The sequence below is a fragment of the Primulina tabacum genome, chromosome 9 (assembly GCF_025594145.1).
Source record: "Primulina tabacum isolate GXHZ01 chromosome 9, ASM2559414v2, whole genome shotgun sequence".
NCBI lineage: Eukaryota > Viridiplantae > Streptophyta > Magnoliopsida > Lamiales > Gesneriaceae > Primulina > Primulina tabacum.
In genome coordinates, this window is record NC_134558.1 from 31433795 (window position 1) to 31485060 (window position 51266).

Below are 51266 nucleotides of genomic sequence, written 5' to 3' on the forward strand. Positions count from 1 at the left end.
GAAAAATTATATGATGAAAGGAAAATAGGATTTAAAGTCATGCACGTTCATGTTAAAGCTATTTTATTAAAAGTATTTTTTGTTGTGTGTGTGGATGTATACGTACTACTTGTTATTACAGTTATGGTTTGCTGAGTTAATAGACTCAATAGGTGTGAGTGATGCACGTGATGATTTTTATGATGATATGGGAGGACTTTATGGTTAAACTGGATGGGCTGATACTGCACATAACCCGAGGACCTTTGCTAGTTTTTTCGCATTAGTATGATTTTAAGGATTTTATGACTTTTATGCTTTTGAGGGGTTTTTGAGAAGACTTAAGAACTTATGTTATTTTTGAAAAATGCTAGTTTTAGGTTTTGTTTGATGGTTTACGATTTTATCTTTTGCACTGCATTTTTTTGGATTTTTAAATAATAAGTTGGTTGGTTTATTTTAAATGACATAATTATATATATGTATACGTATGATTATTTCTGCCGAAAGCATAGAGAAAAAAAATTCTAGTATATTTTAAAGAAAAACAAGTAGTAAACATTTCAATTGGTATCAGAGCAACGTTCTTGCAAAGGATTGTGCCACCGCCAGTTCCGGAAAGCTCATGTCGTCAAGCTCAAGTCTATAAGTTTTAATTATTTAATGATTTTAATAATGGTACATGCATATTTACACGGTTTATATGCTTAAGATACATGTTTAAACGCTTTTGAAGTTAATTTTCATTTATGTCTAAGTTGATCGATAAATGGTTTAGTTTGTTAGACTCTTACTTTGAATTGCATGTTGGTTACGTTATAATTTGGGAAATGTTCAGATATTATGCCTCATAAACGCGCACCTAGTACTCATAGGCAGATTGATACTCATGAGGATCGTAGAGAGAATACACCCCACCTCCCAATGGGGATGCTGCTACACGTGTTCTGGAGGGTATGGCACGCTTCTTCGAGCAGCAGGCTCCGAGGCCACAGCACGATATGTATGATTAGTTCCGGAGGCTGGGTCCGAAAGAGTTTTCAAGCACCACCGACCCATTTGCTGTTGAAGGTTGGATTAGATCTCTTGAGGTACACTTCCGTTATATCAGCCAGTCAAGAAGTAATTTACAGGAATTTCCAAAGCTCAAGGGCAGTAAAATCCCCAAGGACAGTGAAAGAAGCAGGGGCAACATAAGCTACCACAGTCTGGAGCACGAAAACCTGAAGAGAGGCCACTGTGCAAAGAATGTAATCGCCAACATTTTGGCAAGTGCATGTGGGGAACATAAAAGTGATTCATATGCAAGGAAGAATGACATAAAGCCATGGATTGCCCAAAGAAAAAATGGACCAATTGTTGGCACAGTTTATGTGATGCATGCTGAGGAGGCTGAAGCAGAGCCGGACACGACTCTGATTACCGGTAACCTAGTTGTTTAATATTTTTATATTTCTTTTGTTGCATGAGATGTTAAATTGGTTATGGATATTGATTGGAAAAATAAGAACCTAGAAGAAAATATGTAGCATGTTCTACCTTAGTTGGATTTAATAGATGAAATTGAGAATTATAGAAATTGGGCCTAAATTTGGAAGAAACGAAATTATGGAGAATTTATTGAAAAAAATCAAAAACTTAGGGATCAAATTGCAAAATCGAGAGTTTGAGGGGCAAATTGCACTAGGCCAAGAATTTCAGGGGTCAAACCAAAATCTTAAGAAGTCTAGGGACTAAAATCAAGATGCCCGAAAGTTCTAAGGTGAAATATGAAATTTTCAAAAAATCAAGGACTAAATTGCAAGATTTTCGAACTTCAAGGATAGTTTTGCGAATTCTAGAAAAACAGGGGCTATTTCCGTAATATCTAGCATTTAGGGACCAAAACAATAAATTTGAAGGGGATAGGGCTGAAATTGAGTGAGTTCAAAATTATTTGGGGCTAGGATGCAATTTTTGAAAATTTTAAGGACCGAAATGAAGAAATTCGAAACTTTAAGGGATAGAAATGCAATTTTCAAAAATAATTTGGGAAAAATCGTGTATATTTCGACAATTATAAGGGTTAAGTGATGTAAATTTTGAAAATTTTGGATAATTAATGATAGAAATTCTTTAAGTTTGCGACACGATTGGATTTGATGGTATATTTATCGCATGAAAGATATTCATTTTAGGTGTAGCTACCTATGCATTACTGGATTCAGGGACTACACACTCATTCATATCTGAGACGTTCGTCAAGCGACTAAAGATTATACCCGGGGATTTGGAATTGGGTTTTAAAGTTTCTATTCCTTTTGGTGATCAAATGGCTAAATCGAGTATTGTAAGGAATTTGGAGCTTCGTTTGCAAAAATATGTGGTTCGGGCAGATCTCATCGTTCTCCCGATGCCTGAATTCGACATCATTCTTGGCATGGATTGGCTATCTTCGAATGGAGCTTCGATAGAGTTTCGGCAGAGATCAATATCTATTCGACCACCCAGCGGAAAATCTTTTGTCTTTGAGGTAGCAAAGAACAAGCAAATGTCGCATATTATCTCTTGCATATGCGTGATGAAGCTTATGAGACGAGGCTTCCAATATTTTCTAGCATGTGTTATTTCAGCACCTGTTCGTGTCAGTCAGAAGCTAGAGGATGTTTATGTTGTCAGATACTTTCCTAGCGTCTTTCCTGAGGATGTTTCTGAAATTCCGCCGGACCGAGAGGTGGAATTTTTTATTGAGTTGATTTCGGGTACAGTGCCGATTTCTAAGGCACCCTATCTTCTAGCACACACCGAGATGAAAGAGCTGAAAGATCAAATTCAGGAGCTGTTGGACAAGGGTTTTATTCTCCCGAGTTGTTCTTCGTGGGGTGCACCGGTGTTATTTGTGAAGAAGAAATATGGTAGTATGCGACTTTGCATTGACTATAGAGAGCTGAACAGAGTCATCATCAAGAATAAATATCCCCTACCTAGAATCGAAGACTTGTTTGATCAGTTGCAAGGAGCTTCGATTTTATCAAAGATAGATCTTTGTTCGGGATGCTATCAGCTGAAGGTGAAGGAGTCTGATGTTCAAAAGACAGCTTTCAAAACTCGATATGGACACTACGAGTTTATGGTGATGCCATTCGGGTTGACCAATCTGCCATCAATCTTCATAGATCTTATGAATCGCGTATTTCAGCCGTATCTAAATCAGTTTATCATAATCTTCATAGATGATATTCTCATTCACTAAAGGAGCAAATAAGAGCATAGTCAGCATTTAAGAACGACACTACAAATATTGCAAGATAGAAAATTATTCGCTAAGGTTAGAAAGTGTGAGTTTTGGCTCGAGAGAGTGGCGTTCTTAGGCCACATTATTTCTAGATCTGGAGTTGATGTCAGTCCCAGCAAGGTCGTGGCAGTTAGAGAGTGGCCAGTACCTAAAAGCGTTACCGAGATACATAGTTTCTTGGGTCTAGCTGGCTACTATCGGAAGTTCATTCAGAATTTCTCATCTATCCCGTTACCCTTGACCACCTTGATGAAGAAGAATGCAAAATTTATTTAGGGATCCGACTGCCAAGAGAGTTTCGAGAAGCTGAAGCAAGCTTTGACTTCAGTGCCAGTTCTATCAATTCCATCAGGACAAGGAGAGTATGTTCTCTATACAAACGCTTCGAAGCTTGGTTTAGGCGCAGTTATGATGCAGAATGACCAAGTGATATCTTACACGTCTAGATAGTTGAAGGTTCATGAGAAGAATTACCCAACTCATGACCTCGAGCTTGCAATTATAGTATTTGCATTGAAGATTTGGAGATATTATTTATATGGGGAGAAGTGCAAGATTTTCACTGATCATAAAAGCTTGAAGTACTTCTTCATCCTAAAAAAGTTGAATATGAGGCAATGAAGATGGTTAGAGTTGGTGAAGAATTATGACTGTGATATTAGCTACCATCCAGAAAAGGCTAATGTAGTTGCGGATGCTTGGAGTAGAAAGACACGTGACTCAATTATCATTTCAGAGACCATTGCAGTCCAAGATTCAGCGATTCGAGCTTGCAATGTATGCGAGGGGCGAGCTCCATAATCTTGCTACTGTGATAGTACAGTCGATCTGAGGGATAGAATCCGCGAAGGTCGGTCTTCTGATGAGCTGTTGCAAAAATGTAGACTGAGATATGAATTAAAGGTCGGAAGATGTACTTTGAGGAGGATGGCATAGTTCGATATCGAGATCGACTATGGTTTCCTAGTGGAGATTCACTGAGAAATGTTATTATGAAGTAAGCTCACAATACTACGTACTTCATTTATCATGTAAGTACGAAAATGTATAAGGATTCGCAGACACTGTATTGGTGGTCGGGCATGAAACGAGACATCTTGCGTTTTGTGTCCGAGTGTTTGATATATTAGCATGTTAAGACAGATCATCAGAGGCCAGCCGGGAAGCTTAAGCCACTTCCTATTCCTGAGTGGTAATAGGAAAATATTACTATGAATTTTGTTGTGGGATTGCCAAAGACTGTCAGATGATTTAATGTCATTTGGGTGATAATTGATCGTCTTATGAAATCAGCACACTTTCTACCTATTAAGACGACATTCACCATGACGCAGTATAGCAGAGTTGTACATCCGAGAAATAGTCCGACTGCATGGGATTCCAGTATCCATTGTTTCGGACAGAGATCCGATGTTCACATCATCCTTCTGGAAGAGTCTACATTCAACGATGGGAATGAATTCGTTGTTCAGTACATCATTTCATCCTCAAACCGATGGGCAGTCCTAAAGGGTGATTAAAATTTTGGAGGATCTATTCCGAGCTTTTGTGATCGATTTCCAATGAAGTTGGGAACCAAAGTTACCTATAGTGAAGTTCACCTATAATAATAACTACCAAAGGAGTCAGGAACCGAAAAAAGGCGTGCAATAAAAGAAAAGTCAAGGCTGCTACTCTTTCTGCCAATCCTGAATCCGAAGTACGGTAAAATGGTAATCGGACCTGCTTTTTCCATATCTCTTGTTATTTTGGGGCAAGTACGCGAGATCGTCTATAGGTATTTGTTGGAACATTTCATGTTCGAAATCTTGATTTTGATGTTAACAAAACTTATTATTTTGTTTCTAATGATTTACCTTAGTGCGCAGGAAGCTGGAACTGATCAGGCTTCGAACTTATCAGTTAATGAGGCAAAACTGAAGCTATCTAGACGTAAACTGAAAACATGAGCTGATCGACCAAACTGAATCAGCTCAACTGATTTATCAAATAACAGTTCAACTGATTCTCCAGCTAATAGGTGGTTCGACAGAAGACCTTCAGAAGCCCGACCAGCTGACGAAGAGTTCAACTGATTAAGAACCCAGCTGACCAGCTCAACTGAAAGAGTGAAATCAGTTCAACTGACGCACAAAGATGATCAGTTAGGGGCATCAGTTAGGAATCAATCAGTTGCAGATCAAGATAAGCTTATCTAAATGGATTTCAGCTACGCACAAAGATACAAAAACATATGTACGATCAAAGTACAATAATGGACGTTGCAGCAAAGATTAAAGCCGAGAGATTCCTGGAGGCAAGTCAGAAAAGTTGAGACACATATATCAAGGAACACATTCAAGCTGCAACGATCACATGTGATGAGTCTTGAGTACGGTCTCAATGCCTTTATAAATACAAGCTCAAGACCATCAGCAAAACATGAATGTGCAAGAGTGTGTGAAGATACAAAGAAAAGGGGCACGGTTATTTGCTTATCAGCTTTCAAGAAGCAACCAGCCCAGAGGGAATACTCAAGTCATATCAGCTTAGTTTAGAAGCTTACTTCCCTCAGTGTGTGAGAACACCTTCTTGGTGCATTTCTTGTTCAGTTCTCACACAGGCACACACACCACCACTCAAATACAGTCTTGCACAAAGACATTAAACTTATGTATGTAGTCTTTGACACACAGACGTTAAAGAAGTGTTGACTGAAAGATGCTGCTTTCAGTCTCGGCTAGGAGTTCAGATTAGGCAGTAGTGTAAGTCCTAAGTTGAGTGGGTTTGTATAAAGAGTTGTATAGATCAATGTCTTCTAGTGAATCCTACCTGAGGTGGTAGAAAGGGTGACGTAGGAGTAGTTGAAGTCTCCGAACATCCATAAAACATATCTTGTGTATTTAACTGATTAACTGTTGTTTTCAAATTGATTTGATCAGTAAGAGCATCCGTCGGTTCAGTTTTTCACCATAACTGAATTGATATATGTCACAACTGATTCCTGCCTTTCAGTTATTCAGTTTACATAAGTTAAAATGCTTTCAAATATAAAAGCTTTTTTCACGAAGAATTACTTCGAGTTTCTTCCGCTTGGTATTTAAAACCAAACTCGATTTAATTAATCGGTGTTAACATTCTTAGAACACGAGCTATTGCAGCTCTTGGAGAATATTTTGTTTGAAGCACCTCAAGGTGCCCAGCAAACGATCCTTCAATTGATATCAGAGTTAGTTGTTCTAAGAAGAACATTTGAAGAAAACTGTGTTTTAAATTATTTTATTTTAAAATAGTTTTAAATGCTATTTAAAATTACTTTATATTATTTTCAAAACTATTTTAAAATGTTTATCTAACGCTCATTGCTAATAGTTGAGAGGATTGGCTCTGCAATTAACATTGTAGCCACTTCGCTCGACTCCGAGCTTTGGGGTTTTAATCAACTTGCAGGGTTCTGAGCTTTACCTGTCAAGATGCAGTAAGATTTTAATCATGTACGGAGTAGGATGAAGACTGCTCAAAGTCACCAAAATAGTTACGCTGATAAGCAATGAAGGGAGCTAGAGTTTGCAGTGGGTGACCACGTATTTGTGAAAGTAACACCTATGAAGGGTGCTATGAGATTTGGCATGAAAGACAAACTCAGTTCGAGGTTCATAGGACAGTTTGAGATTGTAGAAAGATTGGAACATTTGCTTATGGAGTGGCGTTGCTACCGATGCTAGCTGGAGTGTATAATATATTTCATATCTCGATGTTGCGAAAGTACATGTTGAATCCCTCACATGTATTGAATTATGATCCTCTACAATTGACTCCAAATATGTCGTACGAGGAAAGACCTATACAAATCCTGGATAGGCAAGAGAGAAGGCTCCGGAATAAGGTTATTCGAATGCTCAAAGTTAAATGACTAAATTACTCGAAGGAGGAAGCTACTTGGGAAATCGAGATGGACATGAGGAGTCGCTACCCAGAGTTATTCGAAAAGTTTTAATTCGAGGATGAAATTTTATTTTAGGGAAGGATGAATTGTAAGGTCCAAAATGCGATATTGTAATCCAACTGCATGCAAATTTAGGAAAAATAAAAAATGACTAACTTAAATTATTTAAATTGTATTTATTAAATATGGTAAGCACGTTTACATGTTTAAAATATGGATTTCTATTATAATGCATAAAACTGTATTTTAAAAGTTATTCGAGACGCGGTCGAGGATCGGATAACAGGGACCGTAAAGGAAAAATATTTTATTATATGATTATTTTTAATTATTTAATATAGGTTATATTTTTTATGTTATTTTCGAAAATGATGTCTTTTGAGGTGTTTTAATTCCCGAGTCGTATTTTAAAACGGTATTCAATTTTTGACGAACATAAGGAATTTTTGGGAACTCGGTTAATATTTTCGAAAACTTTCATAAACAAAATATTTTACCTACATTATAGTGGGCTTAATGGGCCTATTATACCAAGGTTATTGGGCCTAAACTCCCACCCAATTATTTATATAAAATAAAGAGTTTCCAAACCCTAAACACACACAAACTCACGCAAAGCACTAGGACTCTCTCCATCAGCAGCCACACACGATCACACACCCTCACATCCAAGGCAACAAGGAAATTCAAGTGATTTAGGAAGAGTAAAACGCAGCAAGGTTCCCCCGTCTCTCCACCAATGTCCCTCGCGTCGAAGATTGTTTTCATGCGTGAAACACGCAAAGGCACGCCTTAATCCTCCTTCACTCATAATTCATACCATATTATGTGTGTTTATACATGATTGCATGATAAATATGATCTTTGCTTATATATTTTCATTTTCATGGCTTGTACATGATAAAACTTAAGTTTTCATGCTTTTAAATTCATGTTATTGATGCACAAAGGGGTTGCCATGGTGGGGTCATTAAAGGGGATGTTTTTCAGTATGTTTAAGGGTCTTAAGATGCATGATGTAGGTGGTATGGTTCAGGATAGAAGGGGGCCGTACGTTATAAGGTTTTGGAGGAAACTAGGGCACGGTTTTGGGTTCTTAGAATGGTGCAGTTGCTAGCTGCTGTAGGGACGTCTTCATGGATCCTAAAAGGGCTGATTCGTGGTCCTAGATGGCTGGTACCGTACCTGGTACGAGAATGAGGGCCGTAGGCATGAGTTGGGGTCGCGCAAGGCTTGAAGTCAACGAGTTAAGGGCTGTGGCGTGCATGGGCTATAGAGCTGGTCTAGGAAGGGTATAATGGGTTCGGTTAAGGTCCTAGGAAGGTTGCATAAGGTTTGGTCTTGTTGGTTAAGGGCTAGGGTCGAAGGGGTACAAGATTGTTAAGGTTAGAGTTTTTTCGAAAAAGGGGCAGAAATTCGGTAGGCTGTTAGGGCTGTTCTATGGGTCTTAATTGGCTTGATTTGAGTTGAAAAATGGTTAGTTAGGTGTTAATAAGCTATGGTTCAAGTTTGGTTAAGTTTCGAGTCTCTTCGGGTAAAAACTGGGACGTGGTTCAAGTTTTAAAATGAATTGAAAATTTAGTCGAGTAGCTTAAATTTACGCCTAAGAAATGTTTATGGGTATATTTTAAGGGGTTATGTTAATTTTGGATGGATTTGGGTCGTCGTTTTAAGGTCTAAAGGCAAATTGGGAAAGTAGGGTTTCAGGAGCAAAACAGTCATTTTACACTGAAAAATGTTAGACCCTCTGGAAGTGTCCTGAATGTTGTAATGAATATTAAAATGTTTATATTGTATGGAATTTTATGATGAAAAAAATGATAAAACTAAAATACGTGTTCCATACTTGGTTTAAAAGAAAAATGTTAAATGCATAAATTTTTACAAGTTATGGAAATGATGAAAGGATTAAAGGAGATGACTTGATTGTGACTAATACGGAAACGAGTACGAAAGGATATGATGATATGTAAGGTCACGGCTCAGTTGACGGGTGAGAGTGTCGATGATGTCCCCGCTGCCTGGTACCATGGTGACCAAAAGTTGAAACGAAATTCACAATTAATTATCCGAATTCAATAAAAGGGAAATGTATACGTGTATGATGAAAGGAAAAAAATATGATGAAAAGGAAAAATGATTTAAAGTTATGCACATTTATGTTAAAGCTATTTTATTAAAAGTATTTTTCACTATTTCTTGTGGATGTATATGTACTTCTTGTTATTAAGGTTAAGGTTTGCTGAGTCAATAGACTAGCTAGGTGTGAATGATGCACATGAATGTTTATGATGATATGTGAGGACTTGATGGTGATCTGGTTGGCTGATGGTGCACATAACCGATGACCTTTGCTAGTTTTTCTGCATTAATATGATTTTAAAGATTTTATGACTTTTATGTTTTTGAGGGGTTTTTTAGAGAATTTAAGAGCTTATGTTATTTTTAAAAAATGCTAGTTTTAGGTTTGTTTGGTTTACGATTTTATGTTTTGTGCTCTTTTGAATTTTCAAATAATAGGTTGGTTGGTCTATTTTAAATTGCAAATTATATGTATGTATATGTATGATCACTTCCAAATTTAATTTTTTTCCCAATCCCGGACAAATGAATTATCCATATCCTCTCTATATCCCCTAATTAACGATAATTAAAATAAAATTTATAATATATATATATATATATTATATTTAATTAGATTTTCAATTTTATATTTAATTAGATTTTCAAGAAAATTGAAGTCAATAATCTTTTCAAATTCGTCCAACCCTTTCCATTCTCTTCGTTCCTTTTGACGGTAGAACTAAAACCTCCCCTTGTGTGAGAAATCACACACTAAACACTCTATAGACGGTTCTTTGATCTGTGTTGAATTTGGAAATTGAATTCAAAACGTAGAGATAAAATCCCGAATCTACGTCTCCTCTCGAGGTTTGACCCGGTTCCTTTTTCTTTTTATACGTTATTGTATATTCGTTTTTGTGAATCAAGATGTAATTTTTTTTGTTTGTTCTTGTAAGTGAAGAACTAGATGACATGGGTTTTTTTCTTATTTTATGAATTGATTCAATAATTGTGGGGATGATTCTCTGGTTGTCAGAGGATTTCTTGATATGGGCCTCTTAATCCTTGACTGGATTTCGAGATGCGTTTTACCGAAGGTCATATGTTTTGGTGATTTGAAAGATCGTATTTCTTGGTGCCTTGATTACAGATCGCGGACTTTTGTTTTAGATTACAAACAAAAACAAACAATGTGATTATATTTTTGTCTGACGTTTTAATTTAAAGAATATTGGAAATATTGCTAATTGACATGTTTTTACAATTTTCATTTCCTTGCTTTGTAGTTTCGTTGGTGAGAAACTGAGGGAATCTTGGAATTTCTACAATATTTACGATGAAGAATAGCGGGAGGCTGGTTAATTTGGCATTGGCAGGTATGATGTTTTTCTATTTCAAATGTTACATTTCTCCACGAAAATTATTATTTGTCTGTTCTATCAATTGTTTGCCCGAGAATGATGCCATGAATTTGTGCATATATTAAACTTACCCTTGATCAGTCTTTGCGGAGTAAAATTTCCTTCTTCACTTATGGACGCTTGTCCTTTTTTGAGTGTTCGTATCCACGGCCCAACAATAAGATGAAAGAACTTTGAAATTTTATAAATAATCTTTTAAAAATTTATAGTTCCATCTCGCCTTAAAAAATATGGGTCTCCCCCTGCTTGTATCTGATTATATGACTTGAGGCACAATGACGGTAAAAATATGGCGGTTGGATGGATTATAGTTTCTTTTTCAGTTTTTGTTAGCACATTCTGATCATGTGTTACTTTGTTTGATGCAGGGTTGACCATCGCCCCTCTTGTTTTGAAGGTAGACCCCAATCTTAATGTAATTTTGACTGCTTGCCTAACTGTGTATGTGGGATGCTACCGCTCTGTTAAGGCGACTCCGCCGTTGGTAAGTTGTGTATCAAACGAAAAGCTACTGATCTGATTTTGTATGCGTACGAATTATACTTTTCATTTTATTGAATTACACTACTATGTTTTTTCAGGAAACAATGTCTAGAGAACATGCCATGCGATTTCCTTTGGTTGGGAGCGCTGTGTTGTTGTCATTGTTTTTGCTTTTCAAATTTTTATCGAAGGACTTGGTTAATGCTGTGCTAACATGCTATTTTTTTGTACTTGGGACCGTTGCTCTTTCGTAAGTTTCTCTTATGCTGGTTATCGTTATTTTTTTAATCTTTACTTGTGGTAATTTTTTTTTTCCAGTTTAATAGTGAATAATGGTACTTATCTACAAATCTTCCTTATTTATTCGAACTTTTAGGGCAACGTTGCTACCGGCAATTAAACGTGTTTTGCCAGAGCCGTGGAATGCTAACATCATTACCTGGAATTTCCCATATTTTCGGTGTATGTAATCATCATGGTCTCTGCTTCACATCATATTGCTTCTTACATTCAGACTAATGATATTTATCTTTAATTTTTTGTTATACAGCTTTGGAAGTTGAGTTTACGAAATCACAAATCATTGCAGCAATTCCTGGAGCTTTCTTTTGCGCATGGTATGCGTCAAAGAAGCATTGGCTAGCTAACAATATCTTAGGGCTCTCTTTCTGCATTCAGGTTTATGAGTTACACGTTTTAGTATCCTTAAAAGCTGTCATTTTGACAGAAATCTGAAACGTCAACTGCGGATTTCCATTTCACGAGAACTGGTTTTCTGACTTTTCATGTTTATTTTTAATCATTTAATGATTCCAGGGAATTGAAATGCTTTCACTTGGCTCATTTAAGACTGGTGCTATTCTCTTGGTGAGAGTTGCATTTAGTTTCTGTAAAAATGTTTTTGTACGAAGTTTACATGTCCATCAACATGTTTCTCTTAAACTTTCACAGTGTTGTTTGTATCCACAGTTAATGAATGCATAAACATTTTCGAATTGCAGGGTGGTCTTTTTGTATACGATATATTCTGGGTCTTTTTTACACCAGTGATGGTTAGCGTTGCGAAATCTTTTGAAGCCCCTATTAAGGTCGGTTCATATTTCAAGACAATCAAATATTGACCTGGCAAGGCGTTGGAGACTTGTTGAAGCCTTTTTTAATAGTTCAATCCATACGTATCATACTCTTGTCTCCCTTTGGCAGCTTTTGTTTCCAACTTCGGATTCCACACGCCCATTTTCAATGCTAGGACTTGGTGATATAGTAATTCCAGGTACGAAAATATCAACATAAAATTTTGAATTTCATATCAAATTTCAATGTAAAATCCTGCTGGAGAGCAATGACTACCATTGTGATAAAATGTAATGATTGAATTGTTGGAGAGGGTAATTGTTGGTATTGCAGCAGATGCTCGATTTTATTATTGGTTTTATCGTTTGTGTGTTTAGTGCTTATGAGTTGTAAGTGCAATTGTTAGGAGAATGCTGAACTCTTTTTTTTATTGGCAAAATAAACGATTGCTAGGATCTAGAATTGCCCTTGCTAGCACAGTGAATGAGATATGATGCTTGAGTAGTTGTGCAGTTTAAAATTTTTGAGTTTCACCTTTTTTATCAACTATATGTTTTGGTATAAGGTTAGACACTAGGTCCAACAAATACTACATGTTCACCCTCTATAGAACTTTTATGATTCTTGCTCAAGCTAGTGCTTAGACGAATCAAATATTAAGATATGTTATTTTCCAGGAATTTTTGTCGCCTTGGCTCTACGCTTTGATGTTTCAAGAGGGAAAGGAATCCAATATTTTAATAGCTCCTTTGCTGGATACACATTCGGTTTGATCCTTACCATCGTAGTCATGAACTGGTTTCAAGCTGCACAGGTTACTAAATTTTTCGGCAAAATTAGAGTATCGTCCAAAATAAACAGTACCCTCGTATTATTTTTATGATTTACGTAATTACTCTTCTTATTTAATTGTACTCGTCTAGCCTGCACTACTATATATCGTGCCAGCTGTTATCGGATTCTTGGCTGTACACTGCATATGGAATGGTGAAGCCAAAGCTGTAAGTAATCCACGCTTGAAAATCTTCTTGGCTGGCTGTATTTCTATTACTCTTCTTGAAACCGTAGTGGTTTTTTGTTTAATGCAGTTGTTGGAATTTGATGAATCTAAGGCTGCGACTAGTTCGGAAGAAGAAACTGATGGAAACAAGAAAGGCAACTAATGATATTTGATAGGTTGGAGGCGAAGAATTTGAAATGCATTTAGTTGAAAACTGAGGACATTTGACAGTTTAGCAACATTTAACTCATGCACCAGAGTTTTTGTGTCAAACTTTCTTTCATTGGAAAGATGAAATTTTATTACTCATCAATTTTATGGATATTCTGCTTTGAGATTGATTTTATTCACTGATGGCTTCAATACAATGTGGTAAGGGATATTACATTTTTTTTTTAAATTCTTCACCAATTTTATAAAATCTGGATTCTTCACACATTCACGGCAGATATTTTAATCATACACTGTTTTCTTTTATTTTTTAAAAAAAATTATAAGAACACAAATTTAAGAGTTTTAAATACAAAAATTCAAAAATGTTCATATTCTAATTATCATTATTAATTTTTTATAAATCATATTATTAGTAAAACTAAAATTAAAAATAAGTTGATTGATGTTAGTATGTTTTTGTTTATTTTTTCGAAAATTAAATCAACACATATTTTAATAAGTAAATAATTTTTTAAAAACAATAAAAATATTACAAATTTTTTTGAAAGATAAATTATTGAAATATTTTATAAATAAAGAATTTTTTTAAAAAATGATTGACCGATTCATTCTATCTTTCAAACTAATGAATTTGAACTTCAAATTTCATTTTTGGCATGTTGTAGTCCTGTTTTATCAAATAAGACATGTATCGAAGTTCTAAAATACAAATAATAAAAAAACATTAAAATAAAAAAGAGTGATGCAACATGTAAATCGATATCTGTACAACATAAAAAATTCAATACAAAAATTTAATTTGTCAAAATCTCACCGTATATTAAATATAAAATCTAACAATATAATAATAAAATCTTGCAATATGATAATTATAAATATCGTTATAAATATATATTTATTATACATTTGGTTCGATAAGAAATAATAGTGCCATATGCCAAAAGGCAATGGACGATGCAATGTGGCAGCAGCGTACGGACATCCACATTATTTTTGAAATAATTTTTAAAAAATATATATTTTGTTTTTTTACAAAAAAACCCAATGTTAAGAAAAAAATTATATTAGTCGAATATATATAGTAAATGAATAATCGTGAAGTTTGTTTTGCAGACAACCAAACTAAACTTGAACTTGAACACAATTATCTTTAATATATATTTTAAAACGATTATATAATAAAAATATATTATATAATTAATTTTTTTGAGATCATTAATGGTAAGTTGCATAGGGACAATTACAAAGAATAGGAAAATAAAAGGGGCCGTGTGAACTTTGGGGACCATTATTCAATCCAATAGGAGAAGTTGACCTAAAAATGTAGCAATATTGTTTCATGCCAGCTTTTGTTCATGTGCTACCATCGATGGCTTGTGTTTTTATAAAAGATAGGCCTAAAATTATGGATGAAAATAGATAAATTTAAAATTCATTTTGTATTATAAAATTCGATCATACATGCATATAGTATATCTTACGTCGTTATTCTAAGATGAGTCGATATCACTCATCCTTAAAAAATTTTCCATATCCAGACGAGAGGAAAAGTGATTCGTATTTTAGACGGATTGACTCAGTACATTTTTAGAATAAAAAGTAGTACTTTTTCGTATTAAAAAAATAATAATTTTTCATGGGTCGGGTTTGGTAGAATATTTGTCTCACACAATTGACTCGTTTTATGATAATAATTTTAATTAATTTATTTTTTTTGGCTTGGTTCTTATTATATTTTTGATGTGCTTAAAGGGAAGGACCATTTTTATAAAGGGGCCATGATTTTGACTGGTGGCTCCATTCTCCTTTTCCTTTTTCGAAAGCAATAGAGCTGGCTCCTTCGCTCGTGGTGTTGGTCCTTGTCAATTCCCCCATTTTCTTCTATTTTTGTGGGGAAAAACATGGATTCAAGCTATGATTGATTATTTTATTAACGATATTCAATTCTTCTTACTTCACTTTTTTATATAAAAAAATTGTTCTAATTTCAATTAGATCACTTTTTCTTTGCTTTTGAAAATGTTTCAACTTGATTCAACTTGGTATATATAATATAATAACAAAAGGTTTAAAAAATTTCAGAAAAATAAACAAAATCAGTTTTATTAAACTCTTCTACACCTCAAAGCGCATTATTATTTTTTTTAAAAAAAATCCAATTTATATCGTAGACTGTCATGTTTAAAATCTTTACATGTTTTATATCAAGTATTATCGTTTTATAAAAATTTATGGCTAGTGGAAAATGTGAAGCTTTAATATTTTTAATTGTATAATAACACAAACTCCATGTTTCGATTGCTCTCTTAAAAGTTGCCGTCATTGTTCCCAAACAATTTTTCTTTGTTTGATTATAATACCAATTACGGAGAGAGGTCTTTTCCGTTTACCAAAAAATATAGTTAGTGGTAATGGTACAACTACACTATTTAAAATAGTACAACACAAATTTCACTTTTATATCAGTTTCTTAACTAGCAGAGATAATTATTTATCCCAACAAATTAAACTATGAAGGTATGAATTAGTTTTTCAAATATGAATTGTATTTTTTCTTTGTTTTTGGTTGAAGAGGGCGTTGTTACTATTGAGTTTTAAATTCAAAACTTTATCCCAAACTTTTGGAACAAGAAATGTTAGAAATAGTAAAAATAATATTTACTTGTATCGACCACATTGAGTGATAAATGAAAGTAAATTCAAAAGAGATTTCTTCCAGAAATTTGAACAATAGTTTCTGTTAGGATCGGAAAAGAGTATAGAGGAGGGGGTGAAAAAATTCTTTAAGAAATTGAAATTTTTTAATTTGTTTATAATCGTTTTTAGGCGTTTGAAATTTTTATCGAACCGTTAGAAATGTGAACGGCTTAAAAAGTGCGAAAGATGGTTCATAATTTCTAATGATAGCTACAACCGGTTAGCTAGCTTGTTAACAAAAAACAATTCAAAAATGTAAGAGATTGCAGAATTAAAGACACATGATTTTATGGATGTTTGGAGATAAAACTCCTACATCACCCTTTCTTCCTTTTCAGGAAGGATTTCACTAAAAGACTTTAGCTTTACAAACTGTTGCAACAGCCCACTCCAATCAGGACTTATCACACTGTCTGTGTTGGAACTCTTAGTTATCACTTTACATTTCTGGATATTTAAAAATCATCGGTTCATCATACCACTCAGTAAATCAAATAACCCAAAGGTTACTGATATAAAGAAACAATATGCTTGAGTAGCACGAGGTTGATCCTTGGATGATCAGATAGATTTCTGATGAGTGATAAAAGATAAAACTTTAAAGGGGGTCAAGATCTTCAGAAATGCAATCTTAGTGATGTGACAATATAGTGGTAGAAAATCTTGTATGTCGTAAAGTGCAAAAGTCAGCGATTTCTTTGCATTCTTCAACTCTTCATTTATACAGGCTATCAGTCCAACGGTCGACAAAAGATATGTAACATAAACCTATAGTGTTGAAATAATGTGTCACTATCAGCTGCGAAAACATTAAGTGTTTTTTTTGCTTGTGAAACTTTCCCGTTCCTCTGAAGAGTTTCTGTTAAATATCCTTTTCACAATAAATGTTAGCTCCATCAGAACTTGTAAGATAATTGAATAATCTTTCAGTTTTGGGATAGTGACATAAATGAAGATCTTTAGCGGGACTGGAGCAAGACATGGTTGACTTGTAACGGTGCAAAACCATTGAATATCCTGAGCCGGTCAGAGAATGCTCCTCATTAAGTGTTCAATAAATAGCTCCTTAAATGAAGCGGTTGAAGTCTTTAAGTACCCGGTTGAAAAACTTCTAACGGTTGAAACTCTTCAAGCTGCTGAGATGCTGCAAGCGGTTGAAGTGTTCCTATTGTACAAGATAGATTGCGGCTGTTTCCTGAAACAGTTAGGTGTTGTTTTGATTTTGTCGATCACCAAAATATATGGGTAATAACAATATCTTAACAGTTTCTACGTCACAAAATTTACACGTGAGATAAAGTTTTGAGTGATAAATGAAAGTAAATCAAAACAAGATTTCTTCCAGAAATTTGCACAATAGTTACCTTCATATATGATCATACAAAAACTTTATCTCACGAGTCAATTTTGTGACACAGATATCCGACTCGATTTGAACCATGAAAAATATTATTTTTTATGCCAAAAATATTAATTTTCACTGCAGGTATAGATCCAGATTGACTTGTCTTAGGTATTATATAGATTTACTTATATTATCATGCTTTGTTGTGTTCCTTTATATATTTTTTTATATAATCAATATTTCACGCCCCTGACCCGAGGCGAGTGACACCGACATTGTTATACAATTATACATTCGATAACAACAAACCACAAAAATACAAATTTCAAAAATCAGTCTATGCATTCATAATATTGAAATACATTTTCTGTATAGTGTTCAATTCAATAACAGAAACAATGAAATGTCTAACAAATGTAGTAGATTAATATAATATAAAATGAACATAATTATTTGAATCTCCTTCATCCGCACCAAAATTGGGCTTTCTCGTCTTCTTCGATCTTTTCTCCATTCTTATATGAGATGGGTGAGTGATAAGTGATATGATTATCACTTAGTAAGCGAATGGATTATCCCAACTTTTATAATCATTTTCAACTAAATATCAACATAAATTAATAAAAAATGTATATATACATAAATATTATATTTTCAGGACAAACATGAATCAAATGTATGTAGTGAACATATTATGAATTTCATGACTAATTGATGTCATTCTCCTATATTTTAATCATCTAAGGGTGAGGCAAGAATCATGAATAATATGAATCAAGTATGTTCAGGATATATATTCATGTCATTTGTTCATAAACTTATGTACTTCAAATATACATATTTCAAGGATCAGACTTTAAACATATAAACTACATGATGGTCAGTTTTAAATCAAATTACAAGAGTTTTAAAAAATTCCACTTATCGTAATATACTTAATAGAGTTTCACTTGGTGTTTGAAAATAATCTGCTCTACTAAAATGCTGATCGATAATAAAGTCCCTCCTTCCTCGAATTTTAGTATGACTTATTCAAAATTTTGTGTAACAATGATTTAGAATTTTGTGTGTTATTTATAGAGTGAAATTTGATTGTTAACATGTCATTTATTGTCAATATCTGTCATAACTTTAAATTAATACGTCGGTTACAAGATTTGAAATGGTGAATAACTCATGGGATGATTTGCTAAAACTTGGTTATTGCTGCTGAAACTTGGCTGTTGAAAATAATTCGCTCCAATTTGTCATGATGAAATCAATATTATATTTGATCGTTTAGAAAAATATGTCATCAAAATTAAATTAAATTAAAATTCCAATGATTTATTTTTTAAATAAAAATTTTCATATAAAAATGAATGTTCATTATGCTTTTGTTTTTTTAAAAAAACTTTTTTCTCGACTTTCTTAGAGGATTAAAAGGACAAATCAACATTATTTATTAAAGATAACGTAGAGGATATATGTTATATATTGCCCCAGAAAGGCTATAAAGTTGAAGGATTGATTGTGTTGGATATTAAAAATTAATAGTATTCTTTGTTTCGTAGCTAATATTTAGCTCATTGTTTTTTAATAAAGTTATGTGAGTCTAATTTTGGAAAAAAAATTGAATATATATTTATTCACAAATTTATTAGTTCCCTAAAGTAATTAAAGATTTTAATCAAACATAAAAAATAATTAAAAGACTAAAGTTATGTATCTGCTGACCGTTATAATTTTTGACTTACTAATAAATATTTAATCCTGTGTCGAATGAGGTCAGGCTTCCGATCTCCCAAGAAGAATATTTATATATTTCTTTAGGGAGAGGTAGATTGATTGTCGAATTAAGCGTGTTTGGTCGACAATAGTATATTGAGATGAGCGGCTTATTGAGAAGAAATTATAAGACCGATATATGTAAGGTGATACGAGACAACATCAACAATAAGACAATATCTTCTCCGAACTCATAAACTTAACGACCTGATTCACTGACAAAAGACACTCGCATCTACGGACTCATGGACTTAATTGTTTGATCTGTTGACATCAAAATAGGTACATCCCTTGTATTCACATGTCACTGAATATGAGATACTATACTGTCATATGTACAATGAGAGGATTTGCTTAACAACCTTAACTTTGAATTAATGATAAATACATGATCATAACCAAAATTATCATAAGATGTCAATTGTACACAAAATAATTCTAGCAAACTGCATTAGCTAGACTGCTTAAAACTATTATAATTTTTTTAAAAGATCTAAATTTATTTTAATTGAATATTTTTAAGGTTTTTTATTAAATTTTTTAAAGTCATGTATATTTTTTAAACATTTGTTTTACTTATTTGATAGGTTACAAGTTTTGTTGGGTTAAGTTTGATTGAAGAGAAATATATAGATGAATGACCTAAAACTCTCATGATAAGTTGCTTCAAGTTGTTAACGTTGTTGTATAATCTGATTGGCTATACGAGCAATAAAATAAGTCACGTGAACACACTGAATCAATACCAACAACAAGAAAATATTGTTCTATTTAAGATGATATGAAATAATACTAACAACAAGATACGATCATCTCCTAAATCATGGACCTAATAGTTTCGACTCATTGACACATAGTTATGTTTAGCACGCCAAGAATTGTTTAGGATGAACTTTGTGTGGTCACGATAAAAGAAAATAAAATTACATTTTATCCGACATGTATAGTTTTTTATTTAGCAGTAAGCGGTTATCCCAAGAAACACTAAAATTTTATGAAATTATAATTATAATAAAAACCTTAAAATCTCATGTTTAATATCTACTAATGTTTAGAAGCTAATTTTATTCAATTTGAATTTAATATAATTTAAGGAATAAACGTGTTAATAGTTTCTTTCTACCACTCCCTCCGTCTCCCTCACATGCACATCTTCACACACTAAAAAGCACACACTTGTGCTGTTAATAATCAGAATTCATTGGACCATCACGTCAACCTACGCCGCCGTGCGAGCTATCGCAGTCCATTTCGCCGGTCTTCAGCTGCGTCTTCGACGATTACTTCGTTGCAAAGGTAGTTGCTTTTCCCGGTCCTTGGCGAGCGCCGAGCTGTACGGTTGCATTCTGTGTAATTGTCTCGTTTATAATTTTACATGTGGAATTGGAAGTAATAGGAGAGGAGAAAGGGGGAAGTGTTGGGCAAGCGTGAATGATTGGATCGATTTGTGGGGTTTGGGTTTTAGGGTTTGTTTGGGAAATTTGGAGCTGGTTTTCTGAATCCTGATATCTGGGAAAACGATAGTATGAGCAACTCTGATGTCAGCAGAGCTGGTGGGCCAGTGGAGAGAGACATCGAGCAGGTGAGATTTCTTGACTTTAATGAGCGTGGAGCTGGTCCGTTTGAGCTACTGTCAGTTGAGTTGTGTAGTATTTGTTCAGTAGATCTACTGTGCCTTTTGTTCAGTTATTTTTGCTGATTCGAGTGGTTGATGATTAATCGTATTTATTGCTTCATTTTTCTGTCGAAATTTTTAATTTCGCCGCTGTTACATTTGTGATCTTTACCGCAAGGAGTCAAGAGAGTTTTCACTTGCTTGGGAAAATGAAACTTATCTTATAAGAAAAATTACTGGTGAAATGTGAATTTTTTTTATCGAGACCATGACAAACCCAGCTCTCCCATAGGTTTGAAATATATATTCTTTAAGTGATGACCGGCTTAATTTCATTCAGTGGAGATCATATATCTTATCATGTGAATCTGTGAATGTATTTGAAGAAGCTCCATATTGGCATTTCTGGAAATTGGATGTTTTGCATATGTGTTTTTCCCATTCAGCATTTCTTTGCTTCATAAGTTCCTTTCATGCATATAACATCTTTGTAAATGAATCATTAGGTTAGATGTGGGAAAGAGATTTGTAACGTGTATTGCAGATGTAGGAATTTGAGAAGTACTTGTGACGTTTTGACTATGTCTCGAAAGTACATTCTTCTGCATCAATTGTATCGAACTCTGATTTAAAATGTTGCCTCAACTTGGAAAAATATCTATCTTGTTTTAAGTATAACAACTTAATTCTTTTAAGTTTAGCATTTTAAATTGTAGTGATTTATTGCTGTGAATTATTTCTCTGCCTTCACTAAAATTTGTGCACGATTCTCGTTTTCTTTACCAATTTTAGTCAAATTTTCTGTTATGGAGATCATCAACATCAGTTATTGGTACTTCACTATCTTTCTTTTTGTAGGGTGTGACAATACTTGATCAATTTGTTCTTTTGCTAAGTATGCTGACTGTGCTTAATATTTATATTTAGATCTAGACGAGTATCTATAAAATAAGCAGGCTATTGGCTGATTTTTGTCACAGGCCATTACGGCACTTAAGAAAGGTGCGTACTTACTCAAGTATGGAAGAAGAGGAAAGCCTAAGTTTTGTCCATTCCGGCTGGCTAATGTAAGGTTCAGTGAAGTTTCTTGATGTGGTGCATTTGGGGTTTCATATGTTCATTTTTTGTTTCAAAATTGAGCCTGGATGAAGTCTCATCCACTCCTAGTCTCCAACGCATAAATTTTATGTAAAACTTCTTGTTTCTAATTACCACGTGTGTTGTGATCTGAATTCCAAAGCCTTTTTTAACTCTGATAAATTTGTTCTATAGGCTTGCAGAACATGAATGCTCACTCTCCTAATCGAGTGATTGTCTAATATTAATTTACGAACCTTGCATGAGTGTCTGGATTCAAAATTTATTTACATAATATCATAATTACGAAGGTTGTTTTCTGTTTCCAAGTTATTGCCCACTTTGTATATATTCTGAGTCCTCAATTATTCTGAGAATGATTTTGTCTATGTAGTTAGGGGGCTGATGTTGTTAGCATGGAATGAAACTTGATTGTGTCTAGTTGATCGATAGCCTGGACAGCAGTCTGTCTCTGTGGCTCCAAATTTTTTTGTGTGGCATTCTTTTGGTTTAGCTTCTAGAAGATTCTACTCTAACATAAATCTTTGCCATCTGGGAAAGCTTATTGTTGTATTTGACACAATTCAGGGTGGCTATTTGGACGACCAACATTAAAGAATTCAGTCATTTGTCTGTTTCAGACTTGATTAGGGACTGGAAATTTGTTTTTGCATGAAATTATTAGTGTGATGTTTTCCTCGGGTTTATAACCCATTGTGCGGATTACTCATCCGCTTATTATGTAAAACTAATTCTATCAATAATAAATAGTCTCTTCTCAAAAAAAAAAGTATTTGACACAATTCATGAACCTGGAGGAATTTTTTTTAATATAAATGTTTTGCCATTCGCTGGTTGATTTCCATTTTTCAAGTCATAAGATATTAGTTTGTGTTTCTTCACTCGATGCAAAGGCCTGACAAGACACTGAAAGATCTCTTGAATGTCTTGTTTTCAGGATGAATCTGTTCTGATATGGTTCTCAGGTAAAGAGGAGAAACGCCTTAAACTTAGCCATGTGTCCAGAATTATATCTGGTCAGAGGACTGTAAGTTTCCACATCTTCGTTGACATTTATCATTGTTATGCTATAAAGTGATAAATCTCCAAAAAACAAAAAAAAAATTGGTTAGAGTGTGGAGAGGATGACAGGCCAAGAGCTAGGTCATGGTTGCTAGATATTACCAATGGAAGCTTGTATGCAAGTTTTAAACATGTCATTTCATTATTTATAATGTCGAGAAAGATATCAGAAGTGCTGTTCTTTCTGCCAAATAAAGGATTTTTTGGATTAGTTGCACCAGAATTTGGCTGAAGTTATAACTTTTTATTAAATTCCTCGAGTTATTATGCTAGAATAATCCTTGCTCTTTTCCTCTCCGTGATGAGCTGTTGATAGGTGTCCTGGTTGAAAGGTCTCAAACATGATTTGATGGATTGATTTTTAACTGTGGTGCGGTAACTGAATGGAGGTTTGTTTTGTAAATGGGAACATATCCAACAGGACCATTAAATGTTTGCTTCAATTTCTGAAATTTTCTGGTGACATTTTAATCCTAATTTTGGTATCCTGATTATTTATTCCTTTAAATTTATATTCCAGCCAATTTTTCAAAGGTACCCACGACCTGAGAAGGAGTATCAGTCCTTTTCTCTTATATACAACGACAGATCACTAGATTTGGTACGAGCCCCATTTGTCTCCTCCCAATTTTTTTTTTTTGAGTCAATTGTTTACTGCTTTTTGATTCTTGTCAAATTTCATTACTTTATAAATTATGGTGTTTTGTTCTCTTCATTTGGTAGATATGCAAGGACAAGGAAGAAGCAGAGGCATGGTTTAGTGGACTCAAGGCATTGATTTCACGTGGTCATCAGCGTAAGTGGAAAACTGAATCAAGGAGTGATGGAGTTTCATCTGGAGCTAATAGTCCCAGAACATACACTCGGAGAAGTTCTCCGCTGCATTCTCCATTTGGAAGTGGCGATAGCTTGCAGAAGGTGGAGTGAATTTTTATTTAATCTGCTTCACGTGCATGGCATATATCTTCTTATTTTGGATGTTCGAAAGGCATCTACTCAAGATTGCTTTTTTCCATTGAAAATGTTTAAATAATTCGCAAGTCACTTCAGCAGGATGGACCTGATCAACTCCGCCTGCCTAGTCCATGTGAAAGCCCTCCTAAATATGGTCCGGATAAGACATTTTCGGATGTGATTCTATATGCTGTGCCTCCCAAGGGTTTCTTCCCTTCAGAATCTGTCAGTGCTTCTGTCCATTCACAGTCATCTGGTAACTCAGAAGGCTTACATGGTCACATGAAAGGAATGGGAGTGGATGCCTTCAGAGTAAGTCTTTCTAGTGCTGTAAGCTCATCAAGTCAGGGTTCTGGTCATGATGATGGTGATACCTTGGGGGATGTTTTCTTTTGGGGTGAAGGCACTGGTGATGGTGTTATCGGTGGTGGACCACACAGAGTTGGAAATTGTCTTAGTGCTAAAATGGACTCTATGTTGCCCAAGGCATTGGAATCTGCTGTTGTATTGGATGTTCAGAATATTGCTTGTGGTGGACGACATGCTGTCCTAGTGACTAAACAAGGAGAAATATTCTCTTTTGGGGAGGAATTGGGTGGTAGGCTTGGTCATGGTGTAGATTCAGATGTCTTGCATCCAAAGCTGATTGATACCCTCAGCAACACAAACATTGAACTTGTTGCATGTGGGGAAAATCATTCTTGTGCTGTCACACTTTCTGGTGATTTATACACTTGGGGTGATGGTCGTTTTGGCATTTTGGGGCATGGGAATGAAGTGAGTCATTGGGTGCCAAAAAGGGTGAATGGGCCACTGGAGGGAATACATGTTTCTTTTGTCTCATGTGGGCCATGGCATACTGCTGTTGTGACCTCTGCTGGTCAGTTGTTTACTTTTGGTGATGGAACTTTTGGGGTCCTTGGTCATGGAAATCGGCTAAGTGTTTCAAAGCCTAGAGAAGTGGAATCCTTAAAGGGTCTCCGTACTGTACGAGCATCTTGTGGTGTTTGGCATACTGCTGCAGTTGTTGAAGTTATGGTTGGGAGCTCAAACTCAAGTAATTGTTCTTCAGGCAAACTTTTTACATGGGGAGATGGGGACAAAGGTCGGCTTGGACACGGCGACAAGGAAGCAAGACTTGTTCCAACCTGTGTTGCTGCTCTAGTTGAACCAAACTTTTGCCAGGTTGCTTGTGGACACAGCTTGACAGTTGCTCTTACAACCTCTGGCCATGTATACACCATGGGAAGTCCTGTCTATGGGCAGCTTGGCCGCCCTCAAGCTGATGGGAAGCTCCCAGCACGTGTTGAAGGAAAACTTTTGAAGAGTTATGTGGAGGAGATAGCTTGTGGTGCCTATCATGTGGTCGTGTTGACTTCGAGGACTGAAGTTTATTCATGGGGGAAGGGAGCAAATGGGAGATTGGGTCATGGGGATACTGATGACAGAAATTCTCCAACCTTGGTGGACGCTTTAAAAGACAAACAGGTAAAAAGTATTTCTTGTGGTACTAATTTCACCACAGCTATCTGCCTACACAAATGGGTCTCAGGGATTGATCAGTCCATGTGCTCTGGATGCCGTTTACCATTTACCTTCAAAAGAAAACGCCACAATTGTTACAATTGTGGACTTGTGTTTTGTCATTCATGCAGCAGCAAAAAGTCACAGAGGGCTTCTATGGCACCAAATCCTAACAAAGCATGCCGAGTTTGTGATAATTGTTTCAACAAATTGAAAAAAGCTATTGAAACTGACTCATCGACTCAGTCATCTGTTAGTAGAAGAGCAAGTATGAATCAGGGGATAAGTGATATTGTAGAAAAAAATGAGAAGTTGGACACCAGATCCCTTCCCTATCTAGCTAGGTTCTCTTCAATGGAATCCTTGAAACAAGAGGAGAGCCGCTCTTCCAAAAGAAACAAAAAACCAGAATTCAGTAGCAGCCGTGTATCACCTATCCCAAGTGGAAGCTCCCAGTGGGGGGCTCTTAATATCTCCAAGTCTTTCAACCCAGTGTTTGGCTCGTCAAAGAAGTTTTTCTCAGTTTCAGTTCCTGGATCAAGAATTGTTTCTCGAGCAACATCGCCAATTTCAAGACGGCTCAGCCCCCCTCGTTCTACTACACCAACTCCCACTTTAGGAGGACTTGCATCTCCTAAGGTTGTGATGAATGACACAAAAAGGACTAACGATAGCCTTGGTGAAGAAGTTCTTAAATTAAGAGCGCAGGTACTATAAGTTTCCTTCTTATAATCTGGGCAGTTTTATTCTTTTCTTTTTCCCAATTTTTATTTTATTTTTGATGCGTGTCGATGGATTGAAAGAGAGGAAATGCTTTTCAAATCATAAAAAATGGCCTTACAAGACCTGCCATACTGGATGTGATGATGCTGAAGGGAGCAGTCACCGACATAGGTGATATTTATACAATATGACGTTTCTTTTTCTTGGGACAGCGAATGTGAGATGGGAAGCGATAATGCTTATACATCGCTAGTAATTTAGTAAGTTGAACTTAATTTCTTTCAATCATCCACTCCGCTTGTGTGGAAATGGGAGGAATGGTTTCAGTTTGTGTTGCAATCCATCAGTCATGGAGACTGATGGAAAAGCTTCATCCACATTTTAATGAGGACCCACCCGATCTGAAGTGGCATTACGACTATTTAAGTTGTATGTTCATGGAGATGATTATCAATATAATTAATGGTGCATATGAAAATCCAACGTCCTTGTGACACTGCAAAAATAACACGGTGAAGCATTAGATGTGGTTATTGTGTTGCAGGAGAATAGACTAGGGGTATACCAACATTTTCTGGTCACCCTGATTTTTCCGCTGCTTTTCTGCTTCCAAAAGGTTGTTTCAGGAGTTCAGAATTCGGAATGGACTATTGGAAGTCAATATCTTTATTTGTACAGGATAAGGCCTTATGATGATTTGAATGACAATCTGTGTTATTAGTGGATGCATTCCTGATATGCTTTCTGTTACCTGATTACATATTGAAGTTTTAAATACTTGACCTCCTTTTCTTCAGGTGGCAAGTCTTTCCAGCAAGGCTCAATTTCAGGAGATAGAGCTAGAAAGAACAACTAAACAGCTGAAGGAGGCAATAGCAATTGCAGGAGAAGAGGCTGCTAAATGCAAAGCCGCAAAAGAAGTGATAAAATCACTAACTGCACAAGTAAGATGCACACTTTCTGTTCCTCAATTGATGGTTTGGAAGTTGTGGATTCGCTTGAATGTATTGATGAACAAAAGGTTTACAACAGTATAAACATCTTTGGTAATGCAATCACTATAGCATTATAGCGAAGTTAAGCTCAAACCAGATTGCTCTCTTTTAATTTTATGTTTAAAATCATGGCATCTAATATATCTGGCGTCTCCTTCATGGTTATCTGTAATAGTAGACACCCATAGATGATGTTGCTAATACTTATTATATTATTGAGGAGTTAGAGATTCTTGTTGATTGCAACTGCATTTAATCTTGTCGTGGGCAGCATCACGCTGAAATGTCCTTGCGAAAACCCTCGGGTGCCTCAGATGATGTTCCGTTAGGTGTAGAAAGTTGATCGATTTGATAAGTTTTATCTGTCCGCTTTCTAAAAGTGATTTTAAGTAACGATCAACATGAGAGCAATATTGACACCTGATGGAGCTTTCCTTTGCTCATTCACCCAGATCGACTTCTTGCACTCAACTTGTCTATAACTATTGGGTTAGAACTTGTAGAGTGATTGCCATTCAAATTTTATTCAGCATCAAAATACCGGTGTCTAGAAACTTACTGGCAAGGGATTCATTGCTCATCTAGAACTTAGATAATAAATGCAAAATTGCTGGAAGATGGCGCACAAAAGAATTTTTAAATCGCTACAAGACACCTATCCATAAAAGTTTTTGATCGCTTCACTTGCTAATGATCTATTTTGTCATCTGCAGCTGAAGGATATGGCGGAAAGGCTACCTCTTGGCTCTGCTAGAAACACGAAACTTCCGAATTTCACTTCTCTTGGCTCTCCTTTATTAATTGATGTTTCAAATGCGTACGTTGATCAGTTCAATTGTCAAGTAAACGGCCAGGCACAGGAGTCTAACGAGTCAAACAACCTGCTTTTTAATTGGTCCAGTGCTGCTAGTAATCGCAGTTTGGGTACCATCAGACAAGGTCACACAGAAGCAATGATGAGAAATGGAAACAAAGCAAAAGAAAGTGATACACATAGTGAGAATGAATGGGTTGAGCAAGACGAACCTGGTGTTTATATAACTCTTACCTCCCTACCTGGAGGGCTTAAAGATCTGAAGCGAGTTCGTTTCAGGTATGTTGTGTAGTGCTTTGCCCTCTTTCTTTTTTGCCCTTTCTTGAATTTGGTTAGATGTAAACAAAGATGGAATCCCATCATTATTTGCATATTCTCTCAACTTAACATGCATTTCTCTGGAGGACTCGAGCTTCAGGCGCGAAGCTTACAGCAAACACTGATTGATTGATCTGAATTCCTAAGTAAAATCAGTAATCATATATTGGTAACTAATGACACTAACATATAAATTTCTATCAATTTACATTTGTTCATATCTTAAGGACAGAGAAATTCCATATCTAGTTGGCCACATCCATTCCCACCAACGAAAAAGGGGAATGTATACAGTTTTGGCTACAGAAATTATTACACTGCTACAATTAGTATGTATGTGAAAGTGAACATAGTTGGATGTGGTTGAATGCAGTCGGAAGCGATTTAGCGAGAAGCAAGCAGAACAATGGTGGGCTGAGAACCGGGCTAGAGTATATGAACTATATAACGTACGGGTGGTTGACAAATCAAGCATTGGCGTAGGAAGTGAAGACTTAGCACATTGACATGCAGACATCTAGTATGTACGAAATTTTTCCTTTCATTTTCACCAAATACACGTCTTCTTCAGTCGCAGGAACTGTCCTATCTGATCAAATATGTTCAGCATTCGTCTTCCAGGGTTGGAAGCCAGGATTGCTCTAAGAATACATATTAGAGGTTTTATTGTGGGATTTTCTGATCTTCAACACCCCCCCCCCCCCCCCCCCCCCAACCCCCCCAACCACCACCATTTTTTAACTTCTGTTCGTTGTTATTAGGATATACGTTGTATTTTTTCCGTCAGTTCCCCTTGTGTGTTGGGGGGATGAGTTGAGGATAAGAAATGTAAATTCTTGCTAATATGCTGGCTCTGATAAAGTGAGCAGCTTCCATGTAAATTTCTTAATCAAATGCATATTGAGTTTTCTGCTTGATTTCTCCTTTGCTTGATTAGTGGTTTTCCTCATCTGACCTTTGTTATGGTTTTCTTCATTCCAACACTCTCCTTTGTATTTATGTTCATGGTTGAGTCAAAGATGAATTCTTGCTCGATATGTTTGGTTCTAATTCAATTATCGATTTTTATTGAAAAGAAAGGCTCCAATTATACCTTAAGTTCGTTGCTTGCTGAAGATACATACCATTTTCATCCTATCTTCACAGGCTATCACGGCCTATTTCACTTTCAAAAATTGATAATTTTGTTATGAAAAAGTAAAAATTTATGGTAAAAAGTAAAAATCTTAAACTCTCAAAATTTATCAAATTACACACTTTATAAAATTTTTCTCTCTACTTCACTTGTGAATTTTTTCATAAATGGTGAGGTTATTTATAGAATTTTTTTACAAATAATCCAAAAATAAATTCATCATTACATATATCATCGCACATTAATTTTCAATATTTACAACTCTTATTTTCAATATTCAACTATTACTTTTTCAACATTCAAATCTTTTATTTTCAACACTCCCCCTTGTGATGATGATCATGATATGATGATGTCTTCATTACGTGTTTTTGTACTGCCTCGTTAAAAACCTTACTAGGAAAAATCCATTGGGATAAAAACCATAGTAAGAGAAAAAGAGTGCAGCCACGTAAACTCCCCCTCATGTTGACACGAACAATTCTTCACAAATTTCGTAGATTGCGCATCCCAATATTATATATGTGCTTTCTGAATATTGTCGTAGGAAGTGCCTTTGTGAAGAGATCTGATGAGTTTTCACTTGATTGAATGTGACGAACATCAATATATTTATTCTTCTCAAGCTCCTTGGTGAATGCGAAGAACTTAGGAGGAATATGTTTAGTTCTGTCGCTTTTTATGTATCCTTTTTTCATTTGAGCAACACATGCAGCATTATCTTCATATAGTATCACAGACTTCTCGTCGAATGATAATCCGCATGAGATTTGGATATGTTGGGTCATGGATTTTAACCACACACATTCACGGCTTGCTTCATGTAGTGCAAGAATCTCGGCATGATTTGATGAAGTTGTTACGAGTGTTTGTTTCTGTGAACGCCAAGAAATTGCAGTGCCTCCACGAGTAAATACATATCCAGTTTGAGAACGTGCATTGTATGGATCAGATAAGTATCCAACATCGACATAACCAATTATACTTGGATTAGCATCTTTTGAATACAAAAGTCCCAAGTCTGTCGTTCCTCGTAGATAACGGAATATATGTTTAATTCTGTTCCAGTGTCTCTTTGTTGGATATGTGCTAAATCTTGCAATAAATTTACGGCAAAAGATATATCAGGCCTTGTACAATTTGTAAGATACATAAGGGAATCGATAGCGCTTAGATATGGTACTTCTGGACCAAGAATATCTTCATCATCTTCACATGGACGGAATTGATCCTTTTCTATGTTTAATGATCTAACAACCATGGAGTACTTAAAGGATTTGATTTATCCATATTAAAACGTTTAAGGATCTTTTCTGTATAATTTGTCTGGTGAACAAATATTCCACATTCTTTTTGTTCAATTTGTAAACCCAGACAATACTTGGTTTTTCCAAGATCCTTCATTTCAAATTTTTCCTTCAAGTATGACACAATTTCTTGAATTTCCTTATTCGTTCCAACGATGTTTAAATCATCAACATATACAGCAATAATTATGCATCCGAATGTTGTTTTCTTAATAAAAACACAAGGACATATTGAATTATTTACATATCCCTTTTTCATCAAGTGATCACTTAGCCGAGTATACTACATTCGGCCGGATTGTTTTAACCCATATAATGATCTTTGTAATTTCACATAATAACATTCTCTGGGTTTTGAACTTTGTGCTTCAGGCATCTTAAATCCTTCAGGGATTTTCATATATATATTACTATCAAGTGATCCATATAAGTAAACTGTAACAACATACATAAGACGCATTTCTAAATTTTCAGATACCGCCAAGCTAATCAAATATCGAAACATAATTGCATCCATCACGAGAGAATACGTTTCTTCATAATCAATTCCAGGCCTTTGAGAAAAATCTTGTGCAACAAGTCGAGCTTTATATCTTACTATTTTATTTTTCTCATTTCGCTTTCGAATAAAAACCCATTTGTATCTAACAGGTTTTACACCTTCAGGTGTAAGGACTATAGGTCCAAAAACACTACGTTTATTTAGCGAATCTAATTCAACCTGGATGACATCTTTCCATTTTATCCAATCCTGCCGATTTTTACATTCACCAAAAGATTTTGGTTCATGATCTTCATTATCATTTATGATGTGGATTGCCACATTATAGGAAAATATATCATCAATTTCTTCTAAATCTTTTTGGTTCCATATTTTCCAGTATTAATATAATTGATAGAGATTTCACGATTCTCGTCAGTTTGTGGTTCTGACAGAACATTTTCATCAACATGTGTTTCTTCAGAAACATTATTATCTATTTTGTGATCATCATGTGTTTCTTCATGAACATCATTCTTTATTTTGTGATCATCGTGTTTCTCTATAAGTTTTCCTTTTCGAGGATTTTTATCCTTGGAACCGACTGGCCTTCCACGCTTGAGGCGTTTAATGACATCATGAGTATCTTCAATTTGTTTCTTCGGAATTTCAATTCGAGCAGGGGAATTTGCAGCATGTATATATGATTTAGTCACCCCTTTTGTGTCTGCAAATGCATCTGGTATTTGATTTGCTATTCTTTGCAAGTGCACAATTTGCTGTACATCTTTTTCACATTATTTTGTTCTTGGATCCAGATGTAACAATGATGATACATACCATGTAATTTCCTTTTCGGTATGTTTCTGTTCTCCCCCTAACATTGGGAAGATTTTCTCATTAAAATGACAATCAGCAAAACATGCTGTGAACACGTCGCCTGTCTGAGGTTCAAGATATCGAATGATTGATGGACTATCATAACCGATATAAATTCCAATCTTTCTTTGAGGTCCCATTTTCTTTCGTTGCGGTGGTGCAATAGGCACATACACCATACATCCAAAAATTCTCATATGAGAAATGTCTGGTTCTTTACCAAATGCAAGCTGCAATGGGGAGTATTTATGATATGCACTTGGTCTGATGCGAATTAATGCAGCATCATGTAAAATTGCATGTCCCCATATAGAAATAGGGAGCTTTGTTTTCATAATCATTGGTCTAGCAATCATTTGCAGACGTTTAATGAATGATTCAGCCAATCCATTCTGTGTATGTACATGAGCAACATGATGCTCAACAATGATTCCCATAGACATACAATAATCATTGAAAGTCTGGGAAGTGAATTCACCAGCATTATCAAGTCTAATTTTCTTGATTGTGTAATCGAGAAATTGATTCCTCAATTTTATTATTTAAGCAAGTAATCTTGCAAATGCAACATTTCGAGTTGACAATAAACATACATGTGATCATCTGCTGGAGGCATCAATCAATACCATAAAGTATCTAAATGGTCCACATGATGGATGAATTGGTCCACAAATATCACCTTGAATACGTTCAAGAAACATTGGTGATTCAGTTCGAATTTTTGCTGGTGATGGTCTTATAATAAGTTTTCCAAGAGAACATTCTTTACATTGAAACTTATTATTCTGAAAGATCTTCTGTTCTTTCAGCGGATAACCATGTGTATTTTCTATAATTCTTCGCATCATTGTTGAACCAGGATATCCTAATCGATCATGCCAATTTGTTAATATTGAAGAATTATCAACTACCATGTTTGATTCAATGAGACTTATATGTATATAATGCAATCCAGTAGGGAGCATTGGTAGTTTTTCAATCACATATTTCTTTCATGATTTATATGTGGTAAGACACATGTATTTCTCATTCCCTTCATTCATTGTTTGAGTATCATACCCATGGAATATATATCATTAAAACTCAACAAATTTCTTTTCGATTGTGGTGAATATAAAGTATCATTGATCAAAAATTTTGTACCATTAGGTAACAAAAATTGTGCTTTACCACATCCTTTAATCAAGTCTACAGGACCTGATATTGTATTCACCATTTTTTTTGTTGGTTTTAGTTCCAAGAAATATCTTTTATCTCAGAGGATACTGTGCGTTGTACCCTATCGGGTATGCAAACTTCAGCTTTGTTCATAGCATTTTTCATGTTTGAACTTCAAAAAAAATATGCAATGAAATAAAATTACTGACAATACATTTATAAAAATAAAATACAATACATATGTAAAAAATATAGCACACGATAAAACATTATCATACGGGTACATAAAATATTTTACATATTTATTCCATCAGAAAATTGATCATTGTCTGAGAAATCAATCATAAAATCTCCGGCATCAAAATGAGTTGAATCACTCAAAGGTTACTTGTTCAGTGAAGTTGGTCTCATTTTCTTTCCCCTTTATTGAGTCTTTATAAAGTTTACAAAGATGCTCAGGGGCTCGACAAATACGGGACCAATGTCCTGGAGTACCACATCTAAAACAAAAACTTTCAAATCTTTTGGAGTGATTCTCATTAACACTCATATTCTCATGATGTCTTTTCAGTGGATGATTTGAGACGCTCTTTTGAGATGAGTTATAGAAGTAACTATCTCGATTATTTTCAAAACCACAGCCGCAGTCAACGACCACGTCCACGTCCACGACCACGACCTCGATTTCGTCTTCGACCAAAATCTTGTCTATAACTTTGATTTTGGTTTCCAGATTTAAATTCATTTTTGTTTACGACATTTACTTCAGGAAATGCCATTGAACTAGTGGGTCGTGCCTGATGATTTCTCATTAACAGCTCATTATTCTTTTCCGCCACAAGGAGACAAGCAATAAGTTCAGAATATCTTGAAAATCAACGCACTCTATATTGTTGTTGTAGAGTTATATTCGATGCATGAAAAGTGGAAAATGTTTTTTCAATCATTTCCAATTCAGTAATCGCGTGCCCACAGAATTTCAATTGCGAGATTATTCTATACATCGCCGAGTTGTAATCACTGACTTTTTTAAAATCTTGGAATCTCAACGTATTCCATTCATCCCGGGAGTTCGGAAGTATAACTTCCCTTATATGTTCGAATCTTCCTTTTAATCCCTTCCACAAAGCCATGATGATCTTTTTCAATTAGATATTCACATTTCAATCCCTCGTCGAGATATCGACGCAAAAATATCATGGCTTTTGCCTTTTCTTGTGATGTCGATATGCCATTTTCTTTTATGGTCTCACTTAGACCCAATGACTCAAGATGCATTTCTAGATGGAGAGTCCATGACATATAATTTTTCCCCGTAATATCAAGAGCAATTAATTCAAGCTTTGCCAAGTTTGACATTGTGGTACTAAAAAAATTACGATGCATTTTATTAGTTAATGAATATTGCAATACAAAGTAATGGATAAACAACAAGTATAAGCGTTCGTAAAAATAAAGAAAACACACGAGGAGGATATTCTCCGATAACTACAAGACTCGTGAGTATGATAACCAAAATAATTAAAAATAACCTTGAGAAAGCCATCTTCTTTTTTCTTCGAAAATTTGATAAAAAATAATTGTTTAGAGAAGAATAGAAAGTTGGAGTGATTGAATATATTTGTGTGATCATATTTATAGGGCAAAAACTAGCCGTTTTGTTACCGTTTATGACCGTTGGTGTACAAAAATAAATGTATGTATTTGTATAATTTTATGGTAATAATATGATGTATATAATATTAGTCATGTTTAAATAATTATGTATATCATATCACATTATTATAATGAGATGTCATAAGTTATTTTGTTTAAAAACCTTATAGGCTTTTATACTTGTCGTATCCCTTACCGGGAGTGTGAGATGTTGTCTTAACATCCTCCTAGGATTTATAACAAGTTTTTGAAAAATTTATTTTTATTATTTCTGAATAACATTATATTATATATTAAATATATACACAATAAATATATAAACAGTAAAACATATATTATTACTTTTGTTATATTTTTCTTCTGTTTTGGAGCTTGAAAAAATATGGAAGACTTTTAGAGCTTTGTGCTGATAACGTGTTATGAAAAAGTAAAAATTTATGATAAAAAGTAAAAATCTCAAACTCTCAAAATTTACCAAACTACACATTTTATAAAATTTTTCTCTCTACTCACTTGTGAATTTCTTCACAAATGGTGATGCTATTTATAGAATTTCTTTACAAATAATCCAAAAATAAATTCATCATTACATATATCATCACACACTAATTTTCAATATTTATAACTCTTATTTTCAATATTCAAATATTCAACTATTATTTTTTCAACATTCAAATCTTTTATTTTCAACAAATTTCTATATTTTTTTTAAAAAAACCCACTTAATATAACCAATTAATTAAGTCTATCGGTGATTCGCAAGGCTTCGAATTTTGATATCATCACAGCTTGAAGAGTATTTAAAACATGTCAAAGTTGGTCTGCTTACAATTATTTGGGCTGAAATCGTGTTTAAGAGAACACCCTAGTCTAAATTACACGTGCATATATTATATATATCTATATGCTTATAAAAGTGTAAAAAATAGGAAAGTTTTTCGATTATAAATGAACATAATTACCTTTTACATGTTTATGGTTATGGTTATGAGCTTTTGATTTTCTTCCATTGTCTTTCTTTCATTGTAATATTTAATTATGTCATATTTCATTCTATTTCATTTTTAAAATAAAAAAATTATTTCATTCTATAACCAATTTTTCTCTCTTAAATTTTTTTGAAATTTGCAAAAGCTTCACCTTATTACAATTGTTGTTTTGAGTATTTGTAAATTATTAAGGGCTTATGATTGAAAATTTTGATATTTTCTTTAAATTGCATTTGATATCATAGTTTTGGCATCAAATTTCTCTCAAAAAATTGCATAATAAAAGTGTGGATAATGAAAAAGTTTTTCAATTGTGAACGGAGATAATTATCTTTCACATGTTTATTTACTTTCATTATCAAGTAACATATGTTGTATCAACTAACATATATGATGATTTCAAATTTAATCAATTAATTAATACTAATTAACCATATTTTATGGTTATGGTTATGTGCTTTTGACTTTCTTCTCTCGTCTTTCTTTCATTATAATATTTAATTATGTCATATTTCATTCTATTTCATTTTTTTAAAAAAAATTAATTCATTCTGTTTGTCTCGAAAATTTAGCGGGCGTGCCAGGCACGTGTTCGTGCCAAATTTGTGAAATAATCCGACTTCTAATCAAACGTTGCGAATCTTGATTCGATCGTTCGTTCTAATTCCCTCAAAATGGCTCCAAAAATAAGAACTTGAAATGACGAATATAATGAAATTAAAAGGGGAACTCATAAACAACATCAACATATGTTATGCCATTATAAATTCGAACAAAGTTTTTACAAGAAACTGTTATAAACATCTGAAATCTATGGAAGATGATTATGGAAGATGATCGCTGATATGAAAGCAAAGTTGCCGAGAAGTTGCTGTAGATTTTTTGTGTGAATTTTGTTGAGCCCTTCTTTCTGATTATTCTTTTTGCTTTTGTTACATTCCGCACAGCAGTTTTCCCTTTCGCCATCACTCCACGTTCTTCCACGTCGGGCACTGGCAGCAACTGATATCACGTTGATTCATTGGGCCAACTGCAATTTCACTTGGGCCGAATTTTGGGCTTCTTTGAGTTCTGGACATAACAATTGGCTTTCATCTGTTGAATTTGTTTTGGGCTTCTGAAATATTAGGCACAACAATTGCCCCCCGTAGCCAATTTGGCCCATGGGCCAATTTGGCTATATTTTCGCATGTCCCTTTTCAAAACAAATGGAATTCCCTCGCACATTTCCCAAGCATTCCGATCTTCCTGGAGTCCTTCAAAAATGAGTTTAACAAATGTAATCCCTTCACAATAAAAGATCATGGCTTATTTATGTTTCTATCTCAACTTTCATTTCCAAACTTTTTTCCTCGATCTCCGCGTCAAATCCCTAAAAATCCTCCACACTCCCTTCGTTCCTTCCATTGTCTTCTTCCCCAACTCCTCGCCTACGATGGATAACAAAAGCATCGATTTGCCTCATCATTCCACGTTCCTCGATTTTGCCCATCGCCCAAATCCTTTCGATTTACTGGGAGCTGTGATCTGTGATATACCGCGTGTACCACCGCCCTCATTCTCCTCTCTTGGTTTTCTCTCATCGCCACGCCGTTATCCAAATAGTGTAAGCTCCTCTTCACGGGTATGTGATTCCTTCACTCGCCGTCCACCGTCCGGGTAACTACAAGGAACAGGTAGATATCCCCTTTTTTGTTTCATTATCTCGGTTGAATCAATCGGATGGTATTTTGTGTCTATTCAAATTTATGTTGGAGTATTGCTCTGTGTGGCTACGTGTTCTTGAGTGCTTTATAAGGATGACTACTGCACATTGGCAATTCCTCTTTGCTCGTTAGATACGTAACTTTAGCTCACGTGATCCTTCTCAGTGCCAATGTATATTTCTTCGATTTTCTTGTCTGTGACGTGAAACGCCTTTCGTATTTCACCTTGTAGGGATAACCGGTGATCTTTCACTCGTGGGCGCACACTCGTCAGCGTATCGAAACCAATCCTCTACGCTTAGCGACGAATTCGTTATTGGGATGTCTACCCCCGGGTATGTTTCCTCTTTGTCTGGGTGTACTTTGTTAAGTATTAATTCCCCTTACTTTGAATCTTATGCCATTTGCAGACTTTCGATGATCACTGAGGGTGATTCTAACTTGGTGGAAGTCTTTGATTATACCGTTGATCCTTCCTATAGTCATATTCCCTTATCCCCCGAGGCCACCAACATGCTATTTCCTCTTTCCATCCTTGAGCCAAGTGCTTTATTGCTAAATCGCACCGTTGTACCACCTTTTGAGTTTGCCAAATTTAAATCTTTACCCAGGGGAGATGTTAACCTGGAATGTTTGGGTTGAGAGGTTGAAAAAGTTTGATGGGGGAATGTGGCGAAAACAGGGCCTTTACCAATTCATCCAAATGTCCACCACCGATCGTACTTTTAATCTAGACCTCATCGAGGGTGCCATTCGGTTATGGGCACCGCCTTGTGATTCTTTCATTCTCCCCTGTGGCCCTATGTCCATCACTCTTCAAGACGTTTTGCATCTCACTGGTCTTCCCGTTCTTGGAAATGAATTTGCCAGCCTGGTGGATACCCGGGACTTACCTCAGCTCTCTGAACAATATTGGAGTCCTTCTTCTTACTCTCAGATTATCAGGTCTTGGAGCGCTCTCAAGAGGACTTCCCCTACCAGCGAAGAACGTATATCCTTTATGTGGGTACTGATATGTAAGTATCTTTTTTGTCCTTCTTCTGGTAAGCCGACTATGGAATACTTGGCCCTTGCCAGGTCCCTGAGCGTTGGAAATGTACACGGTCTTGGTGTAATGTTTTTGGGATCGATCTACCATTGGTTGAACGTTGGCGTGAATGATGTGCCCCTCTCTAGACTTAATGGGGTTATGTGGTTTCTTCAAATGTGGTTGTTCTCTTACTTTCCTGAGTTGAAATCCCCGCCCGGCCTTCTTTCTGAGAGGTTTCCATGGAAGGAACTCATAACTTGTCAGAGTACTTTCACTGTTGCAGGGGTGTGTACTTTTATGCGATCTCTGCCCTTCTCTCGAGCAGTTCATCGGCCTCCTTTCCTTATGGTCACAGCCGATGATTACCCGTGGATTGGGTATATGGCTACCAGTAAAGCGATAGACGTATCTTCCTTGGTTAAAAATGTGCGGACTGCCACCCTACATCCTCGTTTCCTAGTACATGATGGGGTGTCCCCACGTGATCAAATTACCCATATTTTTGAGTTTTACAATCCAACCTTGTACCCCTCCCAGCTAGGTTTGTGTCCAACCGTGCCTTCAAACGCATTGTATCTGCCTCGCCCCCTGAACGAAATGATGAAAGCGGAGTTGTCTCAAAAGAAATTCACTTCACTATCGTTGACCGAATTATCAGAGCAAGCCGAATATTTTAAGACCCCTGTTGTGGAGGCCCCCATTTCAGTCTCTGATGACTACCTTGCATGGTGGACTACAAGATACCGTTGTCTTATGCCCTGCAGAGCTGGACATATCAGGTATATCTCCTCCTGCTTTTTGTATGATTTGCTACTCTCAGATTTTAAATATTATATGTTTGGATATGTAGACCCTCAAAGTCCTCGACAAGCCTTGGATCTGTCGGTTGCAAGGAATGATAGAAAAGGCAAGGAGGGGAAACCAAATCCTACTCAAGTGACTCCGTCTGCTCAAGTGAAACAAGTACCTGTTCCTTCGCCGTCAAGACGGCGGACCCGATCCACCGCTCAATTGTCTCGGGCAATCCAACCACTCACTTCCATTCCCTCAGTTGGCCCTGTGACAGTAGAAAATCTTGACTCCTCCTCAACCTCCAGCCCTTCCGCAGAAACCGAGTCGGATGAGCATGTCCCTTTGGCCACTCCTTTGGCCTCACTCAAGCGTAGGAAAGTTCTCCCCGGGAATTCTTCCGATGATGTGGCAGAGAAATCTCCCTCGGCTGGCTCCCACTTTCTGGTAACAACCATTATACTCCCTCTTTAATTATCAGTTTGTTGTTTGTGTCTCACCTTCTCCTTGGCATTGTAGGATCTATCGGCACGGAGAGCGATGGTCTCTTTGGTAGAGGAGACTTTGGATTTTGTTTTCAGATTTTTGGAGTCAGGACCCTCTCATATGGCCTCCTCTTTGAATGTCCCCTCTGGTTTGGAGCTTGCTACCGCAAAAGCTTCACTTAAGCATTTCTTGAATATGAATCTCAACGCCTTAGGGGATATGGAAAAAACCACCATTTTATCCGTTGTGTCTATCCTGAAAAGCAGCCCAGATTTCTCGTCATCCCCACTTCATGAGGTGTTGGCTGCTTTGCCAAACATATTCTCAGCTTTCCAGGATTCGAGTTCTATATGTTCAGAGACACTAATTCGGGTGAACAACTTCAAGGAGCAAAAAAGACATTTAGATGGTATGCTCTCCGAACGGAAAGTTGCTTTTTCTGATTTACATCAGAAAAATGAGGAGTTTATGACGCCAAAGAGGAATTGGTGAAGAAGCTAGAAATGGAAATTGCCCAACACAAAGCTGATATGGTAACTCTCCTTCATGACAGTGAGGTTTTAAAGACTTCCTCTGACAGACTCAAGGCAGACATCCAAAACTTGGGCGACAATTTGGTAAGTCAAAGGCATGCCTATCAGCAGTGGGAGGATACATTGAAAACGGCTGAGCAGACTCGGGTTGAATGCTTGTCCAAGTGGGAAGAGCTACGTCAACTTGATTTCTCTTGAAGACTCCATCTCATCTTTATGGCGATATTGGTTTATGTTTTGGTATTTTGTGGACTTTCTGGACCATAGAGTGGTACATTCTTGACATATTGCACCTGTCTGCCATGATTTGGCTTGTTCTTTTTCTTTTTCGTGAATGTTGGGGAATGTTTAGAAACTCAGCTCTGTTGTTATAATGCACTATTCTCTGGATATCTGTTGCTTGGGGCTTGTTTGCAGGTGTTTTTATATTTTTGGCATATTATACTTACAAGCGAAACTCTGCCAAATTTTTTTCTAAAAAGTGAACATTTAATAACGACGCAAACAAACGCAAATCAACATACATTCCCAATGAACGGCCAAACCACATTTTTTGAATAAAGCTCACCGAAGTTTCAAGACATGCACTTAAATGAACTTCGCTTTGTTATCGATTTGGCCAACTAACAAAACGAGCACTCTACCCAAATTAACCACAGCGAACTCCACGAGCCAGTATTTTTATTTATTTACAAATGCTCCATCACTCTTTACAAATAAGTTTGCCAAGGAATGGCTTAAAGCCTATTCCTTGCATATTCACAAGAACTTCTTACAAGTTATTGCAATGGATTCAAACAAAGTGGCCGTCTAGCCTACTTTGTACCAACTCCTTCGCATCCAGCTTCATGAACCCTTTGTTTCTGACAACCCTACCCAACTACTGGGGTAATAATGCTTCAAATATTTGCCATTAATGCACCTTCTATGTGGCTCCCCATCAAGACTTGCCAACCAATATGCATTTCCATCTAATATTCGATGAACTTTGAATGGCCCTTCCCAGTTGGGTGACCATTTGCCGAACTCCCTGTCCTTGGTCCCGAGGGGTAAAATCACTTTCCAAACCACGTCTCCTTCTTCAAATATTTTCTTATTCACACGCTTATTGTAACTTCTGGCCACCTTGGATTTCTGAAGCATCAAAGCATTATATGTCTGCATTCTCAGCTCATCCAAATCCTCAAGTTCCATAATCATAGCTTCCGTGTAAATCTCTGGTTCCAAATCATTCTGTCTCATCACTCTCAAAGAAGGGATTACCACTTCCATAGGCAATACTGCGTCATGCCCATAAGTCAAGGTGAAAGGGCTTGTACCAGTAGTACTTCTCTTGAGGTCCGATAAGCCCATAAAGTCTCTGATAGCAGTCGGTGCCAATCTCGGGGATTGTCTTCCATCATCTTTTTCAGCATCTTGATCAATACTTGGTTTGAAGCTTCATCTTGACCGTTGGACTGAGGATAATGAGGTGAAGAATTAATCAACTGGATTCCGTAATCTTCGGCAAATTCCTTCATTTCTGACCCTACGAACATAGATCCCTGGTCGGTAGTGATCGATTGCGGGATTCCAAATCTGTGAATAATATGTTCTTTTACAAACAGAACAACATCTTTCTGCTCTAACTTTTTCATGGGGAGAGCCTCAACCCACTTGGTGAAGAAATCGGTTGCCACAATTATAAAGGAGTGTCCTTTAGACGAGGGAGGATAAATTTTACCTATCAAATCCATGGCCCACCCCTGAAATGGCCACGGCTTTATGACAGCGTGCATTTCATCGGCTGGTATCCTCTGAATATTTCCGTGTTTTTGACATTGTTGACAGCCCCTCGAATATCTTATACAGTCTTTTAGCATCGATGGCCAGTAGTGGCCATGTCTACGGATTAGCCATCTCATCTTGATTCCTGGCTGGTGTGCCCCACATATTCCTTCATGTACTTGCTGCATAACTCTCATGGACTCTGGGAAACCCAAACACCGCAACAATAAACCATCGTATCCTTTCCTGTACAGTTCATCTCCCATCAAGACATAATGCAGAATTCTCATCTTCAAACCATGAGGCAACCTCTGCTCAGGATTCCTCAATGCATTTTTTATTTCATCTCTCCAATCCCCAGCGAGGTCAACATCAATGTCAAAGGTATCCACTTGTATTCCTCACTGATGGATAGAAGGGTGATTTCTTTTTTGTATCAACAAGAGTTTGTGGGTGAGCTCGGACGACATCTTTAAACCAGAAGCAATTTGAGCCAATTCATCAGCTTCCCAATTGTCTTGCCTTGGCACATGTTGGAATGTCACATCCTCAAAATCATCAAGGAGCTGTGAAGCAGCAGTAAAGTAAGGGGCCAACGCCAAACTCGAACATTTATATTCCCCTGACATTTGCTTGAGGACTAACTGGGAATCCCCAATAATCAGCACATCTCTAGCTCCCAAATCTCGTAAAATTTCCAAACCAATCACTAGTGCTTCATATTCAGCCTGATTATTGGTGCATGGAAAGTCCAGATTGAACGACAAAGCCGTCTTGACTCCTGTTGGGGATGTTATCACGACTCCAACCCCTGATGCCCTCTCCAGTGCTGGAAACCATCAAACTTCAAAATCCGAGGCTGATTAATACAGAAAACTGGTATATCTCCTGGCACATTCCCTGTCACATCAATCATAGGATGGTTTGCTAGGAAATCAGCAACGGCTTGGCCTTTCACCGATTTTTGTGGGCAATAGATCAAGGTGAATTCGGCCAATGCCAGCGACCATTTGCCAATTCTCCCAGTCAAGACAGGCCTGTGAAGCATGTACTTGACAAGATCTGTCTGCGAAATCACATAAACTCTTGAATGAATCAGATAATGCCTCAATTTAGTACATGAATAATACAACGCCAAACACAGATTTTCTATGACTGAATATCTAACCTCCACCTCTGTTAATGATCGACTCAGATAATAAATGGTCTGCTCATGATTCTCTTGGTTATTTTGTGCCAAAAGACACCCAATAGAATCCTGAGCGGCCGATATATACAATTTGAGGGGAAAACCATGTTTTGGGGGCATCAAAACAGGAGGTTTAGACAAATACTCTTTTATTTTATCAAAGGCTTCCTGGTGACATTTTTTCCATTTAAATTCCTCCGAGTCTTTCAACTTTAATAATAGAGAAAATTCACGAGTTTTACCTGCCAGGTTTGAAATAAATCTTCTTAAATAATTTACCTGACCGAGGAATCTTTGTAGCTCCTTCTTATCCTTCGGTGGCATCGCTGCCATAATGGCTTTAGCCTTATTTTTGTCCACCTCTACTTCCCGCTGGTGAACCAAAAATCCAAGGAAATTCCCAGCCTGTACACCGAAAGCACATTTCAAAGGATTCAACTTCAAGTTGTGCTGCCTCAACCTTATAAAACTTTTCTTAAGATGGCCAAGGTGATCTGCTGCTTTTTTAGATTTTACAACAATGTCATCAATGTATACCTCTAAGCACTGACCGATCATGTCATGGAAAATGGTATTCATGGCCCTTTGGTAAGTTGCCCCCGCGTTTTTCAATCCAAATGGCATAACAAGCCATTCGAACGTGCCGATCGCTCCAGGGCATCTAAAGGCTGTCTTGGATACATCCTCCTCGGCTATTTTTATTTGGTTGTATCCTGAAAAACCGTCCATAAATGACATCAACTCGTTTTTTGCTACTGCATCGATTAACATATCAGCTACTGGCATGACATAAACGTCTTTCGGGGTAGCACAATTTAAATATCTGAAATCTATGCAAACTCAAAGCTTCCCATTCTTTTTCGTGACAGGGACTATATTTGCCAGCCATTCCGTGTATCTTACTGGACGAATGAATTTTGCTTTGAGTATTTTTCAATTTCTTCTTTTACTCTTGCTTCAATCGCCTTGGACATCCTTCTAGCCGGCTGTTGGTATGGTTTGAAACCATCTTTAATTGGTAGTCGATGTTCCACCAATTTACGATCTAAACCCGGCATATCTTCATATTCCCATGCGAAACAATCTTTGAATTCCATGAGAAGTTTCACTATTTCCCCTTTCATCTCTTCCTCCAATAAGTCACTGATGTACGTGGGTTTAGGGCATTCCACAGTCCCCAGATTCACCTCTTTCAAAGGGTCCTAGAGTCTCCGGCTGTACGATCTTCCATCTGTGCCGGAGCTAAGACTAAATCTTCCAGCTGTAACTCTATTTCCTCACCGTTATCAAATTCATCTTCAAATATTACTTCAGTTCCGTCAATGTCCCATAATTCCTGAGATTGTACTTCACTCACCAGCTGCTGCAATGTGGATTTCCATTCGGAAGTTGCAGCCACTTCCATTTCTTCTTTAGTGAACTTAATCATCGACCCCCTCGATAATAGGTCGAACCATGGGTCTAGGAGAGACCATGGCAGTGGGTTTGAGAATTATTTCAACTGCTTCCCTTATTTTCTTGGTGTTCATGTAGACTGCTCCTTGCTGCCCATTCACCTTGTAATCACGAATTCTGATAGGTCCGAAGGCTCCATCATAATATCTAGCTTCTACTGCGTTGGAGTTTGACTGATACGGCTGTGAATCAGCCTGTACCACTTCCACCTCATCTCCTTTCCACATCAACATCAATTGGTGCATGGATGATGGCACACAATGATTGGTGTGAATCCAATCCCTTCCTAACAAAGCGTGGAAACTTGCACTGGAATTTACCACAAAAAAGGCTGAAAACGAAGATCGGGACCCTACAGTGATGTTTGCTGGCAATACTCCCAAAGTTTTTGTAGACTCCCCAGTAAAAGCCGCCACGGAAACTTCGGTGGGAATCAAATCCTCCACCTTCTTCCCCAATTTCTGAAGAATTCTGTACGGCAAAATATTCACAGCAGACCCATTATCTATTAACACTCTAGACAACGGCTTTCCATTCACATGCGCTACAATAATAGAGTGGCTTGATATGCTGAGTCATTTCATTTGTGGGTCGCTTCATCAATACTCTTTTCTCTTCATCGACAAAAACACCTGACGCTTTCATTCAAAATATCAGTCTGAACAGGTTGTGTACCATTTTGATTTCCACCGAACACCTCGGATTCACACATCCTTTTGCGTTTGAATTCCTCTGGCAACATTAACGAGCCAGTGGCACACTCAAATGAAACCAAAATCTGCCCCACTTTGAAAGTAGCCCTCTTGACTGGTTCACTGTCTTCCTCCGATAATAGATCATCATCTTCCTCCTCATTATCTTCAGTAGCCTTCCTCCCAAATTTTTTCTTCTCTTTAAATGACTCCTCTACCCCAGACCTACGTTCAGCAGCTTTTTCTCTCAACAAACGTCGTTTTTGGGATCTAGAAAGAGGCTTTGGGAATTTTGGATGTTCTACTCGCCTCCATACACCATCAGGGATTGCTCTGGGAAGGAACAACAAAGCGGGAATTCCTCTCATATTTTTTATCGGTGCTCAGAAGAGATGGCCTCTGTATTATCTTATGACATGACTACTGGCCACTTCTTCTCTCGTTATTCCTCGACCAAGAATATGGGCTCCTTCTGAGGTACTGGTTCTCCGGCCTTTTGGCCATGGATTCCCTGTCATACCTCATATTCCTTCCAGTATAATGCAGATCCTCCCCACTGTAATAGCGATCTTTCCCATGAAAAGTTTCTGTTCTCTTCTCCCTAACCTCAACATCATTTTTCGACGCACCCAACACTTCTTTATAGTAATTCCTGGCCTAATGGACATGTCCCTGTTTCCACTCCTTCTCCTCTCATTGATCAAGAAGCGCAAATCAGTACTGCTCATGTTCACATTGGCTATCGGGGGAAAATGATCTTCATCCACTATCATTGCTTCCTTTTTCTCGGGGAATTTCAGGATACCCTTGTTGATTCTTTCCTGCAAGATATTCTTGAAAGCCCAACAAGTATTAGTATTATGGTTGAAGGAGTTGTGGTACTTACAGTAATCCCTTCCTTTCAATTCCTCCCTAGTGGGCAGCTTGTGGTCTGAGGGGAATGTTATAAACTTCTCCTTCACCAAGTGATCGAAGATTTCCTCCGTCTTAGATGCATCGAAAGTATAAGAAGTTTGCACTGGAGGAATGTTTTTCTTGGAAAGTTCTTCACTCTTGCGCTTCAATAAAGGGACAGTGCGTGATCCGAAATTTGCTACTTCTGCCAGTGCAACTTCCTCCACTTCCTGGAAATAAGAGCCCACTGTAGACTTTCTTTTATGACTCTCTTCTCGTAACAATTCCTCATACTCTGACACTTTGGCCGCAAGTTCATAAAAATCACGGAATTCCATCCCTTGGAACTTCTTTCTAAGTTCAAAATCGAGTCCTCGCTGTGCCATCTTCACGTATTCTGATTCAGGGAGGAAAACTCGGCATCTGCTTTTCACCTTCTTGAACTTACAAATGAAATCATTGGCAGATTCCCCCGGTTTTTGGACCACCCTTGACAATTCCGCTATACTAATCTCAGGTACTATCCGGAAGAATTGTGTATGGAATTGACGTTCCATATCGTGCCAAGTCATAATAGAGTTTCGAGGTAGTGTTGCATACCATGTGAAAGCAGTACTGGTCAGGGAATTGGGGAACAAACGTAACTTGTAATTAGAAAAGTTCTCCAAATTTGCCAATTCCCCACACTGAATTGTAAACCTGGCCACATGTTCCACGCTGGATTGACCGTCTTCCCCGGAATATAACGTGAAGTCTGGAATGCGGTATCCTTTTGGATAAGGGTTGTCACGATCCACAACATCAGGATACGGTTTGTGGAATTCTGGTCTGTTGATTGGCCTCACTCCTGGGCCATACAACTCTTGAATCACATCACGTACCATCTCAAAATCCAACGTTGGAGTTTGTCTTAACTGGTGAGGAGCATAGATTGCCCCCCGAGTGTTATTCCCCAAACCTGGCGCTGAATATCCACGCATTCCCCCATCAACATACATCCCTGGATGTAAGTTAGGAGACGTCACAGAGAACATGTTACCAGCCATTTGTTTATTGTTGCTGCAGTTTTGGAATTTCAACCCCAACTCCTCATCCCTTTTGTGCGGAGGAGTGTATCTCCCTTCCCTGGCAGATTCAGGAATTCGTGCTTCCCCCAAACGGAGACTTTCACCTGCCTGAGAAACTCCTGATCCTTGGCCTTGATCTTTCAGCAGCTTGACGTCACTCTCTTGAAGTTTATCACTCTCTGGTATAACCACTTCGCCTTTTGCAGACTTTCTCCATTCCTTCATTTCTGCCACAAATTCCATCATGACAGTAGCGAAAGTTTGAGTCATTTCCTTGAGATCGCTGCGGATATTTTTCTCCATGGCCAACATGAAGTTCGGAGAAGACCCATCACCACCAGAAACAGCAATTCCTTCCTTCATAGTCTCTTCCTTGAACTGGTGTACGAGCCTTTCAACTGTTCTTCCTTCTGCATCAGTTTCCTGAAACTCTTCTTGTGAGCGATGACCTTTCCCCAGTGATGGAGGAATTCCTTCACTCTTCTCAGTACGCTTTGGAGGCATTGTGTCCCACTGGGCAGTGCCAACTTGTTTGTCTCGAAAATTTGCGGGCGTGCCAGGCACGTGTTCGTGCCAAATTTGTGAAATAATCCGACTTCTAATCAAACGTTGCGAATCTTGATTCGATCAGTTCGTTCTAATTCCCTCAAAATGGCTCCAAAAATAAGAACTTGAAATGACGAATATAATGAAATTAAAGGGGGAACTCATAAACAACATCAACATATGTTATGCCGTTATAAATTCGAACAAAGTTTTTACAAGAAACTGTTATAAACATCTGAAATCTATGGAAGACGATCGCTGATATGAAAGCAAAGTTGCCGAGAAGTTGCTGTAGATTTTTTGTGTGAATTTTGTTGAGCCCTTCTTTCTGATTATTCTTTTTGCTTTTGTTACATTCCGCACAACAGTTTTCCCTTCCCCCATCACTCCAAGTTCTTCCACGTCGGGCACTGGCAGCAACTGATATCACGTTGATTCATTGGGCCAACTGCAATTTCACTTGGGCCGAATTTTGGGCTTCTTTGAGTTCTGGACATAACAATTGGCTTTCATCTGTTGAATTTGTTTTGGGCTTCTGAAATATTAGGCACAACACATTCTATAACCAATTTTTCTCTCTTTAATTTTTTTGAAACTTACAAAAGCTCCACCTTATTATAATTGTTGTTTAGAGTATTTGTAAATTGTTAAGGGTTTATGATTAACAATTTTAATATTTTCTTTAAATTGCATTTGGTATCATAGTTTTGGCATCAAGTTTCTATCAATGAATTTGCATAATAAAAGTGTGGATAATGGAATAGTTTTTCAATTGTGAACGGACATAATTACCCTTCACATATTTATTTACCTTCATTATCAAGTAATATATGTTGTATCAAGTAACATATGTGATGATTTCAAATTTAGTCAATTAATTAATACTAATTAACCACATTTTTTGATTATGGTTATGTGCTTTTGACTTTCTTCTCTAGTATTTCTTTCATTATAATATTTAATTATGTCATATTTCATTCTATTTCATTTTTAAAAAAAAAATTATTTCATTCTATAACCATTTTTCTCTTTTTAATTTCTTTGAAACTCACAAAGGCTCCACCTTATTGCAATTGTTGTTTGGAGTATTTGTAAATTATTAAGGGCTTATGATAGAAAATTTTGATATTTTCTTTAAATTGCATTTGGTATCATAGTTTTGGCATCAAGTTTCTCTCAATGAATTTTCATAATAAAAGTGTGGATAATGGAAAAGTTTTCCAATTGTGAACGGACATAATTAACCTTCACATGTTTATTTACGTTCATTATCAAGTAACATATGTTGTATCAAGTAACATATGTGATGATTTCATATTTAGTCAATTAATTAATAGTAACTAACCACATTTTATGGTTATGGTTTTGTGCTTTTGACTTTCTTCTCTCGTCTTTCTTTCATTATAATATTTAATTATATCATATTTCATTATATTTCATTTAAAAGAAAAAATTTATTTCATTATATAACCATTTTTTATCTCTTTAATTTCTTTGAAACTCACTGTAACGCCCCGAAAATTTAAAGGTCCACGCGAACCACATGCATGCAATTATTAAATTCTTTGTATTTTAATTAAATGTTTTAATTGCATGAATTAATTATGTTGTGCATATTTATACGTTTAAAATATATTTTTCTACATGATTGCATTAAAATTGTATTTTTAAAAGGGATATTCGAGTTGCAATCGAGGAACGAAGACCGAGTGCTGAAAAATAGAAAATGTTTTTATTAAATAATTGTTTTTAATTATTTAAAGTATGAGTGATGCTTTTTCTTATTTTTGAAAATATGGGGTTTTTGCAGTGATTTTATACGCCGGGACGTAATTTTATCGGTGTTGGTTTTTCAACAAAAATGCAAACGTCTTGGCAACCCGGCTAATAAATTCACAAACTTATTTAAGCAAAGTTATTTTTAATATTTTAATTAATCATTAATGAGCTTAAATGGGCCTAATTATATGCTTAATGGCCTAAGCCTAATTAGTAATTAATTAACTATAAAATATATTAAAAACCCATCCCCACACTCAACTCACGCCCCACACTCATTAAAAATTCAGAAAACTCTCCCCCACCCCAACACACGACACACACATCTACAATAACTGAAGGGAAAAATCGAGAGTTTTGCAAGGAAAATTCTAGCCAAGGTCTTGCCCCGTTCTTCGCAAATCGTCAACTTTTATTCGTGCGTTTAAAACGCAAAGGCACGCCATATTCTTTCTTTACTCATCATCACACCATAGTTATTGTTTATGCATGATTTTTAAGGAAAAACATAGCACACAAGTTGAATTTTCGTAACTACATGCCTAGGTGTTCTAAATTTGTGTTTTTGAATTCCAAAATCATGTTTTATATGTGTTAAAGGGGCTGCCATGATTAGGACATGTTTAGACATTGTTTTACATGAACTTAGACTCCTAAAACACCACCAAGACATCACACACGAATTGGAAACCATTGGAAAACATCATGCTGTCAATGGAAGTATAGAGTTCGGTTGTGTGGTCTTCACGGCTGGGCTTGGTGTTGGCTTGGTTATAGGGCGAGCCAGGGACGTGGGAGGGTCAAGGGAAGAGTCCTAGCCACGCTAGAACTCGAGACAAGAGGCTGGGAAGGAGTCCTAGCAAGCTAGGACTCCAACCCGTAAGTTACAAGAGAAGCTGCGCAGGTACAGCAGCTGGTGCAGGGAAGAAGGGGCTTGGCCAGGGGGTTCTGGGCTCGGCTAGGTCGACTCTTTAGGGTCCTAAGATGGTGCTTGAGGGTCTGGTTCAAGGGTTGCCTCGGTGGTTTGGACCCTAGCAGCAAAAACGTAGACTCCATGCTAAGGGGGTTTCTCGGCCAGTTTGTGTTGCTGGTTGGTGGGTTCGGTTTTGGAACTTAGGTTCAGGTCCTATGGGTTCTAAGGGTCCAGGGGGGGTGCCTAGAAGGGCTGGTCAGGGATGGGCTCGGTGGTGGCTCGGCTGGGAGAGTCCTAGTTGGGTTAGGAGTCCTAGACCTACAAGGAAGCGCACACACTCAAACGTGCAGAAATATGGGTCGAGTTCCAGGAGCTTTTTGAGCGGGACAGGCTGGTTTTACGGGCTGGGCTTGGTCAGGAGGGTCCCTAGATGGGTTGGCTAGGTTTTGGCTCAAGGTGGCGCGGGCGTGGCTCGAGTAAATTAGGAGATGGCTCGGTGTGTTTGGTTA

General features: G+C 36.7%; 3 protein-coding genes across 4 annotated transcripts; 2 read left to right on the forward strand and 1 right to left on the reverse strand.

Annotated features, from left to right (window-relative positions):
• The first annotated feature begins 9913 nt into the window (after positions 1-9913).
• LOC142555210 (signal peptide peptidase-like) lies at positions 9914-13570 on the forward strand. Its single transcript, XM_075665962.1, has 12 exons — positions 9914-10109; positions 10529-10618; positions 11032-11147; positions 11245-11396; positions 11523-11608; positions 11697-11824; positions 11963-12013; positions 12148-12234; positions 12350-12419; positions 12898-13034; positions 13144-13221; positions 13309-13570. The coding sequence occupies exons 2-12, from the start codon at positions 10579-10581 to the stop codon at positions 13381-13383; spliced, it is 1020 nt and encodes a 339-aa protein (XP_075522077.1). The 5' UTR covers positions 9914-10109; positions 10529-10578; the 3' UTR covers positions 13384-13570.
• A 6736-nt stretch (positions 13571-20306) lies between these two features.
• LOC142555209 (PH, RCC1 and FYVE domains-containing protein 1-like) lies at positions 20307-29223 on the forward strand. 2 transcript variants are annotated; one of them, XM_075665959.1, is made up of 9 exons: positions 20307-20785; positions 21799-21885; positions 22854-22943; positions 23499-23579; positions 23702-23896; positions 24029-26164; positions 26977-27123; positions 27888-28267; positions 28680-29223. In XM_075665959.1, exons 1-9 carry the CDS (start codon positions 20729-20731, stop codon positions 28810-28812), a joined length of 3306 nt encoding a protein of 1101 aa, XP_075522074.1. In that variant the 5' UTR covers positions 20307-20728; the 3' UTR covers positions 28813-29223. The 2 variants fall into 2 exon arrangements, with proteins under 2 accessions (XP_075522074.1, XP_075522076.1); XM_075665961.1 differs by having other exon boundaries at positions 24032-26164.
• Positions 29224-41301: 12078 nt separating this feature from the next.
• On the reverse strand, positions 41302-41727 carry LOC142504400 (uncharacterized). The gene has a single exon (XM_075617274.1). The coding sequence runs from the start codon at positions 41725-41727 to the stop codon at positions 41302-41304; it is 426 nt and encodes a 141-aa protein (XP_075473389.1).
• Between the last annotated feature and the right edge of the window lie 9539 nt (positions 41728-51266).

Bases quoted from the DNA above. Each gene is read 5' to 3' on its own strand.
- LOC142555209 (XM_075665959.1), top strand. From the start codon at position 20,729: ATGAGCAACTCTGATGTCAGCAGAGCTGGTGGGCCAGTGGAGAGAGAC. The intron at 26,165-26,976 runs GTACTATAAGTT...CCTTTTCTTCAG, and splicing joins TTCTTAAATTAAGAGCGCAG to GTGGCAAGTCTTTCCAGCAA. The intron at 27,124-27,887 runs GTAAGATGCACA...TGTCATCTGCAG, and splicing joins TAAAATCACTAACTGCACAA to CTGAAGGATATGGCGGAAAG.
- LOC142555210 (XM_075665962.1), top strand. From the start codon at position 10,579: ATGAAGAATAGCGGGAGGCTGGTTAATTTGGCATTGGCAG. The intron at 11,609-11,696 runs GTATGTAATCAT...TTTGTTATACAG, and splicing joins GAATTTCCCATATTTTCGGT to CTTTGGAAGTTGAGTTTACG. The intron at 13,222-13,308 runs GTAAGTAATCCA...TGTTTAATGCAG, and splicing joins GGAATGGTGAAGCCAAAGCT to TTGTTGGAATTTGATGAATC.
- LOC142504400 (XM_075617274.1), bottom strand. From the start codon at position 41,727: ATGGAAGTGGTAATCCCTTCTTTGAGAGTGATGAGACAGAATGATTTG.